Genomic DNA, 70,089 nt, shown 5'->3' with positions numbered 1-70,089 from the left:
ATTTAATAAATCACTTAAGAATAGGTCCATAGAAACGTTTAACAATCTGAGGTTGACTTATTTTTGAAACTGTCTTTTCCAAAATCACGTGGCAATAATACCAGCTGAGAGGGAGCAAAGAATTTTAACTGGCAAACTTCTGCACAGCTTCCAACCCTGACAGCAGCCCTTCCCTCCACCCCACCTTGGCCCTGGCTCTGACCTTATTATAAAGCTTGATATTGGTGCCAGGAGTGGTGGAGCCAAAATGATACACCAGAGGGGCCTGGATAGAGAATCCCTCTTCAACATCTGCTGGCCGCTCAATGTAGAGGGCCCCCATGGTACCAGGGATGGACACAGAGCCCTGGCCCACATCCAACTCCACGTAAGTGGGCCGGCGGCCCAAACGCACTGCATAGTTGAGCAGGAGACGGCACACTGTGGACTTGCCCACATCAGTGGGGCCCACTACCATCACCCGGGGCCCTCGCTCTTCTTCCTTCTCCGCCTGCCTCCGCATCTGCTCCAAGGCTGTATGAGTGTTGAGATAAAGCAACATAGGGGTGTCCTTGGAGACATACGCCACCTCGGTGCGGCCACTGAGCTGTAGAGCACAGCCATGCCAAGTGAAAACAGCCACCTTGGCACCAGCATCAAAGGTGAATTTCTTGTTTCGGGTCAGCTCTGTGCCAAAGATTTCTGCCATGCCAGCGAGCAGCTCCAACTGAACTGACTGAGATGCCTCCACCTCAAAGCGAAGTTCTGTTTCTCGCTCTAGTTCAAATTTAGTAGTTGGCTTCTTGTCATCATTGGCCTCCTCTCCCATCTTTTCTGTGTGGCTGCTGTGCCTAGAACACAAATATCAGATATAAACAGAAGTCAGGACTCACTTCAAAATCCTCCAGTGGACGTTTCTCCTTACCTTGCTTCATACTTCTTACCTCTGATCACCATCTGTCTCACTATATATTTGTTTATTGTCTGTCTACCCTCACTAGAACGTAAGGGGGGGGGGTATTTTTGTTTGCTGCTGTAACTCTAGTACCTAGAATACAGCTTGACAACCCAAAGGCACCTCTATAAAAACACCCAGTGAATACATGACTCGGAGTAAGAAGAAAACGGTATCTACAGATTGAAAGAAGACGATTACATCACCTTCATCGCCCTACTGGGATACTCCAGACTTAAAAAGGCAATAGATGCCCAATCCCTAACCCTCTTAGTCAACAAGAAAGGGAGCCAGCAATCCGGATGCAAAGCAGAGAATACCGGGTTCGGACTCAAAACAGCAATAAGAAAGCAGCTCAGCAACCACTAGTAGTGTCTTTAGACAAATAAATCACTTAACTTCTCTGTACCTTTTCCTCAGTTGTCAACTGGAGGAACTTACACTTCCTCACACAAAGTGTTGTTCTGGGGATTAACAGCGATTGCTGGAGGGGGGGAAAAAATCACTACATAAACTAGAAAACGCCGAGGAACAGCGAAGAATTATCTCCGATCCCGGATCGCAGCTCTAGGTCCAGCATCTGTCCCAGCCTCCCCAGGCACCGAAATCTGTCCAGGTTCCAAGGAAGCGACGGTTGCGTTCCTGAGCTTATTACCTTACCTGTACAGCCACGAGCCCAAACTCGTAAACCAAAAAGCCCTCACTAACTAGGACCTAGCCCCAACAGCTAGCCACGCTCGCCTAGACCCACTCCGGAAATACAGGCGTTTCCGCACTTGCGCAGTGGAGAAGCCGCGGCCGCGCGATGCCCCCTGGGATATGTAGTAGTGCCAGAACAGCCGCGAGCGATCGCGTTCACGCAGCCGCTCGGCTTTCTGGGACTTGTAGTTAAAGGACTGTTTTTGATTGTGACATCAAAGGTGGGCGGGGCGGCGGCCGTCATTGTTCGCAAAGCCCGGGGGCGGGCGGAGTAGGAGGGGTGGCGGTTACGCCCCCGCGCGGGGGCGGGGACCAGCAGAGGGGGCCAACGGTCGCTGAGACGCGGCGGTTGGGGCCTCTTGCCACAGTACTCCCGCTCACCTGCCGTCCGGGGAGGGGTAGGGCGGCGGGAAGGGAAGGGGACTCACTAGTCTAGGTCCCACGATCGCCTGGAAACGGGGAAATTAGCAGAACCCCATTTGGATACGAGGAAACCAAGGGGTAGGGAAAGTGGAGGAAAACAGCTTATCAGAGACTAACCTGGACGGTCATCCCCAACCGGACACAATGTTTGCCCCCTAGAGAGCATTAAAAAAAATTTTTTTTAAATAAACGAATAGAAGTCCAAGAATTTTTTCCAGTTACTCTGCAAGTCAATCGTTACCCAGCAACCTCTCTCCTATTGAGCGGGGAGTTTTGTTGGGGACTCTGTTTCCCGCCCTAAATCCCTGACAGTTATACAAGGTCAGTCATTTAACCCCACAGGCAACAGGTTGGGCCACGTCTATACGCTTCTGATGCGCTTGGACTTTGGAATCTTGTATTCTTTGCTATGTATGCCACTTGCTTGCTATGTGACTTTGGGCAAATCACAGACTTAAACTCTCTGAGACCCAGTTTTTTGACTGTGAACTAGCGATAACAGTACCCAACCTCTTCAAGTTGTTTTGAAGATTGCATAGGATGATGTATGTAAAGTACTAAGCCCAATGCCTGTAACATAGAAAGCATCTGATGTTAGCTCTTAAGTTATTGTAAGTTGAGGAGGGGAAGCTATAACGATGCCATCTATTTGTAGTTTACATTTTTCAAAGCCCTTTCAGGTATCCTCTTTCACAGCCACCTGTAAAGTCAGCTTTATCATCTTCAGTTTCAGGTGAGGTAGGAGACTAAGGTAGGTGAAGCGACTTGCCCAAGCTAGTACTCAAACCCAAGATTTTGGAGTTTGAGTGCCGTTATAATAATAGCAAATGCATAGTGCCAGATGCCACACAGTGTTCTATGGGCATTACAGGTATAAATCCATTTAATCCTCACAAGAATCCTGTGAAGTACACACTGTAATTGTCATCCCTGCTTTAGAGATGAGTACTTTTTTCAGTCCAGCTCACAGGGTTAATCTGGGTAGAAAAGCCTGGGAAGATTTTCTGGGTTGCCTTTTTCCGGCTGGCCCCATTTTACCATTCACTTCCTAAGAGTGCCTTCCTCACTTCTCACTTCTATTTATTTAATTATTTTGGCTGCACCGGGTGTCAGTTGCAGCACGCGGGATCTTCGTTGCGACATGCGGGCTCTTAGCTGGGGCATGCGTGCAGGATCTAGTTCCCCGACCATGGACCAAACCAGGGCCCCCTGCACTTGGGAGCACAGAGCCCTACCCACTGGACCACCAGGGAAGTCTCTCACTTCTCGCTTCTCACAGTACTTTCTTTGGTGATTTGCTTTAATTATTTAATTCATTCACCACGCCTCTATTAGTTCTCCAGGGAACTACCAGCTATCCCCTAATCTTTCACCATTCTTCAAAAATTCAATTCTAGTCTTCCATTTGCAAAGTTCTCTCCCTTAGTGAGCTCATCCTCTCCTGTTTCCATGCAGTCTGTCTCACAGATTTGTTTCTTTGCCTCTCCCCTAAGGCAATTTCTCCCAGTTATCTGAAGGTCATCTTAATTTGGGTATTGTATAGCCATCTCAAGCTGACTTTAGGGAGAAGAAACCCCTCCCCCTCCTTTGGACTGCTCTCCATTTTGCTTCTTAAACACAGAAAGAGTCAGGGCAGAACATTGAAAGCATCTGTGCTTCCCTAGGCTCTCTTTCCTCACTTTCAGTCTTTCACCAAGCACTCCTGTCATCTCCACCCCACCCCCAAATAATACTGTCCTCACGTGTCTTGTTCATTCTCCTCTCCAGCTAAATCCTTGATAATTTTCTTCCTGAGTTCATTTAAATTAACTGGCATCCTTTTTTGCTTCCACACTTTCAAACCTTGCCCTAAAAAACTACTCACCTTCCTTTTCCCACTTCCCACTGTTTTCCTCAACAAATGCCTCCTCCACTTACATTTCCCTTCTCCTCTGTTGCCCAGGCAAGAATATTTCCCTCTTTCTTTACTCAGTTCTACCTCTCAATTCCAAACCTCTGGTAACATCACTCAAGATACCCACACTGTGTTTTCAGAATTTACCTTAAACCCCAGAATCTTCCCTAATTAAATATTCAGAATTCCTTTCACTTTTTCATACCCAGCTAGCACTGCCTCCCATTAACCTTATTTCCCTACCTTAACTTTTCCCCCTCCTTGCTTGTGAAAAGTACTTCGTTTTCTGGATGTTAGCCTTGGTTAGAAATCGGAGTTTTTATCTTAGAGGGTTATGTTCTGTGATCACCTACTTTAGCAGCTTGCACAGGGCAACACTCCATGAGAAATATTCTGGGTCAACTGAAGTATAACTGGAAACCGATACAAAAATAGCAAGAAAGATGTTAAATTCTTCATCAGACATAAATTTGGCATGTGTCTCTCGAGCTAGCAGAATTTAATAGTAAATCTGCTCTGGGTTTAGGGGTGTTAAGTTGAGAATACTGTTTTGAAATGACAGTAACTACGGTTTACTAAGTGCCTATCACGTGCCAGGCATTTTTTAGGTGTTTACATGTTGTCTCACCTTACTTCACATCTCCATGGGGTAAACATTATTAGCTTCATTTAGCAGAAGAGCAAAACAGGGGCACGACGTTTATTGGTAACTCACCCAGTGGTGTCTGGTAAGTGTATTGGCAGAGCCGGGATTCCAACTCAGGTCTCTGTGAGACCAAAGCCAGACACTTGGACAACATCTGAAGATGCAACTCAACGGCTGTTTTGTGAGCATCTTCTGTATGCAAAGTTCTGCGCTAGGCATCGCAGTCCTGGGATGCAGAGAGGAGTTTCCCAGAGGACCTGCCTCAGAAAGTTTATAGCCCAGTAGAGAATCTTATGTAACGTGGGTGTCTCCGTTCACGAAGCACAAGTAATTTGGAGGTAGGTGATAAGAGGTTCCTGCATGTGAGATGTCATATTTGGTCTATGACTCCTTCGGGGGTATTCAGCTGGAGGCTTTGAGGCTTGGAAGTGCCTGGTACAAGCTTGGGGGCACTCTATGCCATATGTGACAATTACTATGTCTTTCTTTTCCCTGCGTCAGGGCTGGTACCAGAGCTGAAATGGGAAATGTATCATCTTGAATGTGTGTGCACGCTCCTGACTCTGCATCCATCTCTCACTGTAACCCGCCTAGCCACCTCCTTTCCTCCAGTCCTGCCACCCGTACTGTACTCCATCCTTGCCCAGCCCTGTCCTTCCCCCAGGTTCTTGCTGTCTCCTTGGCCACACTGCCTTCCTCCTCAGCAACCAGCCTCTCCTCTTGCACCCGCCCCTCCCATCCCGCCCCTCTGCTCCCATCCCTCTGCATCACTCCCCCAGCCCCATCCCTCAATGCCTGCCCGCTCCCTTCCTCCCAGCCCTCCTCCTGTGTCTCCCAGCCCTGCTCTGACGTGGGAGGTGAGGGGGGTGGGGGGATGGATGACTCACAGTGTTATGATGCAGTTCCACAACATACAGCTACATTCACCCACAGCCCGAGGTACAGACGAGAGACAACCTCTGGCCCCCTAGCAGCTGGCCAGCTTTGCAGCCCCAGTCTTGAGCCCCTAACTACCCTCCCCCCGCCCCCACCCCCTTCCCAATTGAAGGAGCGGAAGGAGAAGAGAGAAGAGTGAGCAGAGAGATTGAGAGAGAGAGAGAGAGAGAGAGATAGACGGAGATCTCTGGAGCCGACCTCAAGGTGAGGGGGCAGCCCTTCTCCAAATGAATCTTTTTCCCTTTGCAAATTTCCTCCTCCTGCTGCGTGTTGCTTTCTCCCCTTTGCAAAAGCATTATTCATCCACCCTTTGTCCTCCCTTCCCCCTCCCCGCTGCCTCCGCTCCTCTCTCAGCTCCTTCATCCCTCTCCAAGCTCTGACGGTTCCCGCACTTATTTCCCGGCAACTCTGGCTGCAGCATCAGGCATCGCTGTTTATTGTTTTGCGGCTGGTGCAGACCCCCAAAGCCCGCCCTGGGAGCCGGCTGCGCTGCTGATTATTTGGACCTTACCCTACTAAGGAATGCCAGCCCGGAGGGGGCCGAAGCCTCAGAGCAGATGAGAAAATCCTTTGTGAGCAGGTGTCCCCCTCCCTTTTTTTTTCCCCCCCTAAGAGGCACGGGATTCGCACCTGTTTCCTGGAGCCTCCGCCTCGGCGCCTCTGCCGTCAGCGCTGGTTGCTCAGCACCCCCCTCCCCCCAGCCCTCCCTCTCCCCCACCTCCCACGGTCCAGCCCCATCTCACTTGGGGGAGCATCCTCTCCCCAGCACTCAGCTTGCCTTTGTTTTTTCCCCAGTCATTTGCTCAACTTGCTTCTCCCGGTAATCTGAGATGGGGAAAGAAGTGACCCCTCCTCCCCTCCTCCCCCTCCCGTGAGTGACTCTCCGGCCTTCCGTGCAGCCTCTCCTGGGCTGGATGGGGAAGCAGCGGGAGAGAGAGGGAGGGAGGCGTGCTGGAGGCTGGGGAAGGAGTCTGAGAGCTAGGACCCAGCCCCCTCCCCAGGCCCCTCGAAGGTGTGTTAGATGGAGCACGTCAGAGGGGAACCTGCAGGCAAAGTTGAAGGCAGACCTGTGAAGTTGAGGCTGAAGAGTGCTCTGCTGGTGAGGAGGGCCTGTTTCCTGCAGCCAGAGCCCAACGTCACCCTCAACACAGCCCAAGGTGTCTTCCTGCGCCCCAGCGGGGGGAGAAGACCTGAATCTGAAGATGGTCTCTGCCAGGGGGGTTTGTAGAGAGAGTGCCTGGTGGCCCCAGGAAACACTGGAACAGCTGGGGTGCTGGGGGCCACTGCAGAGGACAGGATGAGAGCCCGTCGCCCTGGCAGCCCAGAGTCACAACACCTCTGCTCTGACTAGTGGCCTAGCATTGCCAGAGCACCCAGCGGGCATCTCGGAGCCAGACTTGGGCTAAACCGTCCACAACGGGCCTGAAGGCCCCGTGAAGGAGGGAGAAGACAGCAGCTCGCTTATCAGAGCCAACAGGGTACACCTCCCTCCTTATCCAGCACCCTCAGCCACTCTGGGGCTGGAGTCTGGGCCTCTTCCTCAAAATTCTTAATCAGGACCCAGCAATTATTTTATCTCATGTCACCCACAGAGTCACTGCTGTTTGTCCTGCCCTTGGGAGAAGGTGAAGAGAAACATCCTCTGCCTTGGGCCCCAAAGCACAGGTTTTGAAAATAAGGACCTCCACTTTTGCTGCCCATCTTAGACGCTGCTCCCACCCTACAGACACAGCCCAGGAGCGCTGGCCTCCCAGACACAGTCCCCATTTCCCACTGGTTCCAGCTGTCAGATGCGCCCGAAGGAAAGAGAGTTTCTCTCCTAGGCTGGGTGCCCAAGTCCTTAACCGAGGGCTAAGGCAGCAATTACAGAGGGCAGGAAAGAGAGACCGAGGGCCTCAGAGGCTGAGGAGACAAGCCCAGTGTTGCTTCCGGGCCAGAACGAGTGGACCAAGGTGCAAGACTGGGCAGCAGCCACGTCTGAGGTCTTTGGTACCGGCTGAGACATCCATCAAGTTCTAGTTCCCAGAATGCAGGACTCCAGCCCCAGAAGAGGGCTGGAGCAGAGTGTGTGCACCTGCCTGCCGGCCCGCCTTCCCTTTCTCATCACGCCCCTCCCTCCCCCACGAAACGTGTGATGGACCAATTATCTTGCAAACGGAGGCCATGAGAAAGAAGAACTGCCAGACTCCCCCAACTTTTTAAAGGCTTTGCGCTCCAGAGACGCAGAGCCTACCAGAGCATGTGGAATGCAGATCCTCACAAAAGAACTGAAAATCAAGGAAAGAGCACTTGCAAATGACGTTACTCCCATGGCAGCGCTGGTGCCAGCGGGCTGCTCTCGGTGGAAAATGGTGGAGGCAGCTCCCGCCCCAGGAGGGAGAGACACCACCTCCTGGGCTAGAGGCCTGGATCCGCTGCCAGGCTTGCCAGAGCAGACTGTCATCCAGGGGACAGGGAGACACAGCGCGACTGGACGCTGAGGAGGGTTGCTGGTGATGGGGGGGGAAGTAGGGGTGGAGGTGAGCAGAGCCCCATCTTCTCCATGCCCGCAGGAGGGGCTCCTCACGCGGTCTCGGCTCTCCTGATGCACCTTCCCCTCTTCCCAGGTGACTTCCATTTCTATCTGGTCCACGTCTGGGGGGGCCCTGGCCGGGCAGCCCCCCCACATCTCTCCTGCCCTGAAACACGGCTCTAGCCAACCTGCTCCGCTGCTTCACCTGCGACCGTCTGTGTGGGAGCTGCACGGCACCAGCCCCTCCTGCCCGCCAGGGCATCGTCCTCCAGCCCGTCATGCCCAGCTGCGACCCTGGCCCGGCCCCTGCCTGCCTCCCCACCAAGACTTTCCGCAGCTACCTGCCCCGCTGCCACCGCACCTACAGCTGCGTCCACTGCCGTGCACACCTGGCCAAACACGATGAGCTTATTTCCAAGGTACGCCAAGTGGGGGCCTGCCACTCCCCTCCACTCTCCCCCCAGGGTAGTCCAAACATCACCTAGGGGTGAGGCAACGAAGCCCAGCCTCCCTCCTCCGCGTCCCGGGGGGACTCAGGGCAAGGGTAACCCTGGGGTCAAGGGCTACCCAGTAGTCACTGTCGGTCCTATGTCTCCACAGTCCTTCCAAGGGAGCCACGGCCGAGCCTACCTGTTTAACTCCGTGTGAGTCTACCTCTCTCCTTGTGCATGTGTGCTTGTGTTGTGAATAATTTCCCTCTGGGAGAAACAGGGTGAGCCATCTGAAGGTGGTTTTGCAGCTGCTGCCTTTGCCTCTCCTTTTGCAAAGCGGTTCAGAAACTCAGTCTACAGTTCTTCTGCGGGGAGTCTGGGCAGAACTGCAATCCCAGCACCGGAAGAAAAAGGCCCAGGCACTAGACAGAAAAGGGTGGATTGCTGAAGGCAGGGGCTTCCATTTGGAGGGTTAAGCTCTCTCCAGATGGAAGGTCCTTTGGGCTGTTTGTTTGGGGTCTAGACTGACAGAGTGACCCCACTGGGTCCTGGGTCCCTCCTGTTTCCTGAGACAGGGTCAACGTGGGCTGTGGGCCCGCTGAACAGCGTCTCCTGCTCACGGGGCTCCACTCGGTAGCTGATATTTTCTGCGAGAGCTGCAAAACCACCCTCGGCTGGAAATATGTGAGTACCGGGGGGAGAGGGCCACCCTCTCTAGTGGAGTCTCCATGGCCCTCCAAGCTCCAGTGCCCACATGTTAGGTCTTTGCATGATCCAGAGGGGAGAGGGAGCTAGTAGTGGGTTGGACTGGGTCGGGGGTAGAGGGGTTGGGGTCAGGGATAACACAGGTGGCGGCAGGAGTGCCTGGAAGGGAACTGCTCTGTCCTGCGTTCACTGCTTCCCCTCCATCAGGAACAAGCTTTTGAGACGAGCCAGAAGTACAAGGAAGGGAAGTACATCATTGAAATGTCACACATGGTGAAGGACAACGGCTGGGACTGAGGGGCTCCGGCAGGCTGTGCCCTTCCTCCGCATGCCCCACCCTCCCTACCCCTGTCCCCGGGCCCTGCCAAGCGTCCATACCAGCATGAGTACTGCCCCACCCCTGGGGGGATCCCGGCTCCCACCAACCCCTCCCCCGCCTCCACCTCATCACTCCCAGGCCCCTTTGGAACGGGGGTCTGGGGTACCCCAGGGGTGTTGAAGGCTCAGGAGTGGGCAGCAGCCAGGGAGACAGACTGGGGGAAAGGGCTGGCTGTGGGGCCTTCTAGCCCCAAGGTCCTGAAAATTGAGGGGATGGCGGGGCGTAGACTCAGGCAGAGAGGACCACGGGAAGAATCAGTGTTTGCTCCACCTCTGTGAATGAACAGAGGACCAACTCTGAGTCATGGGACTGGTAGATCCTAGGCCACAGGATAGCGGATGGGAAAAGGCTCGAGATGGAGTGAAATTTTGGCCTCAGACACCGGGAGATACCAGAGTCTCTAAGGGTGAAGTTTCCCACCCCCGTTTGTAGAAGCAAGGATTCGTTGGGGGTGGAAATCCCAAATCCCAGGCCCTGGGTACTAATAAAAGAATCACAGGGGTTTCCATTTCACTCCACTTGTTTATCTTGGCACTAAAGAGGCACTTTCGAGCATCTGACCTTTGGGCGCGGTAGAGAGAGTTGCCCTGGAACAGCCTCACCCCCAGCTGGCACATTCCAGAGCAAGCAGTCTTTGTGGGCGTTCTCCGAGGCCCAGCCACTGCTCCCTGGGACCCAGTCCCTTGGGAGGAAGGCGGGAAATCAGTGCTACGGGGCCAGGCTTCCTCGTGGCTGCCACCAGCGGACGAAACTTTTGTATGATACATAAAGTGTTTGGGTCTATTTTTAATAAAAAGGGGAAAGCAACTGTGAGGCACTCGGTCCTCTGACTTTTCTTCCTCATGCAAGTACCATACCAGTCACATACACCCCCATCCCAGGCCTGTCCCTTCACACCACTAGGGGGCAGCAGTTGCTTCATCAATGGCAAGATACCAGGGGATGGAGATTCAGGTGAGGTTTTGCTTGTTAAGAGATGGCTTTTGTGAGTGGTCTTCCAGCTGGAGCATCCAAAACAGCTCCTGTCTTTTGGAGCCCTTGACAGTGAATCTGCTTTTGCCTGGTTTGGGCACCTGGAAGAGGTTTATTCCAGAACAAGGGTTTTCTTGGGTCCCATTGCCTTTCAGCCCGGTTCCGGAATGTTTTGGTCAGCTCGTGGCCACACTTAAAGCTAAAAGGAAAATCGATCAGCCAAGGTGCTGCCTTGGCAGCTGATACAAAGTGGAACAAAATAGCTCAGAACTGCAGCAGCAATGCAACCATGTGACGCAAGTGCAATTTTTGGCAGTGATGTGACATCTCATTGTTGTGAGGCCACCGACATCTGCAGGGAGGATTGGACGCATCATAAAAATCATTGTTTTTGTAAGCTAGCTTGTTATTTACAGAGTCATTTATTGATACTGCAACTATTTGTAAGAGCACCTCCTACTTGCCAGGCCTTGTTCAGCACTGGGGATGCAGTGGAGAACAAGGCAGCCACGGCCTGACTTCATGGACCTTTCGGTCTAGCGTGAGGACAAACAAGAACGAGGCAATTCCAGTAGGTGACAACGGCTCTGAGCGGGGCTGGGGGAGTAAGCTCGGGAGCTTGTAGGAGAGGCTTAGCCTAGACTTAAGGAGTCAAGGAAGGCTTTGCAGAAGTGATGACTATGACGGCACTTGAAGGATGAGAAGTTGGGTGGGCAGGGCTTCCCTGGTGGCGCAGTGGTTAAGAATCCGCCTGCCAATGCAGGGGACACGGGTTCAAGCCCTGGTGCAGGAAGATCCCACATGCCACGGAGCAACTAAGCCCGTGCGCCACAGCTACTGAGCCCACATGCCACAACCACTGAAGCCCGTGCACCTAGAGCCCGTGCTCCACAACGAGAAGCCCGCGCACTGCAGCGAAGAGTAGCCCCTGCTCGCCGCAACTGGAGACAGCCTGCGCACAGCCAGGAAGACCCAACGCAGTCAAAAATAAATAAATAAATAAATTTATAGTAAAAAAAAAAAAAAAGTTAGGTGGGCAGAGAGGAAGATTGGGGGGAGGGGGATATTTCAGGCCGAGAGAACTGTGTGTTAAGTGGCTCACGTTTAGATGAAATAAAAGTTTCCAAAGCTGGAGCACAGATGCAAGTGGGTGAGATGAGAGAGCACAGGAAAGATAGGCAGAGGCCATAATACACTTAGGAATTTCATCTCAAGGGCATTGAGGAAAACACTGAAATTTTCTTGTTTCTTAATAAGTAGAGTCACATCACCAAATGGCTGTTTTGCGCCCAGAGAAGAGGCTCAAATCGAAATATTAAGAATGAAAAAAAAGGAACATGAAGCTAACTGTACTGTCTCAAATACTGTTGTCAACGTCAGGATGGAGAGGCTGTCTGGGCAGAAGGGCGGAAGAGACCTGGAAGACACAGGTGCTAGAAGAAGGCAAATCAAGCCATGAAGGAATGATGCCCAGCACCCCCATCTGAGAGGCCTGATGGGGGTCTGTCCCATCATTCCGTTCCCACATGCCTGGTGATGCCTAAAGCCTTCTCTCAGGTTCCAGCAAGCGACCCAGAAACCCTGTCCCTCTCAGTCCCACTTCCTGCACCAAAGTTCAGGAAGGCTTGTCCTTGAAAATCTCTGACTTTGAATATCAGGCACAAACTAGCCACCTTCTTAAAGCTCCCCAAATCTGCCTCTCTCTCAATTTACTTATTAAGCCAACTAGACACTGTGGGAAACAGGGAAGTAATTGGCAGTCATTGCCCTCAAGTTCTTTGTAGTCTCTCCTGGAAGAATCATTCTGCGAGTTGGGTTCAAGGGATCCTATTTAATCTTCAAGATCAGGCCATGGGCAGTGCTGTCCGAATCTTGGATGCCCAGACAGGTGTGCTCTGGAGGAGCACCACTGTCAAATACCCTGTGACTAAGAGGGGTCATGCTGGGAATTGCAGGTGGAGATGAGGTCTCCTTTTTCTGCCCAAGAGCCGGGGAAGGAGCTGCAGGTGTGGAACGCCAGGGGCACACGAGTCCCTGTCTCCAGGGAGCAGTCCTTTCAGGTTAGCCCTTTTTCCTTTCCTGGGCATCGCCTTTTTCTCATGGAGGTCTATTCTGGTCCTAACAGTGGCTCTCCCAATCTTATCCACCCACCCTCCAACGCCAAACTGAGTCTGGGAACTCCTCCTTCTAAGCCAACAAGCCACTACTTGTATCCTTAAAGGCTTGAACCTTTGGAAGATACTCTCATACAACCAGCAGGTGGCATCAAAACCCTCTACCCCCTCAGCTCCGGCAATGTCTCAGTTGAGAATCTACTCAACCCTCTCCAAAGAGACTGGTGAGCTGTCAGACTTAGGACAGGATTAGATCTAGGCTCTGCAACTTAAGAGCTGTTAAAACTTTGGCAGCTCTGCTTAAACCTTTCTGACTCTCAGTTTTTTCATCTGTAAAATGGGGGTGTTACTTGCCGAAGTCATTAGAGGTCCACCATAATGTATTTAGTGTCTAGCACGTGGACTGCACGTGGAAGCGCTTCCATAAATGTGAGCTCTTCGTAGGACTGCTCATAGGGAGGATTCTGGGTGAGGAAGTCTCAACGCTGAGGAGGCAGCTGGCGCTGGGTAGCACTACGCGGCCAATGCCCTTTTAACATTGCACTGCTAGTGATAGGCGCAGACAGTAGCACAATGTGAAAAGAGCTCCGGCCCGCAGCAGAGGCATGCCGGCCCTGCCTCCTCGCCCCTTCTCCCAGTCCCCGGGCCACTCAGCTCTCTTGGCCTCCCTCTGCCCCTTCTCATCTTCAGTACAGCTTCCCTCCCTTCTCTTGCGTTCTCAGCGTAGATCCTCTATTTTCCCTCCACTCGTCCTTTGGCCTTCTTCCTCACACCCTTCCTAGCATCGAGACCACCCTTTCCCTGAGGTTTTGGGGCTGGGGGTACAGGGTCCAAGGAGGCAGCTTGGCACTCAATCTTCACAGGAAATGACCGGTAGAAACCCCCCAAATTTGGGGGTGACATGAAGCTGTGTTTATCTGGATTTGTATCTCCGGCAGCTTCCCTCCAGAGAGGAGCTGGCTGACCAGGACCAGAGAACCCTCTCTTCCTCCCTACGCCAAAGCTCGCTCTCCTTTTTAGTTTAGATAAAGGGAAGTTCTAGGCCTTAAGGGGACAGCCTCAGATGAACCTTCAGGACCAGAGGGATGGTGGAGAAAAGGCACAGGGTCCCCAGGCTGCACAGGAGGGGAGGTGCTTCTGGAGGTGGAAGCTGCGGGCAAAGTCCCACCTCTGCATCTCCTCTTGGAGGTCATTAAATCCACTTTATGGATTCAGCATTAAACGAAACGGTGCGGTTGATTCCCTCACCATTAGAGATAGGCTTTCATTGGCAGTGGGATCAGAATCCGAGTTGTTTCTTATTTATCCAGGGACTCCAGTTAGGGAGCCCTCAGCTCACCCAGAACTTCCCCATCCTGCCTGCTCTAACGGGCTTAAACCCTGGATGAACAATCCTGACACCAGCCAAAGGTTCAGAGCCAGGCAGAGCTCTAGGGTGGCACATCCCTGGCTAGAGCTGTGGCCCCGGAAGCTCAGCTCCAGCTCGGACCCGGTGAACTGTGTGCAGCCCAGAGGGTCAGGGGCTGTGGGGTAACTCCCCGGTGCAGCGATCAGGGAAGGCCTCCAGGAGATAACCTCCGCCTTCCACAGCCGGCCGGAGGAATGGCGGACAGACTCCCAGTTGGGAGCTCTTCCTCTGGGCTTCCCCTCCGGCCCCCTCCCACCCCCTCAGGAAGCAGGAGAGCCTCTCTCCCGCCTTCCTAGGCAGAGTTTGTTCCTGTGATCGGCAAAACGTTCTAACGGACGGGGACCCAGGCCCCACTAGGGCCAGTCGCCAGGCCTCTGCTCTTGGGTTGAGCGAAGCAGTCCCAGCAGGGAACTGGATCATGCCAACAGGGGGCAGAGGGGCAAAGACAGGACTGCCCAGCAAGTTCCTGGAGGTGAGGGGAAGATTCCACACCAAGGAGTTCCCAGATCTCTCCCGGGGGGAGAGAAGGGAGAGGGGGCTGGGACCAAGGTCCCTTCGGCTCTCACACCCAACTCACTGCAGAGCGGGCCCTGCGATTCACCAGCCAGCAGGGCCCGTCCCCCAGCGTGGGCCCAGGAGCCATCCCCCAGCTCCTTCCAGAGGCGGGTGTGGAGACCAAGGAGGAAATGGGGGAGGGGAGGCCCCGGCTCAAGTTCTCTCCACTCCCCCTCCTCATTGGCCACCATCTTCCGGCCCCTGCTCCCCAGAGCCGCAGGGGATGGGGCCCAGCCTGTGGAAGGGAGAGAAAGGGCAGGTGGAGGGTTAGCTGGAGCAGCGGGGGCAGGGGCTGGCCCCAACTGTCTCCTCCCACCCCCGCCCCGCAGCCATGGCGACTGGAGGAGGAGGGGACCAGGAGGGTCCTGAAAGCCCCGTTCCGTGAATGGGCTGAAAGGGGCAGGGGGAGGTGGGGGGATGGGGGTGCGCTCGCCCTCAACGCCCAACGGTGCCCCCCCACCCCCAGTCCCCCAGGACACACACACCTAGAGGCTGGACCACACACGCGCGCACACGCAAACTCCCAGCCACACTCGCTGCACAACTCAGCCCTTACTACACACTTACCCAAACAGCAAGCCCCGGAGTGTGAGCCCACGGCTGCTCCACAGAACACACCCCTTAAAACCCCACAACTCTCAGCCCAAGAACGGGCCTCACACGCACACACAGCCCCTTGGCTCATGCACAACTTCTCAAGATGCACAACTCCCCGCCCGGCTCCAGCCCTTCAGCCACGGCGCTCCCCTCTGAGCACACCCGCCAAGTCCCCGGCACGCCCGGCCCCAGCCCGGCAGCAGCCGCCCTCCCCTGCGCACCACCTCCCGCTGGAGAAGGACCGTGAAGCCGCCCCAGCACGACGTGCCTGCGGCTCGCCAGCTACAGGCGCTGCGAAAGGAAAAAACGGAAGAGATGCCCACGAGGGGAGGAGGATGGAGAGGGGGAAAGAAGACGAGGGGAAGAGCCCAGACCACCCCCCGCCCCTCACCGAGAGAATAAAACCGAAAAGCGGGGGCGTTACCCCTCAGGGCGCTCAGATACCTACACATTGCGCTTCCTTACGTTCCTCTGCCTGCCACCTCCTTCTTCCCGGGCTCTTTCTCTGCCCTTCCCTCCCTCTTGGCTTCCCTCCCTGGCCTCGCTCCCCCTCTCTCACGCCCTCTCGCACCCCGCCGGCTCCTCTCCCGGGCCGGGCTCGGATCCCCGGCGGCCGCCCCTCCGCCCGCCGGCCGGGACCAAGGTAGGTCCGGGGACCAACCGGCTGCCGCGCCCTGTCCTCTGCCGATCTCGCTCTTCCCCCCTCGCCCCCTTTCTCCTTCCACACTCCCTGCCGTCCATCTTGAATACTTGGGATTCTTGAATGGAGTGAGGAGGATCCGCTCCCCCAGGCTCCCATTGGCTGTGGGTTAACCCTTTTGAAACGAGATCCTCCCTCTCATTGGCTGCCAGGCTCCCCTCTTCTCCCCCAACCCCCATCCCCTCCGCCTCCCAGCAGCCGGCGAGGTCAGGGCGCTCCCGGGCGCCCCCTCCCCTGGCCTCTCAGCCCCCCACACCTCCACCCCCGGACGCCGGTCTCCCTACTCTTAACGTCACACCCGCCACAGGGCTGCAGGTGAGGGCAGATCCGGTTCCCGCCAAATGCGGCCCCAAGGTCGGACCGGCAGAAACCCTGTTCTCAGATGCCCGTTGTGCTGGACCTGGAGACCTTAGAAGATGCAAGAGGTGCAATTTCCTGCCTGTCTCCGAACCCTCCTTGAGCAGAAGTACCTCTCCAACGGGGAATCCACGCAGCCTTTCAGCTTCACCCAAGGCGATCCGAGAGCGCTCCCGAACCAACCGGCCCCCTGGGCCGGGCAGGAAGAGGGCAGCTCCGGAAAGAATATCTGAGGCTCTTCTGAGAGGCTAATTCCCTGATTGCCGCAGGGCAGGTCTGACCCTACCAGGAATGTGCAGCATCTGGAGCTCTGCTCAGTCACAAACATCCCCTGGGACCAACCAACCCAGCCGCCTGGTCCTGTGCTGCACCCACTAGGGGCTCTGAGCTGGGAGCCCAGAGGGGCATAGAGGAAGGAGGCAGCAGGGAGTAGGGCAATGAGTCCGGCCTGGGAATGGGGTACTTTTGTTCTAGGCCCAGATCTGCCATAACATGCTTCGCCAGGTCATGTCTCCTCTCTGGGCCTCAGTTTCCTGATTTACAAAAGTTTGATCCAGAACTTCCTATAGAAGTTTCTGTGTGAAGATGGAAATGCTCTATACTGCATCATCCAATATGGTAGCCACTAGCCACATGTGGCTACTGAGCATTTGAAATGTGGCTACTATGACTGAGGAAATGGCTTTCTAATTTTATGTAATTTTAATCACTTTTAAATAGCCACATGTAGCCAGTGGCTACCATATTGGACAGTGCAGGTCCAGAATGCCAGTGGTCCTGCTGGTGAACAACATTCTAGGAATCTTGCTGGGAAAAAAAAAAAAAAAAATTCTTTCTCTTTGTCTTCAGGTGCAAAATCTCCCAGATCCAAACTGCAAATCACTAAGGGCATCAATGCCTAGGAAATGAGGTTCGAATCCCTGTCACCTTTGTCAGGAACCCTTTTCTTATGATTGTCGATCTGCTCTGCGGGAGCTGAGATACACACACCCACGACACATGGAAGATTAGGGCTAGCAGGATTTGCAAGTTTGCCCAACCTTCTTGTTTTTTCAAAGATAGAAGGCAAGATATTGACAGGAGTTAGGGTGGGGGATGTCACTTGCCCAAGGACACACAGCAATTTAACACAATAAACTTAGTGCATCTCTTTGGGGCTCTTATACGCCCACCACGCATACACCATTAAGTTAATTCATTAAATGCACTTCTCTGGCCCAGGCCAAAAGTGAACTGGGGTTGAAATCAGCCAATATGGCTGATAGCAAGGGATAGCCAGCTCCATGGGAGAGGCAGACAGGCTGTCCAACCAGCACGTGAATACCCAGAGCTCCTGGGTTGTAAGAACATAGGTAGCGCAGAGCCTGTTTCCTAAATCAATGTGCTTAAGAGACCCCATTGTGGCATCCCCCACCATGAGGAGAGAAAGCCAGCCGAGAGACAGAAGAGTGAGCCTGGGTTTATCCTTGGGTTAAGCAGGAAGCAGAATTAGTAAGCAGCTGGGGCTTCTGTAGGAGGAGGGGTGCAGGGCGTCCAGGATTCTGGTAGTTACAGGCTTGGTGCGTACAGGGCCCTAACCCAGCAGACAGAACAGCCACAGGAGCTGGTAAAAGGGACTGTAGCACCTGCCTGAGCTTGTACAGATCCTTGTCCAGTCCCCACTTGTGGAGGGCGTCTGCTGTGGGTAAGGGGAAGACACAGAGCTGCCTGGAGAATGGCTTCTGTCCTCAGCACTTCTTTATTACAGGTGAAAATTGCTAAATGACTTCTCTGGTGACAGACAGATAACGAGTTCGGAGGAGGGAAGGATTGCTCCCAGTTGGGAATGGAATCTAAGAAGGCTTCCTGGAGGAAGTAGCATCTAAGACTTGAAGACCAGAAAGGATTTAAAGACAAGAAGGTGGGAGGAAGGAAGACCAGGAAATGGCAAGGAGAGGAAACAACACAAAGGCTGGAAGGTGGGGAAATGGTGGGATGTGCTTAGAATGGGTTGTAAATTCAGTAGGAACCTAGGATATAGGAAGGAGAATAGCAAGGATGGAAAGTCAGGCTGAGAAAGGTTGTGGAGGTCTTGAACACTTCCCTCTAGCCTCGGCTCAGCTCCAATGACATCATTTTTCTTGAAGATGCCCTTACCCTTTTCCCCTGCCAAGAGATGCCTCCTACCCATTCATCAAGCTACCCCGGTGCCTCCACCCTCAGCTTACTGCAGCTTCTACCTTAGTCTGAAGGCCCCCATTTGTGTTCCACAAACACCCTTCCCAAGGCAGGGTGGACTCCGGTTCCCCACGAGGGGATGGACTCTCTTTGGTCCCTCTCAGCTCAGTCTCCAGTCTCTGGATTCCCTGTGCGCAGGTGTGAGCTGCATAAAGAAGGCTTCCTTTTTCACTTACTACCTTTTAAACCTCTGTATAGCCCCATCCCATCTCAGGAGTTTAAAATGGAGGCCAGGGGACTTCCCTGCTGGTCCAGTGGTTAAGACTCTGCTCTTCCACAGCAGGGTGCGCAGGTTCGATCCCTGGTCAGGGAACTAAGATGATGCGCAGTGTGGCAAAAAAAAGTACCCAGGAGCTATTTGGCTCCAGCCCCTCTTACATTCTTCTCTCCCCCTTCCCCCCTCGGGACTTCCAGAATGCTCCTGGGCTTTGCAGTACCCTTTCTTCCTCGCCATCCCACAGTATGTCCAGGATCATTCTGGAGGTGGCCCTTTGCCTTCCTCCCTAGTCTCCAGAGTCCTCCCCAGATTCCAGTATACCACTTGTGAGACAGCAAGACCTTCTACCCCAGTCCTCTGCCTCTTGGAAGGACTCAATCTGAAACATTAGAGACATGTTGGCTCTCTGCTTAAACATCGGTAGAGGGAACTTGGCTTCATGGCTCCTAACTCACTGAGGTGACACAGGCCTGTCCATATGTGTCTCTCTCCTTTCCCCTTCTTCCACAATAAGGCGCCTTTGTGTCTCCTCTCAACTGCTTATGTGTCTGAGGGATTCCTGTGTGGAAGCCTCTGGAATCATTGCTGGGAAACATTCCTAGCCCCAAGGTGCTCATAGTTGAGGGTTACAAGGCAGACACATAAAGAGGAAGTCAGAGAGCAACAGGTGTCCAAATAGACGCAAGAACCTTCTTTCTGAGGCAAACCCATTTCCCTGAGGTCTTGATGCTATCCTTGGTTCATCAGTTGCCCCATTTATTGCATCTCCAATCCCCTTCCATGAGCCTAGAGCAAGGGTCAGCAAACTATAGCCCACAGACGAAATTCGGCACTTTGCCTGTTGGGGTTTTTTTGTTTGTTTTTGGTGTGTGTGGCTTTCTTTTTTTTTTTTTTTTTTTTTGGTAAATAAGGTCCATTGGAACACAGCCCTGCTCGCTTGGTTACACATTGCCTATGGCTGCTTTCACACTACAATGGCAGAGTTGAGTGGTCACCACAGAGACCCTACGGCTGGCAAAGCTTAGTATATTTACTAGCTGGGCAAGGTTTGTGGACAGTTTTGGACCCTGTCATCTCAGAAAGCTGTAACAGAACTCAAGGAAGTCAACTGAAATTACCCTGGGATGGGAGTGGAAAGGCACAGCCCAGACTTTCCCCCTCAGCCTACACATATGCTCAAATCTTCCCATAACCCACCGTGAAACTTCTCACAATGCTGGTCAGTTTGCCACATCTCCCCTTCATGTCCCACCCACTCTTAAACCTGTGCAGTCTGGCTTTGGCCCCTACTTTCCCCTGGACTGTTTCCCACTAGGACCACCACGAACCTCCACATCCCTGGCCCATCACCCTTTTCTCAGTTCTCATCACACACAACCTCTCTTTAGCTTCTGCCTCTCTTGACTGTATCAGTCTTGAAATGCTCATGGTTTCTGGGAGGCTAGACCAGTCTTGAATTGCCTCTTATGTCTCCAACTATTCCTTCTCAAGTCCCTTCCCATGGGTCTTCTTCCCTCCCCTGCTGCTTAAATACACATTCTGCAAGGATTTGTCCATGACCTCTTCTCCCCTCAAGCCTTCTCACTGGACAAAATCATCCACACACCTGATTTTAACACTCTCATTTATGTGGATGACTTCCTAATGTACAACTTCTGAACTGAAAGCCCAGATTTCTAACAGAATACTGCAGCTCCTCAGATGCTTCTCTTACTGACCAGACAGGCTGAATTTGTTCAATATCAAGCACATCATCCTATACCTCTGCCCCTCACCTACTCACCTTTGCCTCTTCTTCCATCTACCCCTTAATTGTTGCTCTTCCTAAGAGATCTGCCCTTGGCCTTTCTCTCTTTGAGGGCAATTTCATCCATTTTTACAGTTTCAACAATCACCTGTGCATGAATCACTGCCAAGTCTATTGGGGTTGGCCAAAAAGTTCGTTTGGGTTTTCCCATAACATGAAAAAACCCAAACAAACTTTTTGGCCAACCCAATATATCTCCAGGCATGTTTGCAGCTGCTTCCTTACATTCCCAAGTAGATATATGAGGCAGGTATCAGGTGCTTTTGCCTGCCTGAATTCCATCCTGCTTCTAGTAACTACACCTTAGCTTTCCTTTGGGGAGACAGCTGTTCTCTACTTTCATTCCACATGGTTCACACGAGGCTGACCTCACCTGCCCCTTCAGGGGCAGTCCCACAACCCACGTGTATTAGGTCTATGGCTATATAACAAATTAGTCCAAAATTTAGTGGCTTAAGACAACACACATTTATTTTCTCACAGTTTCTGTGGGTCAGGTATCTGGGCAGAGTTTGGTTGGGTCCTCTGACCATGGTCTCTCATGAGGCTGCAGTCAAAGTATCACCCAGGGCTGGGGTCTCATCTGAAGGCTCAAAGGGGAAGGAGTTGCTTCCACATTAACTTTCAGAGTTGTTGGCAGGATTCAGTTCCTCAAGGGCTGTTGGACTGAGGGTCTCTGTTCCTTGGTGGCTGTTGGCCACCCTCAGTTCCTTGCAATGTGGGTGTCTCCAACATGGCAGCTTGCATCAACAAAGCCAGAAAGGGAGAGTCATCTAGCAGGATGGAAGTCAAAGTCTTTTGTAACCCAATCACAGAAGTGACAACCCCTCAACATTGCCATATTCTGTTGGTTAGAAGTAAGTTACTCAAGAGGAGAAGATAAAACAAGGGTATGAATCTAGGAAGCAGGATCACTGGGGGACATAATTGAGGCTGTCAACCACAGAAGATTTAGCCAATTAAACAACAATAATTGATTCAAGGATGGGTATCTAATCAAAGTCAATCAGAATTAGACCTGAGGGGCTTCCCTGGTGGCTCAGTGGTTAAGAATCTGCCTGCCAATGCAGGGGACACAGGTTCGAGCCCTGGTCCGGGAAGATCCCACATGCCACGGAGCAACTAAGCTCGTGCACCACAACTACTGAGCCTGCTCTCTAGAGCCCGTGAGCCACAACTACTGAGCCCACATGGGACAACTACTGAAGCCCGCATGCCTAGAGCCCGTGCTCCGCAACAAGAGAAGCCACCGCAATGAGAAGCCCGCGCACCACAATGAAGAGTAGCCCCCGCTCGCTGCAACTAGAGAAAACCCGTGTGCAGCAACACGAAGACCCAACATAGCCAAATTAATTAATTAATTTTTAAAAAAACCCAACATGCATGCGTTAAAAAAAAAAAAAAAAAGCATTAGACCTGAGATGTTTGCCAGAACTTTGGAGAGAGTGGAATTGCTGGCATTGTTTTGCTGGCAGAAGAGGGTAAGCTTGAAACTGCTGTTGGTCATAACCACTGCCTTGTGGAAGAGAATCTGCCTAAACTGGAAACATAATAAGGAACAAGAAGGCAAGAGACGGGGAGAGACAGATGCCTGATAACATCATTTGAGAACCTGATACAGCCATGCCTACAGCAGAACCTCTCGAGTTTTCAGTTATGTAAGCCCAGACATTCCTTCTACTTACATTGGTTTCAGATGGATTCTGCCACCCACAACCAAAAGGTTCCTAATGGATAAAATGTCTCAGAAATACCTTGGATTCAGTTTGCCCAAACCCAATTTAATTATCTTACCTTCATCTTCCCCACAAAACTGCTTCTCTTCCTTGATTCTATTTTGCAGTTAAAAGCATAACACAATTGCTTAGGGTGAAAACCTTGAAGTCATTTTTGCCCTTCCTTACTTGCTGTGGAGGTTGGAATAACCTATGCAACATGGGCTCTATAGAACCGTAGGAGATACCTTTTTCCTTCGCAAAGATGGGGGAGGCTCTAAGGTGACCCAATGAAATACAGTCTTAACTATACAGCTAAACAAGTAACTAGGTTTTCCTCCAAGTCATTAGAATCTTACAGAATTTCTGGATGTGAATCACATGATTTAGAGGATGAGAATACTGTATCTGACTCTCATATCAAAACATACCATAGACAAAGTGAAATTCTGGCAAACTGCCTGGTGACCTTGTCCTTTGGAAGGCACCCCGGACTGGTTTTGTGAAAATATTCCTTCTGTCTCTAAGGCAGACTAAAAGAAATTGTGTCATTTGGAAGTCAGTCATAATTTCTTTGACATCTTTCTCCTTAGAATTCCAATCAGAATTCTAATCTTTACCTTCCTTTCCCTATGCCACCTTCATCCAGAATTGCCCTAAATCCTATGCATTCTACCTCTCAGACATGTCCTGTTTTCTCCATTACCCTGTCAACTTAATATCCACCTTGGGGTTTTGGATCATCTTCTGAAAAACTTTCTTTCCAATCTCCCCTCCATCAGAGTGTGAGTCTACAACACAGACTTCAGATCACCTGCCCCAAACTGTGATGTCTCCCTAGTGCCTAGACAATGCTTTCTAACCTTTATTGGGTTATGGACCCTTTTTTTATTATTATTATTTTTTTATTAAAAAAATTTTTTTGGCCTCATTGCGCAGAATTGCAGGATCCTGGTTCCCCGACCAGGGATCAAACCTGTGCCCCTTGCAGGGGAAACACAGAGTCTTAACTACTGAACTGCCAGGGAAGTCTCTGGACCCTTTTTTAAAAAGCTGATGAAATCTATGGGCAAGGTAACTCTTTCTGGAAAAATCTGTATTTTGTGTTTTGGTGTACATTTCAAGAGGATCGTGTGAACCCTCTGGAGTCTGTTTCCTAAATATCGTGACGACATAGCCTCTCTTCAACTCAGGTGAGACCTTCATACAAAGACTACATTCCAAACTTCTTCGCACGGCATTCAATGCCTTCCAAACTTAACCCTACCTGCCTTTCTAGCTGCACCTTCTGCCTCGTGCAGTTATGGTTAGCTTATGTCTGATTCCCCACCAGGCCAAGAGCCTCCCTTAGAGCAGAGATTGTGCTTTTTTATTTTTCCTTGTTATATCTCCCCAGATGGAACGAACGTTTCTCAGGAGCAACAATCAGAATGCCTAGATTAGTGCAGGATCAATTGTTAGTTCACTGTTAGTTTTTTTTTTTTTTTTTTAATTTATCTTATTTTGGTGAGAATACTTAACAAACACTTAACATGAGATCTACCCTCTTAACAGATTTTTAAGGGTACAATACAGTATTATTGACAATAGGTACAATGGTGTACAGCAGATCTCTAGGATTTATTCATCTTGCTAATTGAAACTTTATGCTGCTTGATTAGGAATTTTCCATTTCTCTCTCCCTCCAGCCCTTGGCAATCACCGTTCCATTCTTTGATTCTAAGAGTTTGACTATTTTGGAAACCTCATGTAAGTGGAATCATGCAGTACTTGTCTTTCTGTGATGGGCTTATTTCATTTAGCATAATATCTTCAAGGTTCACCCATGTTTTCACATATTGCAGAATATTCTTCTCTTTTAAGGCTGAATAATATTCCATGTACGCCTTTACCACATTTTCTTTATCCATTCATTGTCGATGGACAGTTAAGTTGTTTCCACATCTTGACTATTGTGAATAGTGTTGCAAACTATTAATTTAAGAATTATTAATTTCTAGCAGCAAAAGGATTTTTAGGGTGATGGGCCTAGCTAGTATGATACAATGCCATAGGCTCCAAATCTATATTTGGGGAGAGTTCTGATTTCAAAAGTTTTCAGTTTTAGTGGACCCCACAGGGATGGGAACTTCTCAGATCTTGTGCCATGATTTTGGTTTAGAAAACCACCCCACTGGTGAACGTCTTACCACATTTGCCAGTACTAATGCCAGGAATCATTTTTGGTAGCTGGAGCCCTTTGGGACCCTGGAGAGACCTTTTTTTTTTTTTTAATTTAATTTAATTTAATTTTAATTTTATTTTTATTTTTTGGCTGCATTGGGTCTTTGTTGCTGCGCGCGGGCTTTCTCTAGTTGTGGCGAGTGGGGACCACTCTTTGTTGTGGTGCGCGGGCTTCTCATTGCGGTGGCTTCTCTTGTTGCGGAGCACGGGCTCTAGGCGCGCGGGCTTCAGTAGTTGTGGCACGCAGGCTCAGTAGTTGTGGAGCACGGGCTTAGTTGCTCCGTGGCATGTGGGATCTTCCCGGACCAGGGCTCGAACCCGTGTCCCCTGCATTGGCAGGCGGATTCTTAACCACTGCGCCACCAGGGAGTCCTGACCCTGGAGAAACTTAAAGAACTGGTTCGGGTGGTGGATTCTTAGGTGAGTTTATTGATCTCATATTGTAGCTCTGACTCAATCCCCACCCTCAGCACAAGCCAGAACAAGACATAGGAATGTCTCCTCTGTGGCTCCAAAATGGACTTTCTTAGGAAATCTGGGGTGAGAGAAAATTGCTCCCCTCTGGCCACATTTCAAAATTCCTCCCACGTTCCAGTCACGCCGCCCCCACTTCCCACATACATGGGACATTTCATACCACACGGTGAGAAGTAGAAGGAAGATATTATCAGTCCATAAAAGTGCATGATCTCCGGGGGCAAGGACTCTGTCTGTCTTGTTTGACACTGTATTTCCAGGGCTACAACAGTGCCTAGCACATAGTGAGCACTCAAATTATACTTGTTGAATGAATGAATGAATGGGAAAACGGGAGAAGTCAATGATCTCGGCTTCTAACTTACAAATGTTTGTCTTCAGAACCTCTATAATTTCTTTGTGGGCACATGGATCTTGTGATTTCATCCAACCATAAGCACTGAAGGATCTAGGTCCTACTAGACCTGTCAGGATCAATGGGATGACTTCAGATTTCTCTCATATGTAACATATGCAGCATCGATAAATCAGATGCCCTCATTGTGTGCAAGGGCCTCACACGATGGTATCAACGTGCTACGGTTGGGCTTATCAGTTAATATTAGTTTCTACCTCATGACCCATTATGGCCACTCAAGCTCCAGCCATCATGTTTTATTCCAGCCAATAGAGGGCAGGAAGAAGGACTGAAGAAGGGTGTGTCCCTCTTTTTTTTTTTTTTACATTAAATTATTAAGAATATTTATTTTTGGACCATTATCATTTTTTTGCCCACATTTTATAAATTTCCTACAATGAATGTGTGGGTGTGCCCCTCTTTTAAAGAGACTTTCCAGGGACTTCCCTGGTGGCCCATCCAGTGGTTAAAACGCCAAGCTTCCACTGCAGGGGGCACGGGTTCAATCCCTGGTCAGGGAACTAAGATCTCATATGCCACACGGCATGGCCAAAAATAAATTTAAAATAATAATAATAATAATAATAAATAAAGAGACTTTCCAGAAGTTACCTATGATTCTTCTCCTTACATCCCATTAGCCAGAACTTAGTCACATGGCCACAGCTCATTTCAGGGGAGGAAGTCTTTATTTCACATGACCAGGTAACCAGCTAAAACTCAGGCGTTCTATTACAAAGGAAGAAGTGGGGAACATATTGGGGGAGACTGATAACACGGTGGGGGAGGTGGTTTGACCTGGAAAGTCTTAAAAAACCAGAGAAACCTCTCTACTCACGACCCCACTCACTGCTCTCATCTGTGGCGCAGTGGTCACCAGCCCAGTCCCACGTGAGAGTGGAGGGGTCTGTGCAGTAGTTAGAAAGCACGGCTGCTGGAGTCAGATGGCCACAGGTTCAAGTATGTCTCTGGACCTCTCCTTTCTTCCCTTTCTGAAGCGAAGAAAACAATGCCCATTGTGTGAAGTTATGGTGGGATTTCCTGGGAAATCCCTGGGACAGACTTGTTGCCCATGAATGGTGCTTTTTAAAAAAATTGTGGTAAAAAAAACCTGTACAATTTACCCTTTTAACCATTTGTAGTGTACAGCACAGTAGTGTTAACTATATGCACGTTGTCGTGCAACAGATTTCTAAGACCTTTTCATCCTGCAAAACTGAAACACTGTACCTGTTGAACAGCAAGACCCCTGCTCCCTCTCCCTCCAGCCCTTGGCAACCACCATTCTACTCTCTAAGAGTTCCACTACTTTAGATGCCTCACATCAGTAGACTTGTACATCATTTGTCTTTTGGGACTGGCTTATTTCACTTAGCATAATGTCCTCAAGGTTCATCCATGTTGTAGCATATGGCAGGATTTCCTTCCTTTTTTTAAACTGAATCATATTCCGTTGTATGGATATGCCATATTTTCTTTATCCACATATTCTTTTTTTTTTTTTTTTTGGCTGCGTTTGGGTCTTCGTTGCTGCGCACGGGCCTTCTCTAGTTGTGGTGAGCGGGGGCTACTCTTCGTTGTGGTGCGCGGGCTTCTCATTGGGGTGGCTTCTCTCGTTGCAGAGCACAGGCTCTAGGCACATGGGCTCAGTAGTTGTGGTGCATGGGCTTAGTTGTTCGGCGGCATGTGAGATCTTCCCGGACCAGGGATCGAACCCATGTCCCCTGCATTGGCAGGCGGATTCTTATCAACTGCGCCACCAGGGAAGCCCGATCCACATAGTCTTCATCCAGTGGATGTTTAGGTTGCTTCCATCTCTGAGCTATTGTGGCTAATGCTGCAAGAATGGTGCTTCTTATTAGAGACTAGTTAGTATCAGAGACTAGTTCTCTCCTTTCTTTCATTACCCTTTGGTGGGGAGCTTCATGGTTTGTTTGTTTGTTTCTTTTGCTGTGTGTAAATAATTGTTAGGTTAAACATCTTAGGTGGAAACAAGGTGGATGAATCTGGGAGTTTTATAGATACTGCATATCAATTAGAGGGAAAGGGAAAAGGTGCCCCAGGACATTTACAGAGTACAGATTCTCTTTAGATGGCCCATTTGAATAGATAAGAGGAGATGCAGGGCTGTCACATTGTTGAATCCTAGAGCCACTAAAATTCTAGACTCCAGATGTTTACTTAGAGGAAAGGTGCAGAACCATTGTCCAGTTCTGACTGAAGCCATCCACCCATGAATCCTAAATCTTGACCCCAAGGATCAAAGGCCTCGAGCAGCAGTAAGGAAGAAAGACCACCTAACACAAATGTGTGGTTCTCTCATTGAGAAGTAACTTATCAGGCAAAACCCTAGCTGATAGTAACTATGAGAAGCTGTGCCTTGGTATTCCTTCCTCCAGTGGTTTCCTTAGGAGACACAGAAAATAGGAATAACATCAATGTCATCATTATAAAAGAAAATCTTTACCCAAATATGGATGTTGCACACTTTGAATCAAAAGCATTTGTTACGCATTTATAGGCATAGATGGTATCAGAGAAGCATGGACTGAATCAGCTTCCCAAGGAGCTTCCGAGTAGCTGGAGTGAGAAGGCAAACACTCATGAACATGGTGACGTTGGCTGGGAAAAGCAGAGAACACTACTGGGGGGAGGGGAGGATGTGGTCTGCACGGGACTTAGAAGAATGACAGCATTTAAATAAGTGGACAGGATTCAGAAAGGCATTTTTTTCCTTTTGTTTTGATTTAGCCAATATGTACTGAGTGCCAACTCGGTAGGTGCCAGGCTCCATGCTTGAAGCTGAGGATAATGACGAAAAGACGTAGTCACTGCCTTCCAGGAGGTTTTCAAAACTATTTCATCAGGGGAGCAGATTTTTCTAATGAGGCCCACACTGCCCTGGCCTCACCCTCTGAAGGGGCCCAGAGGCACCTCCAGGATACCCCGTCCCCATGAAGCACAGCTCGATGAGCAGGGGTTGGGGATACAGAGCTGACAGTCTGGCTGTGGCAGCAGAAGGGGAGTTGGCTCTGACGCTGTACCCTGGAGCTGGCCACCGGTCAGGTACCTTGCGTCCACGGTGAGGCCATCCTCCAGAACCTTGCTCGCCCATCTCACCCACCTGGCTATTGCCATGCATTTTCTGCTCAGCCCCTGACCCTTGGCCCCGTGGGACTGGTATTTGGTCTCCCACTGTGGGACTCCTTCAGACTCTGGCTCTTTAGTTGATTTAGGACAGAAGACGAGGAAGAAGTGCTAGTGGGGTTTCCAAGAGGAAACGCTCAGCAATAAGCAGGATCTTCAAACCTGAGACGGTGAACTGGGGAGTCACCCACATGGAGATGGGGTGGGGTAGGAGATGCATTGGGATCCTGTGCAAATAGCAGAATCTGGTTTGAATAGCATTGCTAGCCTTCCCAGCTGGGTGACCCTGAGCAAATCATTTCTGAGAGGCTGCTTTTCTTCATTTGCAAATCTGGCAAAACAATACCAAGTCACAGGATTATTGCTAAGTTTCAGTGAAATACTGAAAATGAAGCCCAGGGTGGGGCACATGATAAAAGCCCAAGTGAAAGGGGCTTAAGCGAGGGAGAGGAGTGGGGAGCTTCACAAGAGCCCTTGGAGTGTGGAGAGGGAAGGACAGAAGGCCAACAGCTGAGCCAGAGTGTGCCCTTAACTCTGTAGAGCCAATCTCCCCGGTCACTCAAGGAGAAATGGAATGGAATGGGGGAGGGGGCTGGGCGGCCAGACTGTCACTCGGGGATGATGGATGAGGGAGCGTATTCCATGGCTTGTAATTAGTGCCGACTGGCTCTGAGATTCTTCCCTTGGGGGAGTGTTCCCTGCTCCTCCTGCTTGGGAGGCCCTCCTCAGGGCTCGGGGCTGGGGCTGGGTGTAAAGTTTGCCCTGAAACTCTGGCACAGACTTCCAGCGGCTGGTGTGCGTGTGCTTTTCTACGTGGGTGTGAATGCAAGTATATGTGTATATTTGTGACTCTGGTATCAGTGTATGCATGCATGTGCACGTATGTATGTTTGTGTGTACTTACACGTACCCATATGGGTGTGCATGTGTGCTAAGTTGCTAGTCAAGACATGGTTAAATATGCAATGAGAGGAATACATAAAATGCTAGATTTTTGTTGGGGTCACTTGAAGGGGACTTTCAGTTTGAAGAAGTCACTTGACTGGTAGGCAGCCCGTGTCCTGAGGGAGGAAATAACAGATATGACCATGCCCCTTCCTGAGGTCCCGGGTAGCCAAAGCAGGTCAGGATGGAAGAGGTGTCCTAATTTGCTTAAGGGCTTTTCTGGGGTAAGCGGAATTCACATTTCCCCAACATTTCTTCTTAAGAGTCAAGATTGTGGAGAGATTTGGGGAATGAGTGAGTATAATTTCAACCAAGGCTTAGGACAGAGAATAACAGTAAGGTCTCTAAAGTAAAATTTCCTTGAGAAAAATGGAATCTAGGTTGCTAAGCACTAGGGTCTACTCCCAACTCCACTATTCATCAGCTATGAGACCTTGAAGGAGTAGATTAATTGCTCTCTAAGGCTTCATTGTCCATTGACAAAAAGGGGATAATACTGGCATGGTGCTATCATATATTATGTAAGTTTGAATTATGCAAATTTGAAAAACTGCAAATCCCTCTAAATTAAAAAAAAAGTCATCAAGTTTGCATGATTTCAAAATTGGTGTGTCAAGTGATTTGTAGGCTGTTTACAACTATTACCCCATGACAGCATCACTTGGGCTGGCGAAAGTAAATAACCACCATCAGTATTTCTATTGTGAATCAAACTGTTTACGTGCGTCATAACTTCTGATAGTGACCTTAATGACTAGTGTGCTATTATTCTAATATTCAACATTATCATTTAAAATATTTTCTGTATCCTAGAATGATGTTATCTTAGAGTTCATTAAGTGGTGGCATTAGTGCCAAAAAACACTCTCCAAAATCAATAACTTTGTAATGGAATTTAGATATGATAAAACATTATGAAAAAGCCCAAGTAACTGTCATAACATGCCAAGAAGTTAGTTTAGGAGTGCCTACTCTGTGAAACGTGAGACTTTTAGTGTTAAGTAAATAAAAAGTAGCACAAAGGTAAAAATATTCTACAGTAGTTGAAGATTCCTTTCCCTACTTTTTACAATTATTCTTCTGGGAAATACAGTGTCAATTATGTGAGTCTTGAATTATCCAGCATCTTCAGTAACATATCTTTTTCATAAGGTGTGATCTCCTCTTAAATGAAATTATGTAACCCATGAAAATTTCTCAGCTTGGTAAATGTGTAATGCATATTAGGTAGTTTTTACTGTTATTCTTAATCCCAGCCCTAAGGGTTTTTAGGGACCAGGTGGATTCTGACACAGCATGTGGCTCAGGTCGGGAAGTCTTCTGGAATCCAGGTAGAACCTAAAGCTATTGAACTTTTGAAAACAGTGGCTGAATGAGTGTAAACTGTTAACTCTGGAATCAAAGTTTAAATCCCCGCCGTATCTGTTTAAGAATCTGGAACAGATTATGTGTCCAAGAGGCTACACAGGACAAAGTTTCAACAGTGACACCATGTGGCAGCAAGGGCTAACTGCAATGCAACCCTAATCACACTTCAAGATTCTTTCTCTGAACACCCTCCACTAAATCCACCAGTGGAGGATTGTGTCATTGGGGATGGGAAGCAGATCACTGGAATTTTGCCTATCCCAGAGCGGGACTTCAGGGCAGGACGAGGAGGTGGGCGTCTTAGATGTGTGTGTTTATGAGTGTATGGCCCTCTGTCTTCCTCAAAAGTGACGCCTGTGGGTGGCGGGGCTGGGGGTTGTTAAGCATGCCAGTCACAGAGATAGCAGAAAAGGAAGGGTAAAATTACATGCAGGCAACATGACATTTCATGTAATAAGTTGTTTCTAATATTATAATGATACAGACAAATAGCTCTTGATTCTTTAAGGGAAATCTCAGAGTAGCAAGCTGTTGGGGAAAGTTGCTGACTTTCTCTACATATACGTAAGACCACTATGGTAGATTAGAAAAATGGCCACAGTTATTCATGCTACCTTATAGGCATGTCTTTTGCAAAATGACTCTGCAGGTCTTTTCTTTAAAAGTGGACACGTTTCTGGAATTCCCTGGCGGTCCAGTGGTTAGGACTCTGTGCTTTCACTGCTGAGGGCCTGGGTTCAATCCCTGGTCAGGGAACTAAAATCCTGCAAGCTGCGCGGTACAGCCAAAAAAAAAAAAAAAAAAAAAAGTGGACACATTTCCCTGATGCTCTGAATCTAAGCTGGCCTGATGATTTGTTTTGGTCAATAGAATGAGGCAGAAGTGATGTTATATTACTTCCTAGCTTCAGACTCAAGAGGCCTTGTGTGTTTCTGTCCACTTTCTTAGACCCCTGCAACCTCCATTTGAATAAGACCAGACTAGCCTCCTGGAAAATGAGAGACCAAATGGAGCAGAGCCGGTGAGCTGATTCATTTCAGCCAAGGTCCCAGCCATATGGAAGAGCCTGTACAAACCCAAAGCCAAATCTCATCAGACCTTCCAGCTAACCCCCCAGCTGACTGCAGCAGACACATAGTCAAGGCCACCCTAAACCTGCCAGGCCCTCACAGACTCAGTGACTCATGAGCTAAATAAATGTTTATCGTTTTAAACAAACTAACCCCCTAAAAGGGACATGTGCCCTCTTACAAGAGAAGCCTCAGAACAGAAAATATTTAAATTCCCTTCACTCTCAGACTTTCTACTCTTTCCAGATATAAAGGAATCTCCTCTTTCCTCCTACCTGGATGTGGTGATTCATTCATTCAATCATTCATTCACTCAATAGATTTTTTTTTTTTTTTAATGTAAGGCACTTTGATAGGCGTGGTGGGGCACATGGTACAGGGCATAAAAAACACAGATCTGATTTATTATTATCATTTTTAATTTTATTTATTTTTTGCTGCATTGGGTCTTCGTTGCTGCACGTGGGCTTTCTCTAGCTGCGGTGAGCGGGGGCTACTCTTGGTTGCGGTGCGCGGGCTTCTCATTGCGGTGACTTCTCTTGTTGCGGAGCACGGGCTCTAGGCGCGGGCTCAGTAGTTGCGGCATGCAGGCTCTAGGGCACGTAGGCTTCAGTAGTTGTGGCACACGGGCTTAGTTGCTCCATGGCATGTGGGATCTTCCGGGACCAGGGATCAAACCCATGTCTTGTGCATTGGCAGGCGATTCTTTTTTTTTCTTTTTTTTTAAAATTTATTTATTTTACTTATTTATTTTTGGCTGCATTGGGTCTTCGTTGCTGCACACGGGCTTTCTCTAGTTACAGTGAGCAGGGGCTACTCTTTGTTGTGGTGCGCGGGCTTCTCATTGTGGTGGCTTCTCTTGTTGGGGAGCACGGGCTCTAGGCGCATGGGCTTCAGTAGTTGTGCCTCACGGGCTCTACAGCGCAGGCTCAGTAGTTGTGGTGCACGGGCTGAGTTGCTCCCTGGCATGTGGGATCTTCCAGGACCAGGGCTCGAACCCGTGTCTCCTGTGTTGGCAGGCGGATTCTTAACCACTGCACCACCAGGGAAGTCCTAAATCTGATTTATAGTCTAGTTTGAGTAGAAAGGAAATAAACCTGGCCCAATAAGCCACCTCGTACATTCGAATTCAGACAATGTGGGATCAGTTTATAGATGCGTGATATCTGGATAGTTACTAATCTTTCTGAGTTTCTGCTTCCTTATCTCACAAACAGGAATAATACCTGGCTCTCAGCATGGTCGGGAGGGTTAAAAAATTTGTAAAGCTCTATGCCCATGGGTCAGGATCACACTCTCCTTCAAATTTTGGGTTGACACTGAGCACCATCTTTATCACTTCAGGATCTCCCCCAAGGAGGGGGGAATCTTCCTAAATTTGAGAGGTGACTGCTTTCAACAGTTCCTCACATAGGGCTCAGTGTAAGTCCAGCCCCCCAGACAGGAATTTGGCATCTCTCCAGCAGCCTGAGAAATTGACTGAGAAGGGAAGGACATACAGAGATCACTCTGCAAATCAAGCCTGATGTGAGCGGTCTCTCCATGTCCACCAAACTACAAATCAAGTTTGGGTGATTCTTATTTGGCTCTCAGCCTTGGCTGGGAGACTAAGCTGCAGGGAAGGCCTCTGGCTGGGGACCTGCCATTCTAAGGTTTTGCCCCAGAAACAGTCCACACGGGGAGCCAGGTCCTGAAGCACAGTCTGAAGATCGGGAAGCAAGCAGGAGTAGATGAACGACAGGGCAGGGGATAAGCCATGAGCCCCCTTCATGTCTTCTTTCTTCCCCTCTCAGAAACCCCTGACCTCAACCAGAACATGCATAAACTAGAAAGAGCACACAGGAAGCTTGGGTCTTGACTTCCCTGGCTGTCCAGTGGTTAAGACTCTGCGCTTCCAACGCAGGGGCATGGGTTCGATCCCTGGTCGGGGAACTAAGATTCCACATGCTGTGCGGCGTGGCCAAAAAAAAAAAAAAAAAAAGGAAGCTTGGGTCACCACCGATCGTGCACTTCAGCCCTGATCTTGGCACCCCTCCCAGGCCATAGAGAAGGAAACCAGCCCAAAGGGCAGAGAGCTGCAAGTGTGGCTGCAGTATCCAGCTAGGTCAGTTACTGCACTGCCCTCCCATGCCTGCTTCTCCTTATCACCAGGGTGTGTGAGAGGGGTACAGAGAAGCCAGATTCTATAGAAGTCCCTATGGTGAGAGCTGCAGTGATGTAAGCATATATCCTAATGGCTCTGATGGCCTTAAGGAAGACACTCCCCCCATAGAAACATTTCAGGCAGGACTACTTTGACCTAAATTGAGACACTATTAGAAAATTAAATCAGATACCTGATAAATGTCTGTGGACTGACAGCTGAATCCCCACGTGTCGTCCTGGGAAAGTAGTCATACCTCTGGGCTGTTTGTGCTTGGGAACCTGAATGTCTGAGTGTGTGAGAGAGCTGGGAGGTGAGGGGGCAAGCGGGGGGTAAGGGGCAGGGGGCAAGGATGACCAGACCTGCAGCTGAAGGGTTAAAGCCAGAAATCAGTCAGCATGTTTGGGTTGACAACATTGTAACAAGGAGAGGGGAAGGATGGGAGAGGAGAGAGATGTAGTGGCCAGGGCGGTGGGGGGGAAATGGAGGCAAAGAAAGGAATAGAGACAGGAGATTGAGACAAAAAGACAGGATGAGAAGGAAGAAGACGGGAAAGAGGGAAATAGAAGGGCTAAGAGCTGGAGCATCAGTGAGTCTCGGAGTAGAAGCTGGAAATGAGGAAAACTTTTCTTTTTTTTTGGCCACGCTGTGTGGCATGTGGGATCTTAGTTCCCTGACCAGGGATCGAACCCGCATCCCCTGCAGTGGAAGTGCGGAGTCTTAACCACTGGACCACTGGGGAAGTCCCCCAGGAAAACTTATTAAGAAATATCTTCAGAGACTAAAAAAAATGCTCTGTGTTAAAAATCTATCTTCCTATCTGTCTCCCCCATCAAGCTATAGGTTTTGCTTTTTATTTTTTAAAATTTATTTATTTTGCCTGTGTCAGGTCTTAGTTGCAGCACACGGGATCTTCATTGCGGCATGTGGGCTCTTTAGTTGCAGCAGGCAGGCTCTTAGTTGCAGCATGTGGGCTCTTAGTTGCGGCATGCATGTGGGATCTAGTTCCCCGACCAGGGATCGAACCTGGGCCCCCTGCATTGGGAGCATGGAGTCTTACCCACTGGACCACCAAGGAAGTGCCAAGCGATAGGTTTTAAAGGCAGGCATTAGGTTTAAGTCATCTTTATATCCCCTGTGCTTAGCATAATGCCAGACACATGCTAGGTACTCAATCAGTTGGTTGAACAAATAAAATATGAAGAAAAGGCAGGACTTGAAGATAGAAGGGCAGAGACATAGAAGAGAGTGGGTTTGAGCTCAGAGTCATAAGGATGTGCTTTCAAATCCCAGTTTTGCCATCTAACTGCAGGACTTTGAGCAAGACAGCCTTTCCGAGTTTAGAGTTTACCATATAAAGTTGTTGTGAGGATTAAATGTCTGCAAAGCTCTCAGCAGACAGCCTGTGTTAAGTTCCCAACAATGTTAGCTACTGTTATTACTGTTGTCACAGTCGTTGCAAACAAATAAGCGAGATAGGGGCTGTGATAAATGGATTGCATGAAAAGCCCCCAGTTAATGACTCTGCCCTGCCACTTTGTAGTGCCTTTCCACTCTAACTCTTGGTCTGGCCATGTGGCTTGTTTTGGCTGATGGGACAATGGTAAACGTGATGCAAGCAGAGGTGCAGGCTGTGAAAAAGACTGCCTATCTTTGACTCCTCACTTGGAACTCTGCCACTGCAAGCTAGCACTGCTGGAAGGATGCCGGAGACATGCAGAGGACAGCCAAGGTGTTCCAGCTGAGGCCATCGTAGATCAGTCATCCCCAACCAACCCACCAACTATTACAGATGTATGAGCGAGCCCAGGGAAGGTCAGCCAGGTCCATCCCAGATCAGCAAGACCACTCAGCCCTAACCCCCAGACTTATGTGAAATAATAAATAGTTGCTATTTTAAGCCACTAAGTTTGGAGTGACTTGTTACAGCAATAGCTAGCCGATATAGGGGCCTCGGAAGCCCTAGTCCTCTAAAATTGAAAGGCAAATGAGAGAGGAAGTCATGGTCTGCCAGGTTTTATTTGTAGAGTCTGCTGTATCTGTACCAGAGAAAGCTGCAAAAAGTGCTTTGGAGAGTCACAGGGAAGGGATGATAGAAGCAGGTCCCCTCACCAGACCCCACGGGAGCCCTTCAGGTGGAGGGCAGACCTGAGGTGGGAGGCAGCAGGGGACAAGTCCAGGCAGGCAGCAGCAGGGCTGCAACTAGAAGAGCTAAGGCCAGAGGAGTCGGGCTTGCCCTGGTCGGCCTCCTGCAGGTCTCAGGTGCTGGGGTCATATATCCGCCCCATGAAGACCGGGAACTTGTGCTGCTGGTCCCAGAGCACAAAGAGGAAGGGCTGCTGCACTTCAAAGACCAGCAAACTGCGGGCCACAGAGACAGCCGAGGCTGCAGCCGCCTCCACCCCACTCTCCGTCAGCTCCAGTATGGACTGGTGCTGCATCGCAGAAAGCTGCAGATCCGGGTCCTCTGTCAGCCCGCACAGGTTGATGTCGTAGGTAAAGTCAAAGAATTCTAGGGCATAACCAGAGAAAAACAATGAGTCAAAGACCAGCACGATTGTACTACACAGGGACTATAGCTAATGTTTCGTAGTAACTGTAAATGGAAAGTAACCTTTAAAAATTGTATAAAAGGGACTTCCTTGGTGGCGCAGTGGTTAAGAATCCACCTGCCAATGCAGGGGACATAGGTTCGAGCCCTGGTCCGGGAAGATCCCACATGCCGCAGAGCAACTAAGCCCGTGCGCCACAATTACTGAGACCACACGCCACAACTACTGAAGCCCAAGCACTCTGGGGCCCACGTGCTGCAACTACTGAGTCTGCGCGTCTAGAGCCCATGCTCCGCAACAAGAGGAGCCACTGCAATGAGAAGCCCGCACGCCGCAATGAAGAGTAGCCCCCCACTCGCTGCAACCAAAGAAAGCCTGTGTGCAGCAACGAAGACGCAACGCAGCCAAAAAATAAAAAATAAAATTGTATAAAAATTTTAAAAGTTAAATTAAAAAATAATAATTTAAAATATTTTTTAAAATACTGCAATTAAAAAAAAAAACCAGCACAAAACCCTCAGCTGTTGGAGAGGTTTGTCCTGAATTTTCTGGGTTTGTCCCAAGTTCCAATACCCTCTTTCTCCTCCTCCTCCTTGTTTATCAAATTATAATCACATTATAATGTGCCTTCTGGTCCAGTTCATGGGATCCTCTAACAGTGGGCCCATCTTCACTCCAGCCACCACTTTCTCTCAAGTGGTGAGAAGCCTTGCCCCCAACCCCCCAAAACCCTGAAAAGTGATGCCATTGCTTCCTTATCAACAAGGACCTTGGAAGTGAGGTAATGTATCGGAAAGAGGACATATGTTCTCAAATGAGGTCACATACAAGGGTGTGATGTCATATACTAGGAAACAAGTTCATCTATTAGGAAGTCAAGTTCTATAACAGAAAATGAAGTGATATATTTGGACATGACATCAAAGATCAGGAAGTGAGGCCTAAGGTTAGGAAACGGAGTATCTGTTGACTCCCCTAAACCCAGAAGCCTCCACAGCCTTTTATGTAGAGAGCTTCTTGCATATGCCGTGGGGTGGCTGAGTTTTATGACATGTCTCTGAGAGAGAAGCATCCACTCCCACCTCAGTGACCTGTTCCCAGTGTCTGTGTCACAAGGGACAGCAGTGGAAACAGTTGGGAGGGCTGCAGACCTATATTGGGGTTCCGGCTCACTTCTAACCAGCTTAAGGGACCTTGAGTAAGTCATGCAAACTTTCTGAGTCTCAGCTTCCTCCACGATCCAGTGGGATAATCAGGGGATTGAGCGGCAACCTGAGATTACGGATGAGAGGGTTAACGGAATTTCAAGGCCCGCCCTCCACCCCCAGCCCACCATCACAACCTCTTCTCCTCTGATGGCCTAGGATCAGTCCTGCCAGGGCTCACCCAGCATGTCCTGGTTGCTCTTTACTTTGATGCGAGGCATCATCAGGTGAGTAGGATGGAACTTGGCCGACTCCAGCTTCCTCATGACGGCCTTGAAGACAGGGGGGCTGAGAGCCTGCTCCAAGTCTTCGAGACGGTGTTTCAAGGTCTGGGGCACCAGGATCACAAAGCTCAGGTTGTGGGACAGCTGCAGACGGGCCACCTGGAGAGTAAGACATGCACATTGTCAGTCTTCCTACCCCAGCTCTCTCCTGGCTCCTACCCTCTGTGTCCCGAGGCTGGTTTTCAGTCCGCTGCTACAGTCTGTACTATTTCAACAAGCAGCAGCCAGAGCTAGGCTCCCAGGCTTTGCCATGAGATGAGGATGCCAGCTGGGTGAACAGTGCTGGTCTATCCCTGTGCTTGTGAGAGGCAGAGGAATGAGCACGAGTTCTGATCACACAGGCTGAGGATCACGTCCTGACTCTACTGCTGATTAACTATGCACTACAGGCAAGCAATCTGATCTCTCTGAGCCCAGTTCCTTTCAAGTATGTTGTGCAGAAAGTATATGACGTACATAATGCACCACCACAGTCATCAGGTTCGTCCTTTTAAAGACTTTTGATGGCTTTTCACTGCCTACGAGATTAAGTATAAACTCTTGGTCTGGCATTCAAGATTGTGTACAAGCTGATCCTAGCCTACCTTTTCAGTTAGTTTGTCACTAGAAGGACTTACAACTGGTGGCCAGATAAAAGTATGAGAGAAATGCAGGACCCACAAGTCCAATACAGGGGTGTTCTCAACTCAGAGCAAATTTGCCCCCAGTGGACATCTGGCAATGTTTGGAGCTGGCAGAAACAGGAGCTCAAGTGCTACTGGCATCTAGTGGGTAGAAGCCAGGGAGGCTGCTAAATCCTACAATGTCAGGGACAGCATCTTACAATGAAGAATCATCGAACCCAAAATGTCAATAGTGCCAGGACTGAGAAACTAATAGGATATAAGAGAATATTACTGAAATGGCATTATGGTTGAGGTTGAGAGATGGACAAGAATAATCTAGAATGCAGAATTCACTTGGGCAATGAAGAAATTAACTGAAAACAATCAATTGTTGGAATTGAAAAAATGGTCCAGAAGAAGCAGGTTGTACACTGATTTATCACCTGAAGAGCATGGACATGGGGATCCCTGTTGACAGAGGCTCTAGATAGGGTACACTCATCTGGCAGTACACACCCTTCATGTCCTGTGTACAGACCTTGCCTCTGTGACCAAAAAATTACCACACTGTGGTCTTGAATTTTCAAGCCAACAACCTCAGCATACCTGAGTTGGTAAACCTAACCCCCTTCATTGGGTAAATACTCTTTAAATCCTAGGAAAATTCAGAATGAAGTATGGGAATAACAAAATAAGCCAACTCTGTAGTATTAACAACCGGTGATAAGTTCAGAGCAATCTGTGTTTGTTATTTAAAATAGCGTTTATAATTTTTAAGAGAATCAGACATGCTAGTTTTATGCTTTTGAACAAAAAGGTGTGGGATGATTTCATTTGGTTTGAGAATGATGTTGAGATGTTGACTGAAAGTTGATTTACTCTTCAGATTGAATTTTCAATTCACAAGTGGGCTTCAGGTGCTAGCAAGATATGGCCAAGCAGGGCTGTAATTCTGTTCTGTCAGGTATCTGACATGCTAAAAGAGAAAACCAAGTATATCAAATGTATGAAGTGTTTATAAAGTATATACATAAGCTCAAAATGCTTAGGGGAATAGTAACCATATTTGTAAATGAAACAAATGGTTTAAAGGAGTTTAATCTGTTCAAAATGGCTTAATTGAAGAACAAATGAAAGTTAGTGTTTTATATAAATATGATTAATAATGTAGCAAATTCAGCTAAAAATTTAAAGGCTTAAGTAAAACTTTGATTTTGAATTTATAACATCAATATATTAAATCAAGTATTTGTTTAAAACCCACGAAACTGTTAAGAGTGGGTTTTTTTTGCATAAAACTCCTTCTTTGCCATTAAAAACCCCTCACATTGGGGCTTCCCTGGTGGCGCAGTGGTTGAGAATCTGCCTGCCAATGCAGGGGACACGGGTTCGAGCCCTGGTCTGGGAAGATCCCACATGCCGCGGAGCAACTAGGCCCGTGAGCCACAACTACTGAGCCTGTGCATCTGGAGCCTGTGCTCCGCAACGAGAGAGGCCGCGATAGTGACAGGCCCGCGCACCGCGATGAAGAGTGGCCCCCGCTTGCCGCAACTAGAGAAAGCCCTCGCACCGAGACGAAAACCCAACACAGCCAAAAATAAATAAATTAATTAATTAATTTAAAAACAAAACAAAACAAAACAAAACCCTCACATTGATATTCTCCCCCATATACTCTGAGTTAGAGTGATGCCCTGAAGCGGCCATATATATTCACTCTTCTCTGCCTTATGCATGTATTCTGGTTCTGTTAAATAGTTGGGAATGTTCAAAGCCATTGGATAGGGACGGATGGACGGAAGGGTAGAAAAGTGCATGAATGGTTAAGAGTGGTCAAAAGTAACCACCTCTGTGACGTCTTCCTAGCCATTCATACTGAGGGAGTTGCCCCCTTTAGCCTCTTCCACTGAATTCATTCATTTATTCAGCAAACATAATGAGCACTTATTATATGTGGTATTGTTCTAGGCCCTCAGATATAGTAGGAAAAAAAAGAGATAAGGTCTCTGATCCCAAGGAAAGAGACAGTATCTCAGGGAGATAGATAATACTGCAATCAAATAAGCAAGTAAACAACATAATTCACATAGTGTTAAGTACCATGGATATAGTAAAACAGGATGATGTTACAGGGTGAGGAGGAGGCTACTTTAAGGAGGGGGAAGGCCTCTCCACCAAGGTGGCCTTTTAGCCGATACCAGATGAGCTAAAGGAACAAGTTATGTGAAAATCTGGGTGAAGAGGGTCCAGGCAGAGGGAAAAGCTAGGGAAAGCTCCCCAGGTGGAAACAAGCCTGGCATGTTCCAGAACAGAGCCTATATTTCTCAGCCTGGTACCAAGTCACTGGGTATCTCCCATTGTTTTCTGTCTCATGGTTCTGTGTCTTGCTGCCCTAACAAGGCAGAAATATCTGGTCATTGGGCACGGGAGAGTTTACTAACTAGAATCTTCTGGGCTCCATGTTCTCTCTTCCCTCCCTCCTCATCCACTGAAATCTTACTGTTCAATTTCTGCTAAGGAACTTAAGCCATTTAACACATGCACACACATGCACTTACCACATACATGAACGCATGGATATACCTAGACATGTGTACACATACAGATGCATGCTGTACACAGGTACACACCCAGAGGACTTACTAAGCCAGCAGGGCCTACTGGTGGGTTGACTGGAAAGAGAAACAGAGGCACAGAATAGGAACATGACTCACTTTTTGCATTCAATGCAGTAGAGATGCATGAAGAAATTTTAGAATGCTGCTTTCCAACCTCAAATATATAATGCCTGCCTCGGCCAAGGCTGGAGAGGGGGAGAAGGAGAAAAGATAGGGTGGAAATAGAGTCAGAAGCAGTAGAAATGATGAATTAAGGGTAAGGCTATGCCCCACACTGATGGAGCCACAGCAGGAAAGAAGTCAGGATACGCAAGAGTCTCTGAAACAGGAGAGCGAAGGGCCAAGAACTTACCTTGGCCTTCAAAGTCGGGTCTGTGAAATGGGCCACAGGGTACTTCTTGCTATTCATCATGGGCACTTTTATCACAGAGGATCCACTGTAAAAGGCCTTCATATTTGTTCTGCTGTGGTTAAATGTTGTCTTCCACTTGGCTAGAGGGAAGAGTGGGGGAAGGGTCACTCTAATGCAGGTGGGGAGAGGATGAAGCAGAGTTAAAGGTTCTGTTAGCAAGGGGTGGGGCAGGTACCATGGGATCCAGTCGTGGAACTTGGGGTTGAGTGGGTTTTAAGCCAGGAGGAGAAGGAGGAACTCAGGACGGGAAGACACCCTGGTCCAGGGCCCCCTTACCACTCAGGTAGATAGCGTTGAGGAGGACAAGACGGGAGTCGCTGGGCAGGCTGTCTAGCAGTTGCTTGATCTTGTGGTTGGTCTTCTTGGCCACCCAGGCGTTGATGAACTCCAAGTTGACTTTACTGTCATTTGCCAGAGCTTCGGGGCTGTTGCCATACAGGCTCTGAGAGGCATTCGCAAAGGTGTCCCTTATAGCCAGGTCTGCCAGCGGAAGCAGGTTGAGAGAGGGGGGCGTGAGATCCCGGAACACTCTCTCCCCTTCCAAGAGCAGGCTTGGAGAGGGAGCTTGTTTCCCATCACTCTTCCTGCTCCAATGAACATAGTATGTCGGAGCAGGGGTCCAGCCCACTCCTCTTACAGATGTGCTCAGCGAGACCCAGAGAAGGCAAATCCTGAGCTAAGAGCAGAACTCATCCTAGGCTTTAACTGCCTCTACTTGCCATGGGACCACGGCTTGGCAAGGTAACTCTTTGAGATCTTAACTTCCATTTGCCTGTATTTTCCCTCTTTTCTTCCCTTAATTCAACAGGGAACAGACTCTGCTTTTCAGCCTCCCTGGAAGGTGTGTGACAAGACTTCCTGGGTTTTGCTCTCCAAAGCCCAGGTCCACTAAAGAAAAAAAGTGTTTGAAAGAGAAATTTTTCCTGGACTAAATAGATAATATTGAATGCAGCTGTATTTTCCACCAACCTAGCAAGACAGAGGATAAATCTGATTTATAGCAAATAAGTAAATGCAACATTTCTTGAATCCCTCTAAGCCATATTTTTCCCATCTCTAAAAAGAGGGTTTTGGGTTTTTTTTTTTTAGATAATGGTGTGATAGGTGAGTTTTCTTTCTTTTTTCTTTCCTATATGTTCTCAGTTTTTTGTTTTGTTTTGTTTTTTTTGGCCACACCGAGTGGCACGCGGGATCTTAGTTTCCCGACCAGGGATCGAACCCATGCCCCCTGCAGTGGAAGCACAGAGTCCTAACCACTGGACCACCAGGGAATTCCAATATTTTCTCAGTTTTCTACAATGAATAAGTATTGCTTTTATAGTAAACAAATAAAAGACAGGGAAATTTTTTTCCTTATTCAAAGAGGAAAATCACACTAAATCTGTAATTCTTAAGCTCAGCAGAACTGAGGTTTCAAATATAGTCATGTCTGAAGCCCACAATACAAAAGGGCTCTGGTTGAGGCTGGTGGGAGTTCAAAGCCCACCTGGCTTCATCTCCCTCTCACAGGAAGTGACACCTCACTTCCCACTCAGCCTCCCTAACTCGCCACTCCCACCAGGACTCCTGCAGCAGCTCTGCAGAACCTTAGGGCTCTGGGGAGCAAAATTTGAAAGAACTGCATTAGGTCATTTTGGAAGCTTATTGCTCTGATTACCTACCTAATAATGTAATATACGTAAATGACAACAAAGTCACATAACACGAAAGTACAAAGAATAGGCGTCCCAAGACCCCCTGATCCAGATTAACAAACTTTTCTTTTCGGCCTTGCAGCTTGCAGGATCTTAGTTCCCCAACCAGGGACTGAACCTGGGCCCACAGCAGTGAAAGACCAGAGTCTTAACCACTGGACCACCAGGGAACCCCCAGATTGACAGGCATTTTTTGTCTATTTTATGTCTAAAGCTCTCCAGCCCTCTCTATTACTGAATGCAGAAGGCTATTCTTACTTTAGATGGAGTTGATGAATGCAGATGACTTGCCCAAGGTCTCACCAGGGGACCTATCCAGCTCTCAGGAGCCACCTGATATTTCTGAGGCCCCAACCAGCTCTGCATTCCATCCCCCTGTTCTAGTTCTAACATTCCCTCTGTCCTCTCTTTCCCCAGTGCTGGGTCTCCATCAAAATCCTGAGGACCCAGCTCAGCACCTGCCATCCTTCCCCGGGGAACTCACCTGGGCTGTGGAAGATTTGAGAGACTGTGGTAAAGCCTTTGGACGTGGAGGCCTTCAGGGCCTGGTGGACACAGGTAAAGTCTTTGGGGTAAGAGAGGAGTCGCTCCAGGCTTTCCTTGGTTTCTCCTCTAGCCCCTACAACAAAGAGCAGAGATGAGGGGCAACTGCAGGAGGAGTGGAAAACCACCGTTGGGGACCAGGGTTGAGGGACCAGGCTGCAATGGGGGGAATCCCATATCATCAGAGCCAGAAGTGTTTTGGAAGATAATACATGTCAGAAAGAGAAGGGTGGGGGAATTATGAATAATCACAGGATTTTCTAGGGCTTTGAATACTTTCTTCCTCCGTTTTCCTACCTAATTTTAATACCACTCATCATCCAAAGCCTGGTCCAATCGCTGCCTGTTCCACATGACCTATTATTTAGTTGGTTCAGGTTTACAAAGGTTCGCCCTATAGGCAGGGACACTAGATCATGGTTAAGAAGAGACATCAGGAAATCGTCAAAGAGGATGCATGTTCAATACCCTTTCCATTTTTCATTACTGAATACTTACTGTACACATCTTCTGTGCAGTAATAGATAAAATGTATCGAGCACTTACTTCATTCCAGGCATCATAAGTGCTTCTCCCATATTATCTCATTGAATCTTCACTATAACCCTTTTACTTAAGGACAGTTCCTATCCCCGTTACACAGATGAGGAAACTGAGGTTTAAGAGAGTAAGTAATCTACTCATTTTAAGATCACAGAGTTAATAATTGGAGGATGGAGAAAAGATTCAAGCCATATCTTTCGGGCAATAAAAAAATTAACTGAAACCAATCAGTTGAAATGTGCCTCCCAGGGGACATTTGGCCACATGTGGAGACATTTTGGTTGTCATAACTGGGGGGGTGGGGTGCTACTGGCATCCAGTGGGTACAGGCTAGGGATGTTAGGATCCTGGGACTACAGAAGAAAGGTTCTTATGTGCTCACTGTATTGTCTCTAGTAGCCTTCCTGGAATTCCCCCTTGGAGTGACAGTTGTTTCCACTGCTGTAGCACTTTGTTGGTGCCATTCCTAGGGTAATTACCCCAGGGGACTTGATTGTGGTCTCTCAGGAAAGCAGAGGAATTAACATTTTTTGACCTCTTACCACATCAGGCACTGGGCTATCTGCTTAATTTTTTTTAGGTCACTACAACCATTTCCATTTTACACAGAAGGACTCAGGCTCAGAGGAGTTAAGTGATCTGCCCAAGGTCACACAGCTAAGAAGCAGCATTATCATGATTCTACTCTACATCTCTCTCTTATCGTTCATCTTCCTTATGGCCTTACCTTGAACCATGATTGGTGGCTGGGACCTTATTTTATATGTTCTTGTATAGTCCATAGGATTTTATAAGCAATAGTGCCTATTACATCATTGTTAAATGAAAGAATAAATGAAAGTTCCAGAACAAAAAGATTCCCCTCCCTCACCCCCAGTGTAGTCCATTTTTCCAGCTTCCTTCCAGAGGCATAGATAGCTGTGTATGTATCTGGATACGCACCCCCCTCATGGGAACATCTAACACATAACCTGGAGAGAACTCAGTCAGGTTCTTACCGAGCAGGACTTGAGTGAGGAGACTGGCGATGCTGAACGGGGAAAAGACAATGTTGGTCTCCTCCTTCTTTATTACTGAGAAAGTGTGGTAGAGATTCAGGGAGAAATCTGTCAAAGCCTCCCCCAGCACGGCCTCTGCTGAATGACTCTCCAAGTCAGAGCAGGAGGTGACAGACGCTGGGCAGAAGGGCTTAGCAGTGGCCTGGGTAGTTGGCTGGATGGGTTGAGTGGTGGACTGGTTGAAGGGCTGGATGGTATTGACTGTTACGATGGTCAAGTTGGTTTTCAGCAGGGTGGAAGAGCCCTCGGTGTCTTGAATGGATACATTGTTGGGAATATCTCCTTTTGGGATATCTCCTTCACTTTCCCCTCCTTGTAAGCTCTCTGGATCCACGGGGCTGATACCAATCAGATTTGAGGAGGCTCTATCCTGTGGTTCAAGAGACTTTCTTTCTTTCTTTTATTATGAGGCACAGTCCCCTTCAAACACTCAAAGCAGGAAGAGAAGGTGGGCTACCAGAGAATTATTCCCGGGAAAGCCTGGTGGCAGAGGGGCCTGCCCTGGAGCCACCACCAGTAATTCCTTCAGAGAAAGCGTGTATTATCCCATTTCACTGATAAAAGAAACTGATGCTGAGACAAATTAAGTAACTAGCCCAGGGTCTCAAGGGAAGCGGAAGGAAAAACTAGGAGTCAAACTTGGGTCTCTGATTCCAGATCCTTGATCACTACCACATCATCTGATACATCTCAAAGGGCACTGCCAGTGTCAACTTCACTTACATACATTGAATGCACACGCCAAAGTTAAGCACCCACCTTTGTCCTGGGCTCATCCCTTATCCCTGACCTCCCAGACCACGGGGGAGAGCCTAGGTCTCGGCAGCCCAACCTCAGTCCCGCAACTCAGCTTTCCTCAGCAACCCCTTGCTTTTTTTTTTTTTTAAATATTTATTTATTTATTTAGCTGCGCTGGGTCTTAGCTGCGGCATGCGGGATCTTCGTTGTGGCATGCGGGATCTAGTTCCCTGACCAGGGATCGAACCCGGGCCCCCTGCACCGGGAGCGCGAAGTCCCAACCGCTGGACCACCAGGGAAGTCCCACCCCTTGCTTTTAATATCGCAAAATGCTGCCCATCTCCTTGCCCTCTTTGATCCTTCTGCTTTATTCTCCACTTCGTAAATCAGGACAGGTAGCCTCGGAGAAGTGGCTCAAGGCCACCGCAGCTGGTACCGTAGCGAGTCAGGATTAGATCCCGCGTGGGTCTGAATCCCCGCTCTTCCCATGCTCTGTACAAACTCCGGCGCTAGGATCGCACTTGCTGAGCCCAACAGGAGCTCTCCTCATTCTCCGGAGCCTGAAGGGTTAATCCTCAGCCCCCCCCCCCCCCACCTCACGAAGGGGTCACTCACCCCAGCCAGCAGCAGCAGCAGCAGGAGGGTCAGCGGGGTCAGCCTGGAGGCCATCTGGGCGGCGACGTCAGTCCAGACCTGCAGAGCCAGCCACCGTCTTCGGTGCCAGCTCCGAGCCTCGGGCCTAGGGGGCCTCCCCCCAGCCCCACCCCACCCCACCCCGGGGCCCGCCCCCATTCCATTCGCGGCCCTAACCCCTCTCTGCGAATTCCGCCCCCTCCCTCCTCCGTGCCGGGGCCACCTTCTCCCTGGCTCCTCCCCCTGTTTTGTTTTCCCCAAACCGCTTCCCTTTCCCGGCACCGGCTGGCCCTTCCTTTCCCCCCAGGCCCGGGTCTCCGTCCATCTGTTCCATCCAGAGGGTCCTGCTTTAGCTAAACAATGAGGCCAGGGGCCTTGGTAGGAGGGGAGGTCCAGAGGGGGTTGGGCACGACAGCCCTGGGGGAGGAGATGGAGGGGAAGGAGGGGGAGGCAGAGGTCTTAAGAGGAAGCGAGCAAACAGAGACCGCAGAGATAAAGGGGGGGGCAGGGCACTGGGGAGGAAAAGAAGGAGACGAGGATGAGGAGACCTCCTTCTCCCAACACCCCCCTCCCCAGCACCAAACCTGCTCCAAACTCCTGGTCCCTGGGCAGCTTCAGGGCAGACTAAGTGGGTAGTCCCACAGCGTCGGGGCGGGGGGTGGGGGGGGTGGGGGGTGGGGGCGGGGGGGGGGCGGGTGTTCGGTCTTAGCTATTGGCTGGCCCAGGACATTGCCCAGTTACAAATTAAGGCTGATTGATCGCTGGTGTGATTTCCCGTAAATCAGGATGGGACTGATACTGATTCGTAAGCCAGGCCGGGAATTTAGCCCAAAGCCCCGTGGGAGCCGGGGTGGGGAAGCTTGGGTGCAGCTCTCAGCTGTACACAACCAGGCCTCCTCCTGCATCTTTATGGGTCATGATAGAGACAGCACAGACACAGAATGTGCTCCACAGTTCACAAGCAACCAGCTTTCCCGGAATTGCACATCTCAGTGGACCCTCAGAGTAACCCTTTGGAAATAGGCCCGATTGTGCCCATTTGATAGTTAAGAGCCTTACAGCACTTAAATGGCTGGCTCACTTGGAGAGCCCTCACTTGAAAATAAGCCTGGACTGGACCTCCTGAGGTCCTAACCTCACCCCCGCTCTCCTCCGTGGGTGTTCTGCTTCTCCTCTTGGAAACCCGGAGTTAGTTAGTGGTTCTTCCATTCTGTAACAGACAAGGAATCTGAAGCCCCCAGTCCAGCGAGCATTCACCTTAAGTAAAAAACGCAAAGCTGAGCTGTATGTGTTGAGGGTGGGAGAGAGTGGCCTGGGAGCCAACAGCCCTGGCTGTGAGACCTGGCTTGCTGTGTGACCCTGGCAAGTTGCTTTCCCTCTCAGCACCAAGCTCCCCTCTCATGGTTGCCAGATAAAATACAGGAAGCCCAGTTAAATTTTAATTTCAGATAAACGAAAAAAAGTTTATTTGGAAATGTGGCCCCCGCAATATGGGGGCCTACTTATACTAAAAAAAGTAGTTTTTGGTCTTTTATCTGAAATTCAGATTTAACTAGACATTCTGTATCTTATTTGCTAAATCTGGCAACCCTACCTCTGCAAAACAAGGTGGTCCCTGATGACCTGATACAGCTCTGATGTTCTATGATCACCTCACTGCTGGGCCTGTCCTGTTTGGCACATTCTGGAAAGTTGGCTGCTAGCGCCAGAACTGCTACTCTAAGGGGTTGACCGAGGACAGAAACGAGAGAGAATATTTGTGTGGCTCCTTGGGGGGGGGGGGGAGGGGTGTCTTTGGAAAAGACTCACAAAGACACCAGCTTTGCAGGTACTTCATTCCCTGCAACCACTGGGGAACCTCCAAAGTCATGGGGAAGTTCCTTCACATCAGTGCCATGGTTGAAACAGCTGCGCACACAATGCCACTTCTTCATCCCCAGGGCCCAAGTTGGGGCCTTCAAACTTGTGGGTCAGCCAAACAAAAAGAAGATGATGGAAATCAACCTCATTCATCCTTTCATTAATTCTCATGACACCAATGAAGTGGGTGATAATATTAATCCCACCTGAAATCAAACTTTTAAAATATGAGACTCAGCAGAAATTATTTGATTCATCCAACATCACACAGCTAGTAAGTGACAGAGCCGGGATGTGGACCACGTCTCTCTGAGCCCGAAATCCTGTATTAACCCCTATGAATTACTGGCACGTGCCAGGAGCTAGCCTAAAGCCAGCAGCAGAGTGAACATCCTGTGTCCAGCTGCAAGACTGTGGTGCTCTGTGGACCAGAGTCTCAGGGTGCACGAGCACCGGTGGAGAGGTCTTCCCGACCTCCTTTAGACATCTCAGCTCTCTGGCCACAGCCATCTCTTCTGGACATTTAGAGGGTGTCTCTGCTTTGTGGATACTGTCCTGCCTGATGAAACTGGAGCAAAGCTGAAGCCCTTCCCCAAAGTGAATGGCCTGAGGTTGACTTAATCAGGGTGTTTGCACAATTTCTCCTTAGTGTGGCGATCCGATAGTCAATCAGCTTAGGGTTGTGAATTCAGTCCTTGCCCCACCATTGGGGGCAGGTCTTGGGTTTCTCTGCCATTAGAACCTTCCCGTCCAATGGGTGAGGAGGGATAAGCCCACAGGAAGCTCTTTCTCCGTGTCATATGTGTACATGACTTTTCCCTGCTGCGGGGTTCCTGGTGGTGGATGAGTTCAAATTCTCGCTAAAGCTCTTTCTGTACTCAGAGAGTTTTATCAGCTTTTTCCTCTTGGGTGAGTCCTCAGATACAGAAGGTACAAATTGCTGTGGGTGAACGCTTTCTCAAAATCTGTACACCTGTAGTTTCTCCTCTGAAAAACATTGCCCCAACCTTGGAAATCGGGCAGAAGAATTAGGGTCACCAGATTCTCAGAAGACAGAGAATCATTTGGGTGATTATTTCCTCATTTCTCTCACAAGTGGCACACAACTAGTACCACTATAGATGCAGAGAGAGGTTGAATGATTACGTACAAAGAATGTCTTGGGCAATAGGGCTCAATCCTCTCTTCAGAACCCTGGCTGAGGAATACCATTCGAGGAGAATAAAATTTTCTTTGATTTCTTATTTACTATAGATCAGGGCCCAGAATCTGTAATGTCAGATGTTGACCTGCCAAAAAGGAAAAGATGCAAATATTTTTTGTCTGGGAGAGATGAGAGTGAAGTGGAAACACCTCTTCTGTGTTAGCCCTGCCAGGTAGACCAGGCGCACAACTTTACCTAGGACGTGTGTGACATGAGCCAACCATTTCTCTTATGTATGCACAGCAACACACCACCTACTCGGCTCCACACACACACACACACACACACACACACACACACACACACATAACATAACATCAAAGATCGGAATGGTAGTTACTAGGGGTGGGTCGGGGATGGGGATGGGGAATTATTGATCAATATACATAAAGCTTTGGTTAGGGACTTCCCTGGTGGCACAGTGGTTAAGACTCCATGCTCCCAATGCAGGGGGCCTGGGTTCAATCCCTGGCCAGGGGACTAGATCCCACAAGCATACCGCAACTAAGACCCGGTGCAACCAAATAAATAAATAAATAAATATTAAAAAAAAAAAAAAAGCTTTGGTTAAGTAAGATGAACAAGCTCTAGAGACCTTCTGTACAACATTGTACCTATAGCCCACACCAATGTACACTTAAAATTTAAGAGGATAGACCTCATGTTAAGTGTTATCACAATAAAATAAAATAAAATAACCCTCGATTTTCATCTTCCTGTCAGTCTACTGGTAGGAGGTAGTGGGGAGTGAGAGACAAAGACCTGGATTAGATCCAAATAATTATTGAGAAACAAACACCCAAACCCCAGACTCACAACCTATTTGAAGGCCCTGTAAGACCAAAGAATACAAAGCTTTTCTGGGTAGAACAGAAACAGATGATGACTCCTAATGGGTGTTCTAAATGGGCTCCTTTCTTTCTTCCTTCGTTTCTTTTAAAAATATTTATTTATTTATTTTAGCTGCGCCAGGTCTTAGTTGAGGCATGCAAGATCTTTAGTTGCGGCATGCGTGCGGGATTCTAGTTCTCCTACCAGGGATCGAACCCGGACCCCCTGCACTGGGAGCAAGGAGTCTTATTCACTGGATCACCAGGGAAGTTCCTCGTTTATTTCTTTCTAAGGAAATTTTAGATCATGCTTTCAAAGTTATCACTACGATGTCACATGTGTACTTTGTAAAAATTTTCAAACAATCCAGACATTTATAAAATGAAGAGTTATTCCAGACACAGCTGCTGGTAACAGTTGCAAGTGTATTCTTCAAGACCCCCCTCTCTATTTATGAAGTTATATCCACCCCTCCTGCACACGTAATTATTACTCTTCCATAATTTTTCTCACTTGAGTGTCACGGACATGGTTCCATGTCGTTGCAGGCAGCTGTACCTCATTCTTCCTTACAGCTGCCTAGTATTCCACTGTGTGGATGTATCACAAACTATGTCTTTGATCTCACACTGAGAGGCATTTGGGTTGATTCCCAGGCCCCTAATTGCATTCTGGTTCCAGAAGGCTCCCTCTTTCCTGCCCACTTTTACTCTCTTACTCAGCAGCTTACCTGGCTTCTCTGCCACAATCCTGCCTGTAACCTTCGGCTCCAGCTCTCTGTTGCCACCTTTTTGGATAGAAAACCCAGGTTTGGACATTTACTCAGCTGTGAATTTGGTTCCTTTCATATTATGATTTATTTATTTGTTTCTTCCTTTCTTTCTTCCTTCTTTTCTTTCTTTCTTTCTTTTTTCTTCCTTTCTCTTTTGCAGTATGTGGGATCTTAGTTCCCTGACCAGGGATCCAACCTGCATCCTCTGCATTGGAAGTGCAGAGTCTTAACCACTGGACCGCCACCGCCAGGGAAGTCCTCAGATTATGATTTCTTGCTTTGACCTGCTGCTTCTACTTCCCTGCACTGCTCCTGAGGATAAAAGTGCCTGCCCCAGTCCCAGGAAAGCCAGCTCGCCTGCCCCATCCCTCATTCATCCGTGCCTGACAAGGGGACAGGAAGCCAACATCCTAACACTGCCCTATTTGGACATGCAGCCCACATGGTCACCTACCCAACTGAGGGCTTTTCTATGCTCCACCCTCTAATATGTAATTACCCTTGCCCTACAAACCATGTAAGTATCTTTCATCATCCAACTATTTATCTGCCACAAATGATAGTTTTTTTCATCTGGAAGAGGGGCTGCACATTTCCCCCCCACCCAGGGTCGTGTGTGATTAGATGCAGTGCAGAAAGGGGAAAGGACATATGCCTCTGAGTCACACTGACTTGGAGTCAAATCCTGTTTTTCTACTTATTAACTGTCCGGGGGGAACTTATGTCTCTGAGGAGTCATAGTTTCAGAATCTAATATGGGGGTTGTGCTGTCTCCCCTACAGAGCCATTCTGAGGATTAAGTAACACAGGTGAAAAGTACATAAAATGTGCTTGAAAAGGTAGCAGTTTTTGAGTGGTGATGACTAATTTCTCATAAATTCCAGAAAAAGGAATCATTTTTCTTTCCCATTAGAGTGGTCATAAATTGCGCGTTCATGAATGGAGTTTTACATCAAAGCGGGTGTTCGTTCTTGAGCAAATCATCCTTGTAGGCCCACCTAGACTTCTAATTTCATTTTCTGATGAGACACATAATGCACAAGGAATCTGCAATGGCTGCCCAGTGTCTTTGTAACATTAACAAAAAAAAAACAACTGTAAAGAGTAATTCATAAAGAAAATTACATAAAATAAATGTACAATTTAACAAAATATTATAAAGTTCACATCCATGTAACCACCACCCTGTTCAAAAAATGGATTATTATTGTCAAGCCATAAGCATCCCCTGTTCACCTCTCAATCACAGTTCCATTTCCCTATAGGAAACCATGGTCTGAATGTTATAGTAATCACTTCCTTACCTTTCTTTATACATTTGCCACCTATGTCACCGTTCCTAAACAATATTGTTAGTTTTGTCCGTTTTGGAAGTTTATATAAATGAAATCATGCGGTGTGTATTCTTAAGCCTCTGACTTCTCTCACTCAACATTATGCTTTTAAGATTTGTCCATATCAGTGCATGCAGCTGTGGTTTGTTCATTTTCAGTATTCTATAGAATTCCTTTATGTTAATATACCACAATTTTATCTTTTCTAGTATTGATGGACACTTGTTTCCAGTTTCAGGCTCTTCTGTATAATGCATTTATGAATATACCTGTGCATGTGGCCTGTTTCTCTAGGGCTGACGTTGCTGAGTTAAAAGATGTGAGCGCCTTCAATTTTTCTACCACATCCAAAGTGATTTTACCAATTTAAACTTTCATAACAGTTTATAAAACTGTTGTATTAGACCTTGTGATGGTTAATTTTATGTATCAAATTGGCTGGGCCATTGTGCCCAGGTATTTGGTCAAACATTATTCTGAATGTTTGGATGTTTCTGTTGAGGTTGGTTTTTTTTCAGAAAAGATTAGCATTTAAGTCAGTGGACTTTGAGTAAAGCAGATCACCCCCATAATGTGGATGGGCCTCATCCAATCAGTTGAAGGTCTTAACTGAACATAGACTGACCACCCCTAAACAAGAAGAAATTCTTCCAGCAGACAGCCTGTGGGCTCTAACTGCGATTCTTCCCTGAGTCCAGCCCACCAGCCTATCGCATCAGATTTGGGACTCACCAAGGCTCCACAATCATGTGAATCAATTTCTTAAAACAAATTTCTCTCTCTCTCTCTCCCTATCTATCTATCTAATCTATCTATCAATCAACATCCAGAATACATACATATATAGAGAATATTATATATATATATATTTATATATATGGAGAGAGAGAGAGAGAGAGAGAGAGAGAGGAAGCCAGTCTTTGTTCTACTAAGGCCTGCAACTGATTAGATGAGGCCCACCCACATTATAGAGGGCAATCTGCTTTACTCAAAGTCCACTGATTTATATATGTATATGTATGTAGTATACACATACACACACATCCTGTTGGTTCTGTTTTTCTGGATAACCGTGACTTATACAGACCTAAAATTAAGGTTTATTATGCACGGCCTTGACAGCTGGCACAACAGAGAGGGCTTTTAATGGCCTAACTGCAAGTCCACCTCCTCACGCTGCTCCACTGGAAAAGGTCCCCTAGCCAAACAACCTTCCTTATCCAGGGGACCAGGCACAGTTCCTGATTACCTCTGAGTACTGGGTTTCGGTTTCCTGTCAGCCTGTAGAATTATTCAAACAAATCAATCATATCTTCCCATGGGAGCCAGAGGGCACTCCATCTTCCTGATACCACAAAGCCTGCTTCCCACAGTCCCTGGTTGTTTGCTCTGTTCCTAAGTGCAGGCTCTGTGTGGCCCTGTTTGGCATGGGATGTCCTCATCCCTCAGGATGTGAGTATATGTGACCAATAAGCTGCTGTTGATCTTATCTGTCCAAGTATCAAGTGTTGTGTGTTTAGTGATCCCCCTAACTATAGGGCAGGAATCCCTCCCTCACCAGTGGAATGGGAGGTGTTTAAAACAAAAAGCTAGTATTCCATCAAATTCTCACCAACACCTGGTATTGCCATAATTTAAACTTTTAGTCAATCTATTAATATCTCATTATAGTCTTAATTTTTTTCAATTTTTTACATTGAAGTAAAGTTGATTTACAATGCTGTACAGCAAAGTGATTCAGTTATACATATATATACATTCTTTTTTTTAATATTCTTTTCCATTATGGTTTATCATAGGATATTGAATATAGTTCTCTGTGTTATACAGTAGGACCTTGTTGTTTATCCATCCTGTATATAATAGCTTACATCTGCTGACCCCAACCTCCCACTCCATTCCATCCCCAAACCCCCTCCCCCTTGGCAACCACCAGTCTGTTCTCTATGTCCGTGATTCTGTTTGCTTCATAGATAGGTTCATTTGTGTCATATTTTAGATTTCACATGTAAGTGGTAGCATATGGTATTTGTCTTTCTCTTTTTGACTTACTTAACTTAGTATTATAATCTCTAGTTGCATCCCTGTTGCTGCAAATGGCATTATTTCATTCTTTTTTATGGCTGAGTAGTATTCCATTGTATATACATACCACATCTTCTTTGCCCATTCCTTTGTCAATGGACATTTAGGTTGCTTCCACGTCTTGGCTATTGTGAATAGTGCTGCAATGAACATAGGGGTGCATGTATTTTTTTGAATTATAGTTTTATCTGGATATATGCCCAGGAGTGGGATTGCTGGATCATATGGTAATTCTATTTTTAGTTTTCTGAGGAACCTCCATACTGTTTTCAACAGCGGCTGCACATTATGGTCTTAATTTTTATTTCCTTGATCACTAATGAGACCATGCACTTTTTTTAAAAAAATTATTTATTTATTTATTTATCCATCTATGGCTGTGTTGGGTCTTCGTTTCTGTGCGAGGGCTTTCTCTAGTTGCCGCAAGCGGGGGCCACTCTTCACAGCGGTGCGCGGGCCTCTCACTGTCGCGGCCTCTCTTGTTGCGGAGCACAGGCTCCAGACGCGCAGGCTCAGCAATTGTGGCTCACGGGCCTAGGTGCTCCGCGGCATCTGGGATCTTCCCAGACCAGGGCTCGAACCCGTGTCCCCTGCATTGTCAGGCAGATTCTCAACCACTGCGCCACCAGGGAAGCCCTGGGACTGATTTTTTCGGTATGATGTGAAGTAGGGGTACAACTTGCTCGTTCTCTTGTGTGGATCTCAAATTGTGACAACATCACTTATAAATTTTGGTATCTGGTAGACCAAGTCCCCCCACTTTTTTCTCCTTCAAGAGTGTCATTGCAGGGCTTCCCTGGTGGCGCAGTGGTTAAGAATCCGCCTGCCCATGCAGGGGACACGAGTTCAAGCCCTGGTCTGGGAAGTTCCCACATGCCGCGGAGCAACCAATGCGCCACAACTCCTGAGCCTGTGCTCTAGAGCCCACAAGCCACAGCTACGGTAGCCCGCGTGCCTAGAGCCCATGCTCCTCAACAAGAAAAGCCACCGCAATGAGAAGCCCGCGCACCTCAACAAAGAGTAACCCCCACTCACCACAACTAGAGAAAGGCTGCATGCAGCAACGAAGACCCAGTGCAGCCAAAAATAAATAAATAAAATAAATAAATAAATTAAAAAAAAAAAAAAGAGTGTCATTGCTTTTCTTGATCCCTGCATTTCTATATGTATTTAGAATCAGTTCATCATGTTCCACAAAAAAAACAAAATATCTGTTGGGATTTTTGACTGGTATTAATTTACATCTATAGATTATTTGGGAGGAGAATTGACAACTCTTCCAATTAATGAATATATTATAGTTTTCTAGTTATTTGGGTCTTCTTTAATATCTCTCAGTATAGTTGCTTAGTTTTTTCTGTAGATGTATCCCACCTATTTTTGTTCATGTTTTTCCTAGATGCTTGATACATTTTATGTTATTAGACATAGTTTATATTTTAGTTCGATCAATATCACTAAAAATCTTTTTTGTGTCTAGTTTCCCCTTTCTTCTGTTTATGTAGCAAGGCCTAGTTTTATCACTGACTAGCAGTCTTAGATTTTGTATCTACTTTACAGCTCCAGTTACATTGAATTTGGTTGGGTTTGGGTCTTCAATCTTAGATCCTAACCAACAAGGACTTACTGTATAGCACAGGGAACTCTGCTCAATATTATGTAACAATCTAAATGCGAAAAGAATTTGAAAAAGAATAGATACATCTTTGCTGTATACCCGAAACTATCACAACATTGTTAATCAACTATACTCCAGTATAAAATAAAAAGTTAAAAAAAAATCTTAGGGACTTCCTTCGTGGTCCAGTGGTTCAGACACCGCGCTCCCAATGCAGGGGGCCCAGGTTCGATCCCTGGTCAGGGAACTAGATCCCGCACGCTGCAACTAAGACCTGGCGCAGCCAAATAAACAAATAAATATTAAAAAAAAAAATCTTAGATCCTAATTTGAACCCTCTACCTCCACGTCAGGTTCTGTGTGTGAGACTAAAAGGTGGTAGAAGACTGATTAACCTCTCACCAGAGGGTCTAGGGAAGATTGATCTTTCCTTATATCGAGCCCATTAAGCAAGCCTTTCAGTAACATCTCCAGAATGTATCCTGAATCCACTCGTCTCCTTCTCTGAGGCATGACCCCCAGTCCAGCCACAGTCATACCTTACCTGGACCACTGAATAGCTTCCTAACTGGTTTCCATGCTTCCACTCTGCCTCTTCCGTGCTCCTCCATGCCACAGCCAGAACTGTAAAGAATATGAGTTGATTTTCCATGGAGACCATTCTGATGGGAAGCCATTTAAAAGGCTTTCTCTCTACACTTCTAATAAAATCTAAATTCTCTAGCCTCTCTGGCCCATGAGACTGGTCCCAGCTTACCTCCATCTCCCTGTCCAATCTCCTCTTGTGTTACTCAACACCCCCCTTATTCCATCTGGCCCCCAGCCTTCTGACAGTTTCTAGAATATGCATACTCTTTCCTGCCTCTCTCCTTGCTCTTCCTGTGCCAGGACTTTTCTTTCACCAACATTCTGTGTGGCTGGTTCATCCTTCAGGTGGGTTTGAGCCTTTAAATATTCCTCCTCAGAGCAGGCTTTCTGACCACCTTCACTGTTATTCTCTGCCATAGTGCCCTTTGGCTTTCCTCGTTACGTTTATCACAAGAGGGCTATCATTTTGTTTGCTCATTGTTCCCTTGATTGTTATTTGTCTTTTGCTCTAGACTGTGAACCACCTGAAGGCAGGGATCCCACCTGTCTTGTTCACCATTCTATTCCTGATACATCAAACTGTGCTCACCATCTAGAAGATATTCAAATGATTATCTAGAAGAATCTCAAATGATTGTGTGTAATGATCAGTGACAACCGTGTGTGTGACTGGGATAGGAGATGGGTGAATGAGTCTAGTATAAATGTTCTTCACCCAGTGAGAGGGTGCTAACTAAAAATTGGCACTCGCCATCTGCCTGTTCAAGGATGAAGTCACTAGCCTCTGCAGCTGCTGACCTTCAACACACCCTGAAGGGAGTTCAGGGTGGAGATTAGAAACGAGGCACACTGCTCTGGGAACAACTGGCAGAGCAGACTTTCAGCAAGTTAGATGTTTTCAGGAGAAGATTTTATGAGCCCAATTCTTGCATTTCCTCATATCTAGAAAAGCACTGAAATCATTAAATGTGACACCTGCTCCTCATGACTAGCAGCCAGCCTCTGCCAACATGTGTCTTAACTGTACGTGCCCCCTTCACTAAAATCATATATAACACTGCCCTTCCCTCTTTGAATAAAAAAAAAATGTTGCCTGCCATATCAGTAAACAAATGATGTTGCAGCCATCAAGCTATCACATTACAGCCATCCCCGGATGGTGAGCCCTGAGGGAACTCAGGATGGAAACAATGCCTGCTAATGCAGCCACCGCCTAACAGTACACCCTGAGGAGACTCAGGATGAGAAAACACAGGATACTGGCCCCAGATAGCCGAGGTGCAACCAAAGGAATGATTTCAATGAGCCCAGATTTTGCATCTTCCCTTACAAAGAAAAGCACTAAATTCCTTAACTTGAGATATCTGATTTTCTTTAATTAACAGTAATCTTTTGATGTTCTGACTACTTGGTCTTTGTTGCAAAAACTCCTATGTATCCCTCCCTCGCCCCCTCGCCTCTTCAGAGCAGTCCCTCAGAGTGATCTGAGAGTCCTGTCTCCTGGGCTTGAAGTCCTCAGAATGTCCACCAAATAAAACATAACTCTCAGCTTTTAGGTCGTGCATTTTTTTCAGTCAACACCTTCTACCTCTTTGGAGCAGTTTCTCAGAGCTATCTGAAATGCTATCTCCCAGGCTATAGTCCTCTTTTTTTTTTTTTTTTTTTTTTGGCTGCACTGCATGGCTTGTGGATCTTAGTTCCCCAACTAGGGATTGAACCAGATCGGGTTGGATGCTCAGAGTCCTAACCACTGGACTGCCAGGGAATTCCCTATAGTCCTCATTTTACCCCAAATAAAACTCAACTCACATTGAGCTTTTTTTTTTTTTTCAATCAACAAGGGGATTCCACCTGTTGGTCCCCAACAATTCCATCTTTCTGATCCCTTTCCATCCTTCATCTCAGTGAGTTAAAGGACAAAAACTACCCACAAACAGGAAGAACGGGTATTAAAAGAAGCACACCAATGGCACACTGGTATCAACCGCTAACTTCTGCTGTGGCTGGGGGCTAATGTGGCACATCCTCATGGTTTGCAATCACAGTTCTTGCCTGCCTTGTGACAGGCTCAGATTCCATTTCTGGTCCATGCATCTTCCTTTCAGCCCACCACCCGGCACACAGCAGAAACTCAATAGATATTTGTTGACTGATTGGATGACTCTTTCAACATGGGCCATCAAGGACACAGATGAGGGACTTCCTTGGTGGTGCAGTGGATAAGACTCTGCGCTCCCAATGCAGGGGGCCCGGGCTCGATCCCCGGTCAGGGAACTAGATCCCACATGCATGCCGCAACTAAGGAGCCCACGTGACACAACTAAGACCCGGTGCAACCAAATAAATAAATAAATATTAAAAAAAAAAAAAAAGGACACAGATGAAATTGTCCTACCGTGCCTTCTAGCAGTTATTTCCTCCTGCACACCCACCCAAGTAGGCAGGTTTGGCAGCTGCAACCAGGAGGCTGGTGATGCCCATTACCTCCTCTAAAGAAGTGATAAGGCTAAGAGAAGAGAGACACAAAGATATTACATGGAGGTGGGGGTGGAGCGGAGGAGAGCAAGCCCTCTCCCAAATTCCAGAGAAACAGCTGTACCAGGAGCACATTAACAATTCAAGGCTGCGGAGGCAACGCTCTTGATCCCACCCTCACCCCAGTATATATCAGTCATGCTTTCCTTGTGACTGCTAGCCCCAAGTTACTCTCATTTTCATACCTTACTAAATACGTAGAAATTTAAACATTAGCATTAATTGCCTTCATTTACCTGTGTGCTACAATAAAATGATCTTTTGGTAAAATTTTCTTTAATATTACAAATAGGGCTAGATTGATGCTTTCCATCCATCCTAACCGTATTCTATCATTGCTTCACCTCATCCCAGGGTATTCGCTGGGGATCCAAACCCCGCTGCCTTTTCATTTAGTCAGAAGCTCCCTAGGGCCTTTCTGGGCCATGCTTCCGGCCACAGTGCAGCTCAGACAAGTGGCAAAAGCTCCCACCTCAAAGAACTCTTGTCCTGTTTGCATTTTCAAAGACTACCCTTTCATCCGCAACACCATTCTAATTTGCCATCCAGAGAACTGACCCGGAAAGCTGGATCCATTGGTGGATTCTGGCTCTCCTGCTAGGTCTCTGGACTTTCCCCTCAGCCTCTTCTCCTTTAGGCTAAAATGGAAAAGGAAGAGGGAACAAAGCCCTGGGGGGATGGGGTAGCCAGGGCCCTTCTTTCCGCCTCAGGAAGTGTGCTCTGATCAGGATGTGGCTACCTGGGTGACCAGAGACGGGTTTCAGGCCTTTGAAGAGCCCCCTGGTCAGAATGCTGGTTTACCCTTCTTCAAAGCTCCTTCATTTCTTTTTTACTGTTTTTTTAACAAGGTGCCGCTGCCTGGATTTAAAGGGACTTCGTCCTTTGTTGGCCTCTCTGAATGGTTTTTAAAGCAGTGTTCTGATGGAAACAAAACCTATTTCTTTTTTAAAAAAATACTTATTTATTTATTTATTTGGTTGCGCCGGGTCTTAGTTGCGGCAGGTGGGCTACTTAGTTGTGGCATGCAAACTCTTAGTTGCGGCATGCATGTGCGACCTAGTTCCCTGACCAGGGATCGAATCCAGGCCCCCTGCATTGGGAGCGCAGAGTCTTATCCACTGCGCCACAAGGGAAGTCCCAACAAAACCCATTTCTGACGTAATTTCCTGGTAGGGTCCTCTGGGCAGTGGACTTCCCAGACCCCAGGGCTTGGCAAGAGCAGGCTGTGGGGTAAGTCCTGCATCCCTGTGCAGACCATCTAAGCCAGTGGGGAAGGGATCATCCTATTCCTGGGAAGTGCCTTGTCACAAATTGTCCTGAAGGGTGGACAAGGCTTAGGAATTCCAGCCCTGGCTCCACAGGCTTTATATTCCCAGACCTCAGTCTCCTCATCTGTAAAACAGTGGACTTTTTTTTTTTTATATAAATTTACTTGTTTTATTATTTATTTTTATTTTTGGCTGCGTTGGGTCTTCGTTGCTGTGCACGAGCTTTCTCTGGTTACGACGGGCGGGGGCTACTCTTCGCTGCGGTGCGTGGGCTTCTCATTGTGGTGGCTTCTCTTGTTGGGAACACGGGCTCTAGGCACGCGGGCTTCAGTAGTTGTGGCATGCAGTCTCAGTAGTTGTGGCTCGCAGGCTCTAGAGCGTAGGCTCAGTAGTTGTGGCGCACGGGCTTAGTTACACTGCAGCATGTGGGATCTTCCTGGGCCAGGGGTCGAATCTGTGTCCCTTGCATTGGAAGGCGGATTCTTAACCACTGCGCCACCAGGGAAGCCCCTAAAACAGTGGACTTTTATTTTTGCCATATTCTCTCACTGCTGTACTAGTATGTACTTTCATATTTGCTGTGGACTGAATTGTGTCTCCCCGACACCCTCCAAATGCCTATGTGGAAGCCCTAACCCCCAATGTGATTTTATCTGGAGATAGTCTTTAGGAGGTAATTAAAGTTCAGTGAGGTCATAAGGATGGGGTCCTAATCCAACAGGACGGTGGCCTTCTAAGAAGAGGAAGAGACACACACATACGTTAGGGCAAACACTGACTGAAACTGCCTGCCCTGGCCAGGCAAGGTAGTAGCCACTTGCATGAGTTATCTTAAACAGGAGGTCCTGGTAAGGAATGCTGAACTAACAAGCTGCCACCAACCAGGAGAATTCGGGAAAAGTCAAAAGGAGAGAGGAGACTCCAGTCTATATGTCCCACCAACCTCCAGAAGGCTTCTCGCTGGAATCCATCTTGGCTGAATGATGCGTGCGCCACCAGGATGGACCCTGAGCCAGAGTCATAGGCCAGAGACAACCCGGAAACTAAGCCCATTCCCATAAAACCCGAGCCTGTGAGCCACATGGCAGAGCAGCCCTCCTGGGTTCCCTTACCCTCCTGGACCCCACCCAGGTTGCCCTTCTCAATAAAGTCTCCTGCTTTGTCAGCACGTGTGTCTCCTCGGACAATTCATTTTCGAGTGTTAGACAAGAGCCCACTCTTGGGCCCTGGAAGGGGTCCCCCTTCCTGCAACACCTACACTTCCTCCACGTGAAGACACAGAGAAGAGGGACCTCCCTGAACATTCTTCTGTGCTGGCACCCTGATCTCGGACTTCCAGCCTCCAGAACAGTGAGAAAATGAAATTCTATTGTTTAAGCCACCTAGTCTAGGGTATTTTTATGGCAGCCTGAGCTGACTAATGGACTCATTTTGTTTACTTGAATACACCTATATAAAAAGGAAACTTGAATTCTCCTCTGTAAATGGAAAATCGGTAGCCCTCACCATAAATGGAATGAATCAGGGCCAACCAGACACAGGGCCTTGAGCCCAGAGTACTTTTAGGGGCCTATGAAAATGCTTTAATTTTAATTTATTTTAAAATCAGAAGAAAAAATAAATGCAATAACGAAACCAGTCTAGATTATATTCTTATTTATACCAATAAAGTCTTGAAATGTAATTTTTAATTTTTTTTTAATGCAGGAAGGGGCTCACCAAGGCAAAAGTGCCTAGGGTCCATGAAAGTCAGAATGCAGCCATGGAATGAATGTACCTATGAGAGAAGTGCAATGAAAACAAATGACGTTCCTAAATTCTAGCAGATTCTGCCTGCTGAAGTCTCTGTACTTCCTTCCTTCTGTGCCTCCTCATTCCTTGTTAAAAATGGAAATTAACATGTGTTAGGTATTAAACACTGATTAGCACCAAACTGATACTTTGTCCTGGAGAAATCAAGAAGGATCAAAAGAAGTTGAAAAGGGAAATGCTTTCTCAGCTTATGATTTATTGTTATTTAGTACCACCTAAAATTGCTTGACATCCCTTCAGTGGGTTCATCCTGTATGTGTGAGACACTGGCTTTGATGATGATGGTGATGATGATGATGATGTCGACCATCATATTATTGTGGTCCAGGTTTGTTAGGAATGCTTACCATATGTCAGGTCCTTGCCTAAAAATTTTCATATTCAAATCTCACTTAATGTTCACAGAGACATTGGGAACAAGGTATTATTACCTTTATTTTACAGATACACTAAAGCTTAGAGAGGTTAAGTAACTTGCCCAAAGTCATTGAGAAAATGTCAGAGCTTTAAATCCAGGTCTGATTGACCCTAAATCCCATATTCTTAATTCCTAGGTTATACTTCCTATTTTTGTTTCCCTCTTTTCAATTGTCTTTAAAAAACATATTGTATTTGTTTATAGTTTTGAATGGATAGTTATTCACATAGTAGGAAATTTTAAAAATACAAAATAATTGAAATTAAGTCGCCCCACCCCACCCCAAGACACTCAGTTTCTCTCCACAGACTGATAAACCACACATCAGTTGCATCCTTCCAGGTTAGTCTATAACTGTTTAAAGATAATTTCCAGAAAAAGATAAAATCATGACTTTCACACAGATATAAAATGGACACATGTTAAAGATTTCATTCTACTCATTAATCAACAAGGGAAACAGGCAGATATCAAACTCAAAGAGAATCTGAAAACAGACACATTTATAGATCAAGAGTATTGAAATGAACATGCAAATAAAGGCAAAACTGGTTTTTCCATGGGGTGGGAGGAAGAAAGTCAATTAAACCTCTATTGGACAGAAAAAATTTGCATGTCCCTAAGAATTATTTTGCATCAGTTACTACAAATTACAGAATTTCAAAGACAATGAAAGGCAGGCAGTCTGAAAAGGGTATGCTGTTTGTAGGTAAAATTTTTTTCCCTCCCAAACTGATAACTATTCTATCAAGTTCTTAAGTATCCTTTCAGGTGAGTCTCTAACCTGCAAACATAAATGTATACACTGTGGTCTTTAAGCAAACAGCTAGGATGTCATACTGTCTATGGTGTCTGAAAAGGTTTGGTGTTTTTTTTTAAATTTATTTATTTTTGGCTGTGTTGGGTCTTCGTTGCTGCACTCGGGCTTTCTCTAGTTGAAGCGAGCGGGGGCTACTCTTCATTGCGGTGCGCGGGCTTCTCATTGTGGTGGCTTCTCTTGTTGCAGAGCATGGCTCTAGGCGTGCGGGCTTCAGTAGTTGTGGCACGTGGGCTCAGTAGTTGTGGCTCGCGGACTCTAGAGATCAGGCTCAGTAGTTGTGGCACACGGGCTTAGCTGCTCTGCGGCACGTGGGATGTTCCTGGACCAGGGATTGAACCTGTGTCCCCTGCATTGGCAGGCGGATTCTTAACCACTGCACCACCAGGGAAGTCCTGAAAAGGTTTTTTTGTTTTTGTTTTCGTTTTTTTTCGTGTATTAATGTATTTCCTGACTCTTTTTTCAGATGGTCTCTGAGACCCCCTGTCAATGACAGAACTGTCAGAAAGGAAGGTCCTGGCTCTCCCAAGGGTGGAAGATGACAATTCTCCCCTGAGAAGTCCTGGAGGGGTCCTGAGGAGGGACCAGGCACTGTCACACCTCCCAGACAGGTACACATCTATGTCTCTGACCCTGGGGAAGAAAGGAAAGGAGAGGGTCTGCAAGATAGGAAGGTAGCAAATTCAAACAGACTCCAGAGCAGCGGTCTCTTACAGGGCTAGGCAGCTAAAAAAGCAAGTGAAACTGGCCCAGCCAGGAGCAATGGGGAGCGGTGAGAACTGCGGTAAATGAGGGCAAGTTTTCCTGCTCTAAAGGGGCAGCCCCTACTCAGCTCCAGCCAACCATTGCCATGAGCAGATGTGGGCCTACATATTGCCAACAGCCTCCTTTTCCAAGAGAAGTCAGAAATAAAAACTTTAATGTAAAAAATTTCCTTTTTAAAGAGAGAATATTTTTTATTTTTTATTTATTATTTTCATAATTAGTATTTTTTTAATTGAAGAATAGTTGATTTACAATGTTGTGTTAATTTCTGCTGTACAGCAAAGTGATTGGGTTATATACATATTCTTTTTTTTAATTATTCTTTTCCATTATGATTTATCATAGGGATATTGAATATAGTTCTCTGTGCTATACAGTAGGACCTTGTTGTTTATCCATTCTATATATAATAGCTTACATCTGCTCACCCCAACCTCCCACTCCATCCCTCCCCCAACCCCATCCCCCTTGGCAACCACAAGTATGATCTCTATGTCTGTGATTCTGTTTCTGTTTCATAGAGAGGGTCATTTGTGTCATATTTTAGGGTCCCCATATAAGTGATATCACATGGTATTTGTCTTTCTCTTTCTGGTTTACTTCACTTAGTATGATAATCTCTAGTTGCAACTATGTTGCTGCAAATGGCATTAGTTCATTCTTTTTTATGGCTGAGTAGTATTCCATTGTATATATGTACCGCATCTTCTTTGTCCATTCACTTTTCGATGGACATTTAGGTTGTTTCCATGTCTTGGCTATTGTGAATAGTGCTGCTATGAACATAGGGGTGCATGTATCTATTTGAATTAGAGTTTTTTTCTGGATATATGCCCAGGAGTGGGATTGCTGGATCATATGGTAATTCTATTTTTAGTTTTCTTTAAGGAATCTCCATACTGTTTTCCATAGTGGCTGCACCAGTTTACAGTCCCACCAACAATGTAGGAGGGTTCCCTTTCTTCCACACCCTCTTCAGCATTTGTTATTTGTAGACTTTTTGATGATGGCCATTCTGACCGGTGTGAGGTGGTACCTCATTGTAGTTTTGATTTGCATTTCTCTAAAAATTAGCAATGTTGAGCATCTTTTCATGCGCCTATTGGCCATCTGTATTTCTTCTTTGGAGCAATGTCTATTAAGGTCTTCTTCCCATTTTTCGATTGGGTTGTTTGTTTTTTTGTTGTTGAGTTGTATGAGCTGTTTGTACATTTTGGAAATTAAGCCCTTGTTGGCTGCATCATTTGCAAATATTTTCTCCCATTCTGTAGGTTGTCTTTTCATTTTGTTTGTGGTTTCCTAAAGAGAGAATATTTTTAAATTTAAATGTTATTTATTTTTGAAGAGGTAGTTCATTCACATTGTTCAAAAATTTAAAAGGCAGTAGGGTTTATAATGAAAGGATTTCCTCCCCCTCCCATACCCAGTCACCTAGTTACCTTCCCCAGAGAAAATCAGAATATCTTGTAACCTTCCAGAGATGTCGTAGGCATGCAGAGGCAAATATTATTTTTCCTTTACTTATACAGATCATAACATACTTTTCACTTTGTACTATATTTTGCTTTTTTCCTTAAAATTTATCTTTAAGAGTCTTCTCTATCAATACATAAGCAGCTTCCTCATTCTTTTTTTTAATTAATTAATTTATTTGTTTTTATTTTTGGCTGTATTGGGTCTTCGTTGCTGTGCGCGGGTTTTCTCTAGTTGTGGTGAGCGGGGGCTACTCTTCGTTGTGGTGCGCGGGCTTCTCATTGTCGTGGCTTCTCTTGTTGCAGAGCACGGGCTCTAGGCACGAGGGCTTCAGTAGTTGTGGCTCGCGGGCTCTAGAGCACAGGCTCAGGAGTTGTGACGCACAGGCTTAGTTGCTCCACGGCCTGTGGGATCTTCCCGGACCAGGGCTCGAACCCGTTTCCCCTGAATTGGCAGGCGGATTCTTAACCACTGCACTACTAGGGAAGCCCCTGCTTCCTCATTCTTGCTTACAGCTGCCTAATATTTCTTTGCATGCATGTACCATAATTAACTTAATCAGACCCCTCTTGATAAACATAGATTGTTTCCAAAGTTTTGCTCTCATAAGTAAACCTCTATTTATATTATTTCACACATTGATAAATATATCATCTATAGGCAAAAATCCTAGAAGTAGAACTGATGGATTAAAGAAATGTACATATATGATTTTGAAAGTTACTGACAATTTTCTCATCAGAGAGATGTACAAATTTACATTTCAACTAGCAATATATGAGAGTGCCTGTTTTTCCAGACTCTCCCAAAGATGTGTATTATCCATCATTTTTATTTTTCATCAATCTGATAGGTGAAAAATGGTAACTTAGTATTGTACATATGTATTTCTCCTATTGTGAGCATAGTTGCTGGTCTTTCCACATGTTTAAGAATAATTTCTACATGATTTTCATTGAATTATCTTTGCATATCTTTCATCTGTTTTCTACTAGAGTTGTTTTTATTTTTCTTTATTTGTGGGTGCTCTTTATATATTAGGGGAATTAATACTTTGTTTGGAATACATTGCAAATAAGTTTCCTAGTTTAGTGCTTATATCTCTCATTTTTTTTTCAAAGTTTGAGTATTTATTAGAATTTTTAAATAAAGAGAACTACGATTTTAATTTCACATCTTGGCTATGATTTGACAAAGGAGATGCCACTAAGAGTATAGCAACAAACTCCTGTCCCAAGCCAGGGATTGATCAGTACCCCCCACCCCCAGCCCTGGTCTCAAGACCCTTTTCTGCCTACTTCTCTCATTTTGAAAATGTTGCATTATAGTTAAAAACTGGCACAAGCCACACAAACAATACCTGCAAAATCGACCTTGTTTCTGAGCCACCAGTTGCCACTTCCATTTGCTAATCCTAAGAAAATGAATGGGAAAACCAAGGTATGGAGGCTGTAAATTGCATTGACCAGAGTCATGTGGCCATGAGCATGGAACTCACCATATTCTGGTCTGGACCAGGGAATGCTTCCTAAATACCAGTTGTCCCTGATGGCAAACCAACAGTGAAGTGTGACTCCTTTGCTCCCATCAAAAGGTTCAATTCAGAAAAAGTCAGGGACTGAGGCTGAGGCTGAGACAGTTACAGGAAGCCTGCAAAGAACTCACTAGACCACGCATCGGGATATCTGGGTTGTGATCCATGACTTGGGTAAGCCATTTCCCCTGTCTGGGCCCCTGTTTTCTTATCTACACTGTGCGATGTTGCAGAGAGTGGAGTGGTTAGACAACCCTAGACAATCTCAAAACTCCCTTCCAGTTCTGGGTTTAAGGGGACCTGAGGCTAATTTGAAGGTCCTGGGGCAGCCACGTTCTAGAGGCTGTTCCCTGTTAAGAAAGACAACTTACAAGTACACATCCCTTTGCAGGAATCAAATTCCTCTGAGTATAATCTAATGAAGCAGACAGGACAGAAATTTTCATCATCATCTTTAACATGAGAAACTGAGGCCCAGGTAGACATAGTGGTTAAGAAGTGAGAAGTCAGCAGTCTGTGTTTAAGTTCCAGCTTAGAGACTGGACAGATGTGTGACATTGGGCCAATGACCTAGCCTCAGTTTTCTTACCTATAAAATGGAGACAATTGGGAATTCCCTGGTGGTCCAGGGGTTAGGACTCTATGCTTCCACTGCCAGGGGCCTGGGTTCGATCCCTCGTTGGGGAACTAAGATCCCCCAAGGGGTGCAGTGCAGCCAAAAAAAAAAAAAAAAAGAAAAAGGAGACAATAAAAGAACTTATTTTATACAGTTAGAGGGAAAATTAAGTGAGAATGATGGGACAGATCAATTATAACAACACATACCAAGCACTTAGCACAATGCCTGTGTTATGGATTGAATGTTTATGTTCCCCTAAAATTCATATGTTGGAGCCCTCACCCCACATGTGGCTGTATTTGGAGATGGAGCCTCTAAGGAAGTAATTAAGATTAAATGAGATCATAAGGGTGGGGCCCTGATTCAACAGGGTTAGTGTCTTTATAAGAAGAGACACCAAAGAGCTAATGTTCTGGGACTTCCCTGGTGGTGCAGTGGTTAAGAATCTGCTCCCAATGCAGGGCACACGGGTTCGAGCCCTGGTCCGGGAAGATCCCACGAGCTGAGGACCAACCAAACCCATGCACTACAACTACTGAGCCTGCACTCTAGAGCCCGTGAGTCACAACTATCGAGCCCACCTATCACAACTACTGAAGCCTGGGAGCCTAGAGCCCGTGTTCCGCAACAAAGAGAAGCCACCGCAATGAGAAGCCTGCACACAACAATGAAGACCCAATGCAGCCAAAAATAAATAAATAAATAAATAAATAAATAAATTTACAAAGAGCTAATGTTCTCTCACTCTCCTTGAGCACAAGAGCCAAAGAAAGGCCATATGAGGACATAGCAAGAAGGTGGCCATCTGCAAGCCAGGAAGAGAGCTCTCACCAGACACCAAGTAGGCTGGGACCTTGATCTTGGGCTTCTAGTCTCCAAAACTGTGAGAAATATATTTCTGTTGTTTAAATCATCCAGCCTGTGGTATTTTGTTATGGCGGCCCAAGCAGACCAATACAGCCTGGCACATTCAATACACAGTAGTTATATTGCCACCATTGTTATTATTGTTACCTCTCTTGTCCAAAGTCTCCCAACTAGTGAAACCGAGCAAGACCCTGTGGGGCTTCTGGGCATGGAAGCCTTTCTGTCCCCTGTTTCTTGTTTGTAGGCAAGACTCCAGCCTCCATGACCTTCCCTGAGTTCCAAAGGGCAGATACTAACACCTGCTAATCAAGGGAGGAGAAGCCAAGAAACCACCTGAGGCAAGATTAAAGGGACCAAAGAAGCTCATCAAGATGAAGAGACTGACCACCTGAGCTGAGATTAAAGGAGTACAGGACCTGCACACACCCTAGTCTAGTCAGCAACCCCACCCTTGGACTATTGCTATAAAGCTCCTCATTAAACCCTCCCAGGTGGAAACACACAATTTTGAGAGGCACAAGCCTGCTGGGTCCCCCTTTGCCTGGCAAAGCAATAAAGCTATTCTTTTCTGCTTCACCCAAAACTCTGTCTCTGAGATTTGATTCAGCACCGGTGCACAGAGGCTGAGCTTTCGGCCTCACTAGCAAGTGCGTGAGTGACTGAGTCGGGCTGAGGAAGCGAGTTCCTAGACTCAGCAGGCCATCTTCCTGCTCTTGGGGGAAGAACCGCCCCCCCCCACCAGCTCCTCTCCTGGGCCTCCTCGTCTCCAGGGCTACCTCTGCTCCACGCCCTCCACCTCACCCACAAGGGCCGAGC

The 70,089-nt window shown here is 47.4% G+C and overlaps 3 protein-coding genes across 6 annotated transcripts in view; 1 reads left to right on the top strand and 2 right to left on the bottom strand.

Moving 5' to 3' along the window:
- Positions 1-1,683, bottom strand: part of CLP1 (cleavage factor polyribonucleotide kinase subunit 1) — a 2,926-nt gene extending 1,243 nt beyond the window's left edge. Inside the window, exons 1-2 of one of the 3 annotated variants that reach the window (XM_061203361.1) lie at positions 1,595-1,683; positions 203-830 (exon numbers count right to left, since the gene is read on the bottom strand). In XM_061203361.1, the coding sequence (XP_061059344.1) occupies positions 203-808 (606 nt within the window). In that variant the 5' untranslated portion in view covers positions 809-830; positions 1,595-1,683. Of the gene's footprint in view, positions 1-202; positions 831-1,343; positions 1,426-1,594 lie in introns of those variants that run through there. The other 2 variants (XM_061203363.1, XM_061203362.1) reach the window with 2 other exon arrangements.
- A 3,825-nt stretch (positions 1,684-5,508) lies between these two features.
- Positions 5,509-10,352, top strand: YPEL4 (yippee like 4). Of its 2 annotated transcripts, none has more exons than XM_061203359.1 (5): positions 5,509-5,736; positions 8,139-8,463; positions 8,645-8,688; positions 9,051-9,159; positions 9,388-10,352. In XM_061203359.1, the coding sequence occupies exons 2-5, from the start codon at positions 8,323-8,325 to the stop codon at positions 9,475-9,477; spliced, it is 384 nt and encodes a 127-aa protein (XP_061059342.1). In that variant the 5' UTR covers positions 5,509-5,736; positions 8,139-8,322; the 3' UTR covers positions 9,478-10,352. The 2 variants fall into 2 exon arrangements, with proteins under 2 accessions (XP_061059342.1, XP_061059343.1); XM_061203360.1 differs by lacking the exon at positions 5,509-5,736 and adding an exon at positions 6,067-6,104.
- A 25,636-nt stretch (positions 10,353-35,988) lies between these two features.
- SERPING1 (serpin family G member 1) lies at positions 35,989-47,530 on the bottom strand. The gene is made up of 8 exons (XM_061201773.1): positions 47,458-47,530; positions 46,856-46,933; positions 45,443-45,872; positions 43,843-43,977; positions 41,941-42,144; positions 41,605-41,744; positions 37,927-38,128; positions 35,989-36,500 (listed from the first exon to the last, which is right to left on the bottom strand). The coding sequence occupies exons 2-8, from the start codon at positions 46,907-46,909 to the stop codon at positions 36,247-36,249; spliced, it is 1,419 nt and encodes a 472-aa protein (XP_061057756.1). The 5' UTR covers positions 46,910-46,933; positions 47,458-47,530; the 3' UTR covers positions 35,989-36,246.
- Between the last annotated feature and the right edge of the window lie 22,559 nt (positions 47,531-70,089).

This window comes from Eubalaena glacialis, chromosome 10, assembly GCF_028564815.1.
Source record: "Eubalaena glacialis isolate mEubGla1 chromosome 10, mEubGla1.1.hap2.+ XY, whole genome shotgun sequence".
NCBI classification, from domain to species: Eukaryota; Metazoa; Chordata; class Mammalia; order Artiodactyla; family Balaenidae; genus Eubalaena; species Eubalaena glacialis.
The sequence above is the reverse complement of the archived record's forward strand: the minus strand, read 5'-3'. Positions and strand labels throughout refer to the sequence as shown.

What these genes read in the sequence shown, in the direction of transcription:
- SERPING1 (XM_061201773.1), bottom strand. Translation starts at nt 46,909, where the DNA reads ATGGCCTCCAGGCTGACCCCGCTGACCCTCCTGCTGCTGCTGCTGCTG. An exon ending in TCAAATCTTCCACAGCCCAG is followed by an intron (nt 42,145 to 43,842) that starts GTGAGTTCCCCG and finishes TTCCGCTGGCAG; the next exon opens with ACCTGGCTATAAGGGACACC. An exon ending in ACCCGACTTTGAAGGCCAAG is followed by an intron (nt 38,129 to 41,604) that starts GTAAGTTCTTGG and finishes CTTACTCTCCAG; the next exon opens with GTGGCCCGTCTGCAGCTGTC.
- YPEL4 (XM_061203359.1), top strand. Translation starts at nt 8,323, where the DNA reads ATGCCCAGCTGCGACCCTGGCCCGGCCCCTGCCTGCCTCCCCACCAAG. An exon ending in ACGATGAGCTTATTTCCAAG is followed by an intron (nt 8,464 to 8,644) that starts GTACGCCAAGTG and finishes ATGTCTCCACAG; the next exon opens with TCCTTCCAAGGGAGCCACGG. An exon ending in GCCTACCTGTTTAACTCCGT is followed by an intron (nt 8,689 to 9,050) that starts GTGAGTCTACCT and finishes TTCCTGAGACAG; the next exon opens with GGTCAACGTGGGCTGTGGGC.